Source organism: Acomys minous, assembly GCF_964271855.1.
Source record: "Acomys minous genome assembly, chromosome: 13".
NCBI lineage: Eukaryota > Metazoa > Chordata > Mammalia > Rodentia > Muridae > Acomys > Acomys minous.
The window spans coordinates 102,526,570-102,598,658 of NC_140495.1; the positions used below are offsets into that span (position 1 = coordinate 102,526,570).

General features: G+C 42.2%; 1 protein-coding gene across 1 annotated transcript; it reads left to right on the top strand.

Annotated features, from left to right (window-relative positions):
- The first annotated feature begins 4,939 nt into the window (after positions 1–4,939).
- LOC311581111 (solute carrier family 5 member 4B-like) lies at positions 4,940–54,208 on the top strand. The gene is made up of 15 exons (XM_084753134.1): positions 4,940–5,076; positions 5,694–5,765; positions 8,812–8,916; positions 10,183–10,242; positions 16,881–16,985; positions 21,037–21,142; positions 22,373–22,453; positions 27,655–27,875; positions 32,790–32,925; positions 35,166–35,273; positions 40,458–40,608; positions 46,234–46,402; positions 47,376–47,591; positions 50,297–50,399; positions 52,930–54,208. The coding sequence occupies exons 1-15, from the start codon at positions 4,942–4,944 to the stop codon at positions 53,142–53,144; spliced, it is 1,983 nt and encodes a 660-aa protein (XP_084609260.1). The 5' UTR covers positions 4,940–4,941; the 3' UTR covers positions 53,145–54,208.
- The last annotated feature ends 17,881 nt before the right edge of the window (positions 54,209–72,089 follow it).

The window sequence follows — 72,089 nt, forward strand, 5'->3', positions numbered from 1 at the left end:
CATCCACCTCCTTCCTCTTCTCTAAAGGCCCCACCCTTTCCTGTCACCTTGTGCCCTGCTGCCCTCTCTTTTCATTGGCAGATGATTATGGGCTGGATATGGTATATATAAGTAAGTCGTACCTAATACTTTCCCAGATTATTTCATAAGTGTTCTTACTGTATGTAGTTTAAAAATTAGCCTTTTAAATTAGATAGAAAAGGGAATTGTTGTGCTTGAAAGGGAACTACTGTATATTCAAGCTTTAATTGCCTGTCCCCCAAGGTCTTTACTGCTCTACGATCAGATGCTCACATGCGCCAAGTGATGCTGTGTAACCCTGCCTCCCAAATTATCCCTGATTTGCAAATAAAACTCTCTATACCTGGGCTGGGTAAAAGACAGGTAGGCAGAGGGAGGGTTGGTGGGCTTGGAGGGCAGGAGGATCACGGGGAGAGGTATTCAGGAGAGGAGAAAGGGAGGAGAGAGGAGCAGGTTGCCACGGGTTAGCGTGAGTAAGAAGCATGTGGCCAGCAGGAGCTTACTGTGAGGATCGGCATGACAGAGAGTCCACACGGAGCATGTGCAAGTGTTTATGGGAATCTTGGATGGGCTGTGTGGCTGGGAGATAACAAGGTCGCTTAGGGGCTTAAGCCCCAATGTTTAAGCCATATTAAAAATATCAAAGGTTTCGGTGTCATTTATTTCTATAATATGAGCTTAAATAATAACTGATGCATTTAGTAATCATATGAATCAAAATTAAATATTAATAATAATACAACAGCAAGGGAAATTGGTCTGTAATTCTCTTTCTTTGTTGGGTCTTTGTGTGATGTAGGTTACAGGGTAATTGCAATCTCGTGAAAAGAATTGAACAATGTCCCTTCTGTTTCTATTTTGTGGACTACTTTGAGGAGTATCAGCATTAACTCTTCTTTGAAGTCCTGGTAGAAATTTTCACTAAAACCATCTGACCCTGGGCTTGTTTCTTGGCTGGAGGACTTAATTTCTGATTCTGTTCCACTAGGAGTTATAGGTCTGTTTAAATTTCTTATCTGATTTTAACTTACTGTTGGTAATAGGTATAAAGAAAATTATCCATTTCTTTCAGATTTTGCAATTTGGTGGAATAAAAGCTTTCAAAATATGTCCCTATGATTTAGATTTGACTGGATGACCTGTCTATTTGTGAGAGTAGGAGATTGATGTCACCCATCATCACAGTGTGAGGGTCAATATGTAATATAAATTTAGCTGTCTGTAGTAGTGTTTCTTTATAAACTTGGGTGCCCTTTCTGGTACATATGTTAATTTTGTTGCTGCTGTTGTTTTTGGTTTTTCAAGGCATAGCCTTGGCTGCCCTGGACTTACTTGTAGAGTGACCCGGCCCCTTTGAGAGTCTTCAGTGAGAATTCAGGTGTTGTTACAATGTACCTGCACTTATATTTTATTGGTCATTTTCCTTTGCAGCTTTTAATATTCTTTGTTCTGAACATTTAGTGATTTGACTGTTGTGTTGTTGTAGCTTCCCTAGCAGGGGCTTTTGGTGTTCTGTGTACTTCTTGCACCTTGATAAGCAGTTCCTTCTTTATATAGGGGAAATTTCCTTCTTTATATAGGGGAAATTTCCTCCTTATATAGGGGAAATTTCCTTCTTTATATAGGGGAAATTTCCTCTTTATATGGGGAAATTTCCTTTTTTATGTAGGGGAAATTTCCTCCTATCACTTTGTAGCTGGATTTCTTCTTGTTCCTCTATCCTTAAGAGTTGTAGATCTGGTCTTTTCATAATGTTCCAGATTTTCCGGGTGTTTTGTACCCGTGTTTTACCTTTGACTAAATTATCCATTTCTACTATCTTGTCCTTAACATCTGAGATTTCTTTTTCGTGTTATAATCTGTTGGTGAGGTTTTTTTGTTTGGCATCCTAAATATTTCATTTCCAGCATTATTTCAATTTGGGTTTTTGTCAGTGACAATTTCTTTCTTTCACTTTTTCTTTCTTTCTTCTTTGAGACAGGGTTTCTCTGTGTAGCCTTGGCTGTCCTGGACTCGCTTTGTAGACCAGGCAGGCCTCGAATTCACAGTGATCCACCTGCTTCTGCCTCCCAACTGCTGGGATTAAAGGTGTGTGCCACCACACCTGGCCTGACAATTTCTTTGTTAAACACTATTTTCACGTCTTGAATAATTTTTATGATTTTATTAAAATGTTTTGCATTTTCTTGAATTTAGTTGAAGTATTCGTATCCTCTTTAAGGTCCTTGAGCATATTCGTAATTATTATTTTGAAGCCCTTGTCTTGTGCTTCAGCTATATTATGTTTTTAAGGGTCTTCTGTACTAGAATTACTGACTTGGTGGAGGCATATTGTCCTGCTATCAATGTTTGTGTTTATCTGCTAGCATCCATGTTCCTGTAATTATGCTTTTTGGGGGCATTTCTTGGTATTGATACCTCGACTTATTATTTTTTGGGGGGGTGGGTGTTACATTTTTTGGTTGCTGTTACCGTTCTCCGAATCCCAGGCAAGTGTGTTGGCTCTGGTGGTACCTGGTAGAGAGGACTCCTGTGGCTTAGTGGGTGACATAGAGGACTCGAGATGGGCTGGTAGAAAGGGGATATGGGGTCGTGGGAAGGGGCGAGGGAGAACGCTGGGGTCTGCTCTGAGAGGCAGCGAGGCAGGGTAAGAGGAGAGGCTTCTGCAAGCAGGCTGCAGTAGGAGTGAGAGCGAGCTGGGAGAGTCGCGAACGACAGACAAGAAGGAGGTTAAAACTGCCTACCTGATCCTCAGCCCAGTGTAGAGCCAAGACTCTCTCTGTGCTGGGATCACTGACGAACCTGAAAACGTGTGGCTCACTGGAGACCCAGGGGACTACCACAATGGGAGGTGGGACATCCCTCTCTTGAGGGAAGAAGTCTAAAGACTCTTCTAGATAGATTTGACATCTGAGATGACTCCTAAATATTTGAGACACGGTGACACATGAAAGAAGACACAAAGCAAGCAAACAAACAAACAAAAAACCAAAAGACAAACAAATAAACAACAAAAACAACTTAGAAGGCAATTTCATTTTGCAAATAGGGTGTTCCAGAACTCAAACCAGGCAAGTGATGTGCTTAGCCAAGATAGTTTTTTACGTTCACCTCTGATGTAGGCGGTGACTGCATTTCAATCCATTGGTTGGAGCTTGACTTCACAGTCTGACACTATTGGCTAATTGATGTAAACAGGGAAGGGAAGGCTCAATAAACATGGCTCTTCTTGGGCTAACCATAAAATAAATGTGTGTGTGTGTGTGTGTGTGTGTATAAAATTTAATGTTTATATATGCTGTTATATGATAAACATTAAATTATATATGTATTTGTACATATGCATATATATCCTCAAAAATGTCATGCTTTTAATATTAGGGACATTTTGGATTCTTCCCCATACAGTTCCCTTGGTCAAGAAGTCTGTGTCTAGCCTTAACGAGGCCTTGGTAGAGACAAAATAGCTGCTCATGCTGTGATGCTATGAAAACAAAAGCCTGGTAGCCAGGACAGTGCTCTTTGACCATCCAGGAAGGGAATGTGCTGGGGCTTTCTGACCAGCAAAGGAAAAGAAAAGCAGAAAGCAGCCACACTGACTGAGCAATGTCCGCAAGCTTGACTACATCTTTTCTGTAAGTCTTCACCACTTGTTTAGTGTGCCTTTCCATAGACCTCGAAAGAAGCTGCCATGTCGCTTAGTACAGCGGGACTTTCAGACCCACCAGCGGTATAAATAATGACACAGAGGCTTTTTAATATTCTAAAGCTTAGCCTTTTAGCTTCCCAGCCAGCTATCCAGCTTAATCCAATTAATCTCGGTACTCCATCCTGCCACGTGGCTAGCTCTATTACCTCTTTGCTCATGGCTGTCTATTCCTTTGCCTTCTTCTCCCAGACTCCTCCTCACTGTCAGAAGTTCTGCCCTCCACTTTCTGCCCAGCTATTGGCCACCACATCTTTATTACAACCAATAGGCAAGTGAGGAAGGACAAATATTTACAAGACCAGTGATGGACCATGGAAATAACAATACCAAGCTCTGGCTAGTACTTTGTTCTCTGCCCATTTAGCAATCAGCAATTGACTAGACAGAGACACACCTCCACAGCACAGCTCAGTCTCAGCCAAAACGCTGTGCAAGACCTTGCTAGATTACCCAATAGCCCTCTCTTCCTCCACATCCAGGCTACTTTTAGAATCACACCTTGTGGCTTTAAAATAATCTATGAAATGATAAATTATCATGTATGGGAGATGAAGTGGCAAAAAATCACATTTAAAACGCCCTGTTGTACTTTTTATTTTGTTCTTTTGAGCATGGGCCCTGCCCAATGTGCTAGCATAAATAAAAGCTGTTCCTCGAAAGAGCCTTTTTTTTTTTTTAATCAGAATCCCACAACACCATGCTCTCGAACTATCATATAACTTTCACTTAAATTATAAGTTCCTGAGAAGCACTGGGCTTTGGAAACCTTGAAATACATAAAGAATTAACCTTATTTTCAAGAGGTAACTTTTTTGCCATAGAGATTATTTACATTTTATAAGGAGCCCTTTCTCAGTCCGTCCTCTGTTCCCTTCGGTCATCTCTTTGCATCTTCCTGTGACTTCCTTATGTTCTCCCTGGTCTGCTGCTGAACCTGTGCAGTTTTGACGGTGCTGTCTTTTCCATCCATGACCACTTTGCCCATTTGCACTCCTTTTCTGGCTTTTATCACTCGCTCTTACACGCTACCAAGATCACTGACAACGGAAGGGCCAAGGTCCCAAAGCTTGGTCACACAGGAGAGCTGTAAGGTCAATGTGTCCAAGATCATGCCTGATGTCTTGCTTCCTTTGCCCAAAGATTGATCATTAACCCAGTGCCTACATAAAGACAGAGTGATGCTTAGGAAGGGAACAGAACCGACCAAAGCCATGGCTAGCACTCTAAGTCCTAGCTCGATGGCTCCGACTGAGGAGCCTCCTGTAGTGTCACAGCGCATTCAGAATGCTGCTGACATCTCTGTCATTGTCATCTACTTCATAGTGGTGCTCGCTGTGGGGCTGTGGGTATGTGGAAACCATATGGGCTTTCGGTGGGCACCAGGCTTGGGGGTCAGTGTCGTAGGGCGGAAGAGGGGTGTCGTGAGGGACTGAGACATTAATGGGTTCTTGCTAGTGTCGTTGTCTTCCTATCTGAATCACTTTCTGGTGTGTGGTGGTGCCCAGTGGGCTCATTTTTAAGGTAGAACAATTATTCTTTGACTACAGGGAGGACTGCGAACAGCAGGCTGGCTCTGTTTGCATCTCTAGCACCTGGAATAAAGGGAGAAAAACATGGTATCTCATTTTCTTTAATTGTCTGAACTTGTAGCTTGGTGGGCTGGCCTCTTGCATCATTTGTGATCTCTTCATCTGTTTTCAGGACTGAACTCTGTGCTGTAAATTCTCACACAGCACAGCACAGGTGATACCATTCCCACAAGTGACAAGAAACAGCTGTTTTTCAGAGAGGGCGACTTCTTAAAATCCTCCTAGTGCTCTAACTCTACTGAAAATGATCCCTGCGACAGTCGCTAGAGAGTGTGTGTCTCTGAGGGAGAACTCACTGCTGCCAGCACCTGTCCATGTGTCTGGAGCTGTGACACACCAGCTGCTGTTGTCTGATGTCTCTCTTTCCTCCTCAGTCAATGGCGAAAAGCAACAGAGGCACTGTTGGAGGTTTCTTCCTGGCTGGTCGGGATGTGGCCTGGTGGCCGGTAAGTGGGCTGGAGATTTCTGAAGATGAACTAATTTATTCATCCATGCATCCATCTATCCATGCGTCCATCCATCCATCCATCCATCCATTCTCTCTCTCTCTCTCTCTCTCTCTCTCTCTCTCTCTCTCTCTCTCTCTCTCTCTCTCCCTCCCTCCCTCCCTCTCTCTCTCTCTCTCTCTCTCTCTCCCCCTCCCTCCCTCTCTCTCTCTCTCCCTCCCTCTCTCTCCCCTGTTTACAAAGAGAAAATTAATAATTAATGATGTGCTGGTGGCTCCTTTCTGAAGTCCCAGAGTTCTTATTTGTGGCTTATGAGAGAGAATTTGGAGTGTCACCAATTGAGAGGTTTGGCCTTGCCTTTAGGAGCCCTCAGCTGAACTCCACTCATGTTATTTCCACGGTAGTGTCACCAAGAATTATTGGCCTTGGTTTCCTACGTGTTCTATGCACTCCTCTCTCCTTCCCAACCGTGAGCTAACTCTGCCCTCTGTCAGGATGAGTCCAGATAAGACCCCGGCCAGTCTAGTCCTGCCAGCTATTCCTGGTTAACGTTTTCCCTGGTTTTCCCAGACAGGGTTTCTCTGTGCAGCAACCAGGGCTGTTACACTTGCTCTATAGGCAAGGCTGCCTGCCTCTGCCTCCTGAGTCCTGTGACTAAAGGTGTGCCAGTTCCTGGTTACCCCTTATGTTGGATGCTGTCTCGGAGAACATGCTGTGCCCCTGTGATGGCATTTGTGGCCATCCTCTTCAACTCTTGCTTTTTGAGCATTTTCCTTCCTGTGTTTCAATGTGTAACTATTTTTGGCTAGGATTCCATTGCAAGAGGCTGCATCTTCCTCTCTGCCCCCAGAAGGTGTTAGAGTTGGGTTCTGTGTGGAGTGGGTCCTCAAGAAATAACTCAATCAAAAATCTCCTTACTGATCCACATAGGATGAAAGGAAATGGGGATTGGAAAATGACCTGGCTTGCTGAACGTGCAAAATAGACTTTTGTTTTTGACATGGAGTCAGACATTGCCCTTCCCCAAGCATGCGAGTAGTAGGCAGCCCCAAAATTGCAAAGCAGCTCAATTTTACCCAACAGGCTGAATAGAAGAAACAATGCACCAAGGACTAAATGCGTGGGAGTAGAGACAGCACTGCAGGGTCCTTGATCCCAATTTTGCCAAACAAGGTGTGGTACTCAGCCATGGCTTCTCAGAAGACCACTCTTGGCACCTGAGGCTTAGGAGAAGCAGACAGTGGCACAGAAAGGATGTCCTAGGCTGGGAGGAGAGGAGAGAGATTTCCTTGTTCTGGAGTGTGAGGTCCTTGAGACTGGCTTAAGTCACGAAAATCTTTTGAGGGACTGGCAGTTGCCCAAGGACAGGCTTATTTAAAAGTATATTTGCAGAAACATGAAAGTACCCCCAAGGCAGTGTTCAATAAGCTTTTCCAGGAGGCAAAATTGCAAGCAAGACTGTCTAATCTTCGACAACGCGATCCTGCCGTTGCATCACAAGAGTTGCCCATGGACAATATGTTAAACCAAGGAACACGGTTGTCTTCCAGTAAAACTGTTTGTGGAAAAGAAATTACATTTATTTTCACTTTGCCCCAAATATCATCCTTCTTGAGGTTTTAAAACAATTTCGCCATTCGAAATTCGTAAGCAGCATCCTTGAGTCTGGCGTGTTGATTGAGGGTTAGATTTGTCCTGTTGCCAGGCAACAATGCATCCTCACCAGTGTACAGGTCACTGGAAAAACTAAACAGGGAAATCCTACAGTTAGACAGTCCCGTAGCTCGCGGCCCCATCCTCTCTCTCTGGAGCGGTCCACCCAAACAGTAGTTCCTCCAAAACAGATCACACACACAAGGATGCAAAGCAAGCCTTACCACAAACACTGAGGCGATTCAAAAGAACCATAGGGATTCCGCAATCTGTAAAGTCTAAAACGAAATGGATGAATTCTAGATAGATACACCCGCCCCCGCCCCCCAAAGCTAAACCAAGACAAAGTTAATCAGTTAAGCAGACATGAGATTGCTGAGGTCAGATGTTAAATTAGTATAAAAAGAATTCAGGGCCTATAAGAATAAGCTATCAGTGGACAAATGCAGTCTTTAGGACTAGTCAAGTGGAAAAAAATATGTTCTAAAGAGGAGTTTTCTTAGCTCCATTGGTCTAATAGTGGGATCATAGGCATGCACTGCTGTATTGGGCAGAGCAACATGTTGTGCCTTTTGGTTTTGTGAACTAGGGTCTTAGTGTATGGCAGAGGCTCTTACTTTAGCCTCCATTTGTTAAGTTTACATTTATGTGCTACCACATCCAGCATGCAAGGTAATTGTTTTGCGTTGTGTATGTCTGTGGTATTGGTATGTGCATGGATGCATGTTTGTGTGTGTGTGTGTGTGTGTGTGTGTGTGTGCATATTAAGTTGTGCAACTATGTGGGTATACCCTCATGTGGAAGCCTAAAGTTGACATTCGATGTTTTCCTGGATCACTATCCACTTCGTTGATTCACACAATGTCTTTCCCTGACTCTGGAGCTCATCCAGCTAAACCCAGCATGACCCTGAAGGACCCATTTTCTAGCCTTGAGTTCTGACATTACAGGTGGCTGACACAACTGCCTGGTTTACTGGGTTCTGAGGTTTTCTGGTTCTTAATAATGGTCCTCACCCTTACGTCCAGACCACTTTATCCACTGAACCACCTTTCCAGTCCCTCAAGGCATTTTTAAAAAGGAAGCCATCAGAGGGTATTTTTCACTGAAATACAATGATATACCTTATGCACACTGGTTTTCTTCTGCCTCAGATGTTTTGTCTTTTTTGCAATAAAGCAAAAGAATTCCTCCAGAATAACACACACACACACACACACACACACACACACACACACACACACACACACACACACACAATTTCAGACCATGGAGCTGCAGTTGGTGGATTCCTGTTCTAAGAAGTGATTTAAACACAACATCATCTCTGCTGTCAGTAGCTCTACTTTGGTTCTTTTAACTCCACCCACACTCTCTTCCCTTGCCATTTCAGATGGGTGCCTCTCTCTTTGCCACTAACATCGGCAGTAACCACTTTGTGGCCTTGGCTGGGACAGGAGCAGCTTCAGGAATCGCTGTTGTAGCGGTGACATGGAATGTAAGTGCCGTCAAAGGATTTCCTATGACCTAACACGCACTCTCACTTTTCCATTGATTGACTGAACTCTCAATTTCCTCTCTTCTTCCTAGACCCTATATTTCTAGAAATCAACTATATAAAATGCAAAATCAATGGTTTCCATCTTTGAGACATTTATGTTCTGATAGAAGAAACAAACGAACTCAGTAGTGTAGAAAACACCAGGAGAAAATCACTCATAGTGTCCTGAGGGATCCTTTGGGAGGAATCCCGCACAGATAATGGAGGGGACTTGGCACATGCTACAGGAACTTGAGCTTATCTTTTCCGCACAATGTTTGTATGTGTAGTGTGTGCATGCTGGTGAGGGGAAGACACTGATGCAGAAGAAAGTCAGACCACGGTCAAAGTTTAGACAGACCATCCCCGAGTGGACTTAGGAATGACTGAGAGTCATCATAAACACCTTTGCTCTTCCCTTGATGCATATTTCTTTTAATTTTATGTTGATAGCAGGAAAGCCTCCAATATACACCCGGCCTCCAGATGTGCCCTTTGGCCAGTGTTTGGTTCTGATAGCACTGTAAACTTTGCCTCTAGAGTCACGTTCCAGTGGCCCTCTTGGGTGCAACTCTCAGGCTGCAGTTCAGCTGTCCTCCTTTAGACTGTGACACTGTGCTTGCCTAATCTGCACGAGGTGTGGTTTCCACCTCTCTATGACAGGGAAGACTGGTTAGAGTCACTGGCTCACTGGGTTGCTGAGGCAACATGGTTACACCTGTCAAGAACCCACAAGCACCACAAGTTAACAACTGGTTATGCCTTGGCTGATGTTTTCTCTGGGGAGATATGATTAGCACCAAGAACCTCCACATAGCTTGGGATGCCCTTCTGATTGCTCCACCTATTCAAGAATATCATGCTCATGGCCTGCCATCCAAGGGTAACACTTTGTCATAAACATTTTATGCTTTTCCAGTGGCCCAAGTATGCCCCACTCTGCCATGTTGTCTGATCATTTTTCACCTCACGCCTTGGGTCACGTCCTGTGTCTCAGAAAGTGTTGGCTTCTGAATCATAAACAGGGAGGAAACGAAGGACAGTTGTCCAAAGATCTTAACTGTTTCAGTGGGACAAGATTTAATAAAAATGGTTATTTTGGTTTGTCTTGGTTACTTGGCTGGTTTTTGTTTCTGTTTTTTTTTGCTATTTTTCTACTCTATGGCCTGCATCTCACCAGCAATGCCTCCTCAACTCTAACATTCTCGTCTTGGTTTCTTACAGGCCATGTTTCTGGTGCTGCTTCTTGGGTGGGTGTTTGTCCCCATCTACATCAAGGCAGGGGTGAGTATTCGCAGACCTACAAGTGGGTCTTCCAGAAGGAATCTCCAGTACACTTCTCTTCGCTACCATCTTTCTAGTGAAACTCAATACTCAACCTTCTTTGCATGGTCTAGCCCTAAAAATGTGCAGGTGGTGAAAGTTCCATTCTTTCCCTGGGAAATTCAGTGCAGAACGTAGCCACAAGTGGGTGAGGACTCTGACTCTGTACAGCTCTGTGGAATGGCCACTGTGGTTGTCTTTACCTGGTGTAGGACCTGAATTGAGGACCACCATGTGCTCTCAGGGGAGTTCATGAGAAGGAACCAACAATGACCTGGCATTATCCTAAGGGGCATCGGTCCTGTAGACAGGAAAAGTCAGGCCCAAGAGTGCTAGAGAAAACATTCAGAAGCTAAACACCACGAGAGATTATCTGTAGGTTGGTTAAAATATAGAGAGCAGGAAGAGTGGCAGAAGATGGAGGTGGGTTTGCATGGGATGGGGTTCAGTTCTGAAAGATCCTCACGCTGCCTCTGGGAAGTGTACAACTTCCAGGAAGCTAATGTTCATGACCAGATTTGTTTTTAGGAACTTCTACTCAATCAACGGAGAGGAGAAAGAACTCGGTTAAGTGGGAGGCCACTTAATAGAGACATTACAAAATAAATCACAGTCTCCTGGGGGAGGAAGTTGATTGGAAGAGGGAGATCTTCCTGAGACAGAGACATGGATTCATGACAAATGAGAGTTGTGAGTTGTAGTGAGAATTTTGGTTTCTCTAGGAAGCACAGGAAGATTATACGATGTGCTTTTCTTTTGATCCAAGGTGTAAGGATCTGGGGCTGGTTTGCAGCAGCTGACTATGATTTACCTTATTCTCTGGTGGGGGGTGTGCTTTTGCCAAATGCCGATAGTGTGTGCCGTTTGGAATTCTGGGGACTTTGTGGAGGGTATATACATGCTAGGGTCCCAAGAGGTTTGGATGGGGAGGCTGTTTGTTGGCTGTTGGTTGGTTGCTATTGGTGGTGGTTTGTTAGGTAGTTATGTGCAAAGAATAAACAACAACAAGAAGAAATTCAATCAATATCTTGACAACAAAGATCAAACTTGCCCCAAGGAACTCGATGCCCTCATCAGCAGGAAGCAGTCTAATGATAACGTCGCCCCCTTTCTGACCCCTGATTTTATTTAGGGGTCTCTTTTTCTTTCCTCTCTATCCTTGTTTCTCTCTTATCTACTGTTAAGGGGTGAAGCGGGGTGGAGGGAAATCAAGGGAGGGAAAGGGAAGAACCCACAAAGTAGCAAATCTGGCCCCAGTGGGCAGCATTAGGAACAGCTCAGAGGTGTGAGGCCTGACGGTCTGGAGCTATGGAACTGCCTTTAGTGGAGCTGGAAACTATAGAGGTGCTAATGTGTTAAAAGGAAACGCAATGACTCACTCTGGAAATGGGTGTTCAGAGTGTGTTTTAGTCAATTTTGTGTACCTATCTAAAAGTCAGAAACAGAGTACTTTCTAAAGAAAACAAGTTTATCTAGCTCACAGTCAGGGAGGTGAGACCAGATATTTCCTGGAACACTTTTCCTGCCCTTGCATCAAAATATGGGGAAGAAATAGAAAATATAATGATGAGCCGGAGAAGGAGTCAAGCGTGCTCTGTGCACTTGCTTTATAGACGCAAGTCTCTAAAGAACTCTTTCACTCCGTAAGAACAGCATAATCCACCTGTGGTGCTGGAGCTCCCGGTGCCAAACTGTCTTCCCACTCGGCCCCACCCTGCACAGATGGCCCAATCCCAACACCACTACGTGGGATGCCAAATGTGAGCCTCATGAGACCTTTGGGAGACACATCACCCAAGTCATACAGTTCTGTCCCTGGTCTCCAAAGAGAGTGCCTGCCTCATAGTATAAACACTCTCAGGCTGTGGAAATGGTTCCAAAGTCTGAGGTCATTCTAGGAGCACCTCAAAAGTCCAAATCTGAAGTCGTATCTCACAATCAGAGAAATCTTAGCTATGAGACTATAGACTTAGAAACAAAAGGCAAATACCAAAATTTATCTGCTGTCAAGACAAAGTGGTGATACAAGTGTAAGATGAACATTTACATTTCAATATGGAGAAACAGGTTTACTTAAGGAGGCTGACATTTCCCATCGAGGGGAAAAAAAAGTAGAAAAAATCCTCTCAGAACATTAAAGCTTTTTTTCCCAGATGGATTCATAGACTTTCATGTGTTTTATTCATTTCACTATGTATTTATTTTTTAATTATTTTTTTCACACAATATATTATTCTTTCCCCTCTCCTAGCCACTCCCAGATCCTCTTTACATTACTACACACCCTTCGTGGTTTTTTCCTCTCTTTAAAAAGAAAAAGAAAGAAAACTACTAAAACAAACCAAAACAACACTAACAAAACCCAAACAAACAAAATCATGGAATGCATTTTGTGTGTGCAGCTCCCTCTGAGCATGCGCGATATACCCAGTGATATCAATGAGAGAAAACCGATTCTTTCTTTCTTAGCAGTTGTCTGCTACAAATAACTTCTTCATTAGCAGAGGGACTTTGTGCCCTCTTCGCTTTTTTTGTGCCGGATGGTATCTGGATTGAATTCATACAGGTCGTGCACACACTGTCACAGTCTCTGTGAGTTCGTATGTCCCTTAGCTATGTTTGGCTGGAAACTGCTGTTTCTTCAGCCTAGTTCACCATTTATGGCTCTTACGCACTTTCTGTGTAGATCCGCATAGATCACTGTCTTAGCTGGTATTCCATTGCTGTGAAGAGACACCATGACCAAGGCAATTCCTGTTTTCTTTCTTTTTTTTTTTTTGTTTTCAAGACAGGATTTCTCTGTGTAGCCTTGGCTGTCCTGGACTCACTTTGTAGACCAGGCTGGCCTTGAACTCACAGCAATTCTCCTGCCTCTGCCTCCTGAGTGCTGGGATTAAAGGCGTGCACCACCACGCCCGGCTGACCAAGACAATTCTTACAAAGGAGCTCATTTCACTGAAGCCTGGCTTACAGTTCCAGAGCTTTAGTCCATTATCATCATGGCAGGTAGCCTGGGTGGCAGGAAGCAGGCACATGGGGTGCTGGAGAGGTAGTCAACAGCTGAACCCTGGTTTGTAGGCTGACAGAGATTCTGGCCTTGACATGAGCTTTTGATACCTTAAAGGCCACCTACAGTGACACTCCAACAAGGCCACACCTTCTAATCCTTTTAATCCTTTTCAGATAGTGCCACCTCCTGGTGACTAACCATTCAAATACACGAGCCTAAGAGGGCCATTTTTTATTCAAACCACCACACTCACTGAGCTTTGAGGGGAAGGATGTGATGAAGACCTCCCATTTAGTGCCCAGTGCTACAGAATCATGGATCAATTCTGAATCTCTGTCCTAATTACTATCTACTGCAAAAAGAAACTTCTGTGATGATGGTTGACTGGTATTCTGATCTATGGATATAGCATACGCCATTACAATATGTTTTCTTACTTTGTTCGTTCAGCAGACTAATAGTAGCAGGTTTCCCCCTATGATTCATGATCTATCTTGTCTCATCTTGGCATCATTAACAGTGTCATGCGTGGGTCCAATCTCTTGGAACAGATTTCATTTATTTAAAAAATTGTTTTGAGATAAGGTTTCTCTGTGAAGCCTTGGCTATCCTGGACTTGCTTTGTAGACCAGGCTGGCCTCGAACTCACAGAGATCTGCTTGCCTGTGCCTCCCAAGTGCTGGGATTAAAGGTGTGCGCCACCACGCCCAGCTTGGAACAGATTTAAAATCTAATCCAACAGTGGTTGGCTACTCCCACAGCATTTTTGCCGTTATTGCATCAATGGGTATATCTTGCAGAAAGATTGGTACTACAGCTCACAGGGTTTGTAGGTGGGTGAGATTGGTATTTTTTTCTCTACTATTTTTTTTAAAAGCACAATAAATGCTACTCAGTAGGGGTGACCTTCTAGTTGAGCACCAACTTTCTTTCTTTTTAATGACATAAGTACGTGGGAACATGTACAATAAGATCTTACCATTAGCTTGTGGAAGGTAACTAGTAGCATTGACAATAGCCTGTGATGTTTGGAGTGGGGTTTGGGACCCCACTGGCCAATAACATAAAAAGATACAATTCATTTCTGGTACATTTATTTGGTAGGATATGTGTCTAGTTAGGACTTTGGTACACAAGGAAGGCAGCTCTAAGAGGAAAGTTTATCGGTTTACATCTTCTCTAATGTGAGTTGGGTGAGGTACTGATCTATGGGTATAGCAATACGCCATCCTTTAGCAGAATAATATTTTTAGGCTTTCCCCTAGGCCTGTTAACCTACCTAGTCATGTTCTTAGACCCTTAGGCACTGTCAGCTATGGATTCCATTTCATGGAGTGGCCTTAAATTTGATCACAAAGTGGTTGGTTACTCCCATAACCTTTTTGCCACTGTTGCACCAGTATGCCTTGCAAGCTGGTTGCTCCTGTAGGTCATAGGGCTTGTCTCTAGGTAATTTTGATGATTACCTTTCTCCTCCAGTAGCATGCAGAGTACTTTGCAGTGCCATGGATGCTAATCAGTAAGGGTGAAGGTTCTAGCTAGTCACCAGCTTGACTTCTCTTTGTTCAGTGACATAAATAAATGTTGTCTTCGGAAATCAGGCATACCATCAGGTTGTGGAAAATAACCAATGGCCTGTGGTATTAGGGGGCTAACACAGGGGCCCCCTTTGCCAATGACTCAACAAGATATAATTCATTCCTGGTACAATAGTGGCTCTGGCTCCTGGAATATTGTCTTGGTTGTTTATGTTTGTGGTTTTTTGCTTGTTTGTTTTTGCACTGGGATTTAGGCATCTGGAGTTACGCCAAGTATTTCTTGGTATGGATATATAGTCTCGCTTTTGTTGGGTGGGTATTTGATTTTTTTTAGTTACACTGATATGACAGGTTACTGACCATCCGAATGATGCTTGGGTTTCCAGTCTTGGGACCACTCTGGCTGGATTTCAGGTTTCAGACTCTAACAGGGCCCAGAGCTTTCATTTTGGTTAGACCCCTGAATTCAGATCCTAGACAGTTCCAGATCAGTGAAGTGGGTGGTAGGGGTGAAAGTCAAGCAAGAAAGGCAAGGGGCCTCATGGGGGGGGGCAGCAGGGGCAGAACTAGCGGGTACCCCGGCTCCAGCCATAGATGTCAACGAATCCCAAGGGAAGGGAAATAGTCTGGGAGGATGTCTAAGGAGGGCACCAGAGAACCATGAGTGCGCTGGATTCGTTCCGTGTGCGGTGGAGGGTCGCAAGGGATGGACATGAGGACGGTAGCAGTGGCTGGTCTAGGAGTACCCTAGAGAGACCAGAATGGAGGAAAAAAGTGACAGTATACGCAAGGCCACCCGGGTCCAAACAAGTGTGGTGGCTGCAGAAGAGAGGGTTGGAAGACTGTAGGTCCGTGCTTGGTGGTGTGTCACAAAGGAATGCAAACACTGAGTCTTTGCTCCTGGAGAGTTGGCTTCAAGGGTTTCTGCAGTGATGATCTTCTTTTTATTTGCATGGGCAGCAGCACACGACTCGGCGTTATCCACGCAAATCTTTACCGCCGTCAGCGGTGATACCACCATTTCCTCATTCTTTCCATGCTGGGCTTACACGTCTTGCTTATTTGTCTGTCCTGTTTTCCTTTTGACAAGAGAGTTTTGTCTTCATCCCATGCCATTGTGGTGATACAAGATGATATATTTTATCTCAAGATTCAATAATAAAAGCCATAGGTATTTCTTCAGGTAGGCATTTCATGCAGTTCTTGTCTTTAAAAAAAAAAAGATAATCGGAGAGAGAGAGAGAGAGAGAGAGAGAGAGCGAGCGAGCGCAGAGGTTAAGAGCACTGGCTGCTCTTTTAGAGGACCCGGGTTCAATTCCCAGAGACTACACGGCAGCTCACCACTGTCCATAACTTCGGTTCCAGGGCATCTGCCACCCTCACACAGACATGCATGCAGCCAAAACGCCAACGCACATAAAATAAAAACAAATAAATCTTAAAAAGATAATTATGTGAATATTTACAGAGATAAATATTTGTAATCCATTCAATCAACAATTTGTTTACCCATATTTGCAGTTCTTTGCTTACATGAAATATTGCTTTTAAATACACAACTAGCAGAAATAACACAGATTGTTTTTTCTTTATCTGTATGGCATTTAGTGTTGCAGGTGCTTAATATCTACGTGCATTTAAACCCACCTGCAGATGAGCATGGTGATATATACCTAAAACTCCAGCTTTCAGAAAATGGAAGCAGGAAATTTTAAGTTCAAGACCACCCTGGGCTACGTTGTGATGAGAGAGAGAGAGAGAGAGAGAGAGAGAGAGAGAGAGAGAGAGAGAGAGAGAGAGAGAGAGAGAGAAAGTCACAGATAAAAGGAGATTTTTAAAAAGTATTTTCCAAAAATTATAATATCTAGTAACTGTTGGGAAGGAATCCTGAATTGATCTGCCTCAAGTCCCCAAGATCATTCCAGCCTTGCGATTCTACCACCTTTCCCACCTGGTTATTCCCAACACGCCCTGCACAGTACCTTCCTGTCCATGGCTGTTTAGCAGATGCAGGCTCGGCGGTGAATCCCTGTTGATGTCTGTCTCTGCAGGTGATGACCATGCCAGAATATCTCAGGAAGCGGTTTGGTGGGAAGAGACTCCAGATCTACTTTTCTGTCCTCTCCCTCTTCATCATGTTGGCTGTCAGAATCTCCGTGAGTACACATCCTCCTGACATATTACCTGCTGGACAGGTCATACACTGTTGATAGGATTGGAGTGAGGAGATCGCAAGATGGGCTGTGTGCTTTTGCAACAGCCTGGGGCCTTAACCTTCTATAAAGCATCAGTGAGATACAGGAGAGTTTCAGAGATGTTGTATCCACAGAGGTGCAGACCATCAAGGGTTCAGAGTGCAAATCTTCTCTCTCATTAAGAATATAAGAATTGGAGGTGTGTATATAATTATGATATGTCACATATTAAATATTTAATTATATTGACTATATTAAACTATATTTACAATAATTAAATATTAAGTATATAAATAGAACATTAGGTATTATATTTAAGATATATTTTTTTTTACTTAAAAACATACATTAAACCTTTTCTTCAAATAACAGCTACTCAAAAATAGAAAGGACCCATCTCATGTCCTCCTCTTTCACCTGTACAATGTGAATCAAAAATTATAAAAGAGATTAAAAGCAACGACAATCTGCTGACTAGGTACCAAATCTATTTTAATGTCAGTAGAAATGAGTTCAGTTTGGAACTGAAAAAAAAAATGCTCATGAAGGCGAGCATGGCTGACTAACAGAAAACCAAGGGGAGCATGCGGTTCATCAGTCTTTGGCGGTGAGCAGGGACTGAGTCTGGGTTGTGGGAAGCTGACAGAACTCAGAGCCGTCACAAAGTCTGCAGAGCCACTGAAGTAGCTGTGCTGCAGAAAGATTGCTCATTCTGGAATCTTTCTGGGCCAACTGAATATTTACGAAATATTGAAAATTGCTCCTTTGTGCCTTATAAATAAGAATCTAGAGCACACACAGTCGACACAGTCCTCCTCCCCTTCTTCTTCTTCTTCTTCTTCTTCCTCCTCCTCCTCCTCCTCCTCCTCCTCCTCTTCACATTCTCTTTGGCCATTCTGCAGCCATTTTGATCTTTGTTTTCTTCACTGTCACCTTTTCATTCTTTCTCAGAGCCAGTCCAGGTTAATATTTCTAATAACAACCCACATGAACCAGAAAGGAAGTGCTTTATACTATCACACTGACTTTTTTTAAAAAATGCATTTTATTTTGTTTAAAATGACCTCTTTAAAATAGATACCATAATAATTAAATGTTGAGAAATATTTTTTTAATTTGAAAATATTAAAAGATTAAAAAAAGTTATATGCCTTGGAAACAACTGAAATGTGGAAAAAAGAATTTGAGGTTTCAGCATCAAGGGTAGAAAATATGGGAAAAGTCATCAATTTGCTCATGTGTATTTGTGTCTAAAGATACAATCGCACCAAGCTTCCAGACCAGACAGGTATCCCAGTGCTCCTGAGAGAGCCTTTCCTTTACTGCAGCGTTTCTGCTGAGCTAAGTCTTTATTACAACCAAGCCAGCTTACAAGGTTTAGGTAACATGAGTTTTCAATCTGAATGTTTCCATGTACCTACTGGTGGTCTGTTTTGAATGAAATTTTAAGTTCGCCTTGTGGAGACAGTGCAGTGGGATTCTCGGACACAGACACCGAACGTGGAGGCCTTCTGCCAGGAAACAACTTACATTTGTGCTATGTTTCTCAGTTTCCTCAGAAGTGAGACTCATGGGAACTAGGCGGCTCCAGAGGGCGACCTTAGCTGATAGCAGTGTTATCAGATTCCAAAGTTATAATCAGCTGATGATCTGCATCTGGTAACCAGGAATGTGGCGCTCTTGGTTCATACCACTGCCTCAGCCGAGTCTCTCGCTGCTTCCGGTTCGGGGCGTGTCGGAGGCAGGCCCGCTTGCTCTTCACAGCTGTGTCCCATGGTGTGGGATCCCACTTCTGAATCTGGGACTGAGGCAGGTTGAATCGATGCTCTCTGATCGATTGCTCTTCCCTGTTCTCAGGCCTTGAGGGTTGCTCAATATTGAACAATAGGCTCCCTCTGCAGGTAGCACATGGCCACACTCCTTTTAGTCATGAGAAGTGACAGAGGAATTCTGCTCTACATTGACACATCCTACCACAGGAGTAGTCATGAGAGCTGGGGCTTGCCCTGAGGGCACTAGCGCCATCTTCTACAGCCCCCCACCCCTTCCCCGCTTCCTCCCACTCCCCCATCCCCCCACCCGGACTGAGGCTTCCCTTACCTTTTGGATTTGGGTTTTGCTCCTCCTTCCCCTCCTGGGGAGAAGTAAACTCTGTGTGGCTTGATTCTCTGTTTTCCACTATCCTACCACTCCCTCTTTCTGTTTGTTCTTTTTTTTCCCCCTTTTTCCTTTACTGTCCTGTTTGGGAACACTTTGGTTTGTTGTTGTTGTTTTGTCTTAGATGTATTTATTTATTACGTATACAGTGTTCTGTCTGCATGTATGCCTGCACATCAGAAGAGGGCACCAAATCTCATTAGAGATTATAGATGGTTGTGAGCCACCATGTGGTTGCTGGGAATTGAACTCAGGACCTTTGGAAGAGCAGCCAGTGCTTTTAACCACTGAGCCATCTCTCCAGCCTTGAGTCTGTTGTTTTTTTATCCTGACTCCTCTTCTTCTTCTTCTTCTTCTTCTTCTTCTTCTTCTTCTTCTTCTTCTTCTTCTTCTTCTTCTTCTTCTTCTTCTTCTTCTTCTTCTTCTTCTTCTTCTTCTTTTTTAATCATATAGAGGAAGCATGTCACCGGCATTCTAACCCGGGAGTCACACTAATACTCTTAATGACAGTAAATTTCTGAAGAGTGTTTTGCTTTCACCAGCTTCATATTTGTGTGTTTATTTCTTCTGTTTGTAACTGAGAAGCCTGGCAATCTAAGCCATCATTTGTTTGCCATTGCTAAGCCATTTTTATAATACATCAAAATGTTTTTATAATTACCTCAACAACATCATTAAAAGAAACCCCAATTCAAGATTTCTTGCAAGTTTCTCTTCTATATACAAGACTGCTGTGCATGGTTAAATGCAGTGTTGATTATTTTATTTACAATTTATCCCTTTTCCTCACTGAGAGCCCTATTGTCAAAGTGAGTTTGGTGATTTGATTTGAGAATTTATTTAGGCTATTCTGACTTTGTTCAGAACTGAAGATGGTGCACCCTCAGTCACAAGTTAGAGGGAATTTTCACTAGCCTTATCTATACCTTCAAATTTGGTTCTTTGCTTCCCAGCTAATATATGTTGGCAAGGTGAGACTGTCTAAATCCCAGATCCTACATAAAGGTCACCATCTCTCTCTCCTTTCCAGATCTTTCTATCATTATTAGTACTGAAGTCAATTTGTTCCCATGTCTTGTATTTTTCTCTCCTATGATTATTATCTTTTTCTTGTTGGTTTGATATTGTTACTCTATTTAATGTAGTAATTCCTAAAGGTTCAAAACAGCACTGTCTTAAATATCGCAACAACACTGTAGCAAAGTGTCTAATAGTTTGGGGTTTGAAGGAGCATCACACGGGTTCAAAACCACAGCTGGTGACTGTCTGTCTATATGACATATGCAAAATATTGTGAGCCTCAGTTTCCTTGGCTTCAAAATGATCATAAGAGCAACACCTGCATCGTGGGCAGTTGAGGAACAGTATAGAAGTGTAGCTGTGAATTCTTTCAAGGAGTCTAGGATCAAACACATCCTTGACGTTAAAATATTTCCATAGCAGAGAAATAAATTCTCCCTAGTGATTGTTCTGAAGGAGACCCCCAACATCTTACAGTCCTAAAGTTTTCACTGATAGCATGCCAGTGTTAGGAACATCTTCTTTGAAGACCTCTGCTCAAGAGACTTTCTATAAGCAACTACTGAGCCCCTCAAAGCCTCAAAATACAGAAAGGCTTATTGACATCTGTGTCTTAATTGAGTATGTCCATGTCTTGTCTGAGCACCTCCTCAGTGTACAGAGGAGAGAGGGACAGTGGGTTGATGGTTTGCCTGGATATTGTTGTAGGACATCTGAGTGCCATCTCAAAGGAATAACACAGGGCTATCAGGAAAGGACACGTAGTTGTTGGAGCACAAAAAAGCAGATGTCTGAGATAACGTCTCTTTCTTATCCCGACTGTTGCTTTTTTTAGTCAAGCATATTTTCTGGAGCCATATTCATCCAATTGGCCTTAGGATTAGACATCAACCTGGCGGTCTTCATCCTCTTGGCTACCACTGCTCTTTACACGGTTGCTGGTGAGTCTGCAGCTTGGTTTATTCATCCGTAAGGTGTCCTGTTTATCCTCCTCCCAATCTGTGATTAGTGACCTCAGTGTTAGCCTTGTGGTTGCTAAACTAAAGGTACCATTCTGTTGCCACCATAGGAGTAAAGCACAGGGAGCGAGAACAGCAACCTGAACACCCACAACAGAATGCTCATAACTAGACTCAAGGGGATTGACCAAGAAAAGATGGATTGGGGTGGCTATGGGTTTGCTCAGCTGTGTGTTTGGTACCTAAATCACCACTTAAAATTATGCTAATGGAATACACAGAAGGCTTGGACAAAGGGGCGGGTCCAACAAAAGACTGGAAAACACGATGTGAAGCTAAACTGATAAAAGATGTTGGATCGCAGAAGTGAGCCACAGTTGTCACAACTGAAATGGAGAAACCGCAGGGGTAGGCTGATTGTGAAAGGTGGGTGGCAATGATCCAAACAGGCTCTCATAACCATCGATGTTGGTCTAGTGTCTCTTGCATACTAAATTAAACTTGGGTTTTTTTTTATATAAATTTTAAATCAGCTGATGTAGTTTCTACAAGCTGACTTAGAAAAAAATAACGGGAACAATTAAGACAATCCGAAGTGACTGTTATGCATTGAACACAGTTTCAGATTCATGCTTATTAGGGGCCTGACCTTTAATTTCTTAGATCATCCTTGTCTCCTCATTATCCTCCCCAGAAGGAAACACCTTTGCATGGGAAATCCAATGAGTCTAGAATTTAAAGGGGATTTTTTTTTTGCACACAATATTGTTACAATACACAAGTTAGTAATTAATTCTGGACTCCACCTGATAAATTATTGATGTGTTCCAAACCAACAAGGTTTGCCACACTTGAGACAGGACATATTAACCTCTGTAGGGGCAATTGAGTAGATTGTTATTATCAGCTTTCAGGGAATAAAATCTTCACTTTTCCCTTATTTAATATTCAAAAACTCACCAAGATGGAATTCCACCAAAATTCACAAAACTTTGCATCTCAGTAAGACAGGAGGATGAGAAAATGAACTAAATGCATCCATAAACACTGAGGAGAAACTGATGTCAAGAGAAGCTGTGGCTCACATGGGAGCTATGAGATGTTGTCTGCTGAGTCGTTTCTATGTTTGGAATAGAGGAGAGCCCCGTGGTGAAGACAGAGAGTTGGTACGCATGGATAAAAATGTCCCGGTCCATTATTTTCTCTCCACAGGGGGCTTGGCCTCAGTGATCTACACAGATACTGTCCAGACTGTCATCATATTGGTTGGCTCTTTAATTCTCATGGGGTTTGGTAAGTGATGACAGTGTGCTGTTTTGGGTGCTGGGACCTCATGGGAGATGTTTCTGACAGTTTGTTCTGTAATGTTGCCTCCTGGTTTGACTGGGTCATACTTCTAGATCAGATTGCTCTCAATGGGAATGTTAAGAGTCAGCTGGCTGGGTCCCTTAGCTTTAGTGGATAGAAAATGTTGGTGTACAAAGAAAATCTCCTCAGTTCTGACAGTGCCAGGCCTATGCATGTCTTGGTAAGAGTTATTGCCTGAGCTTTGCCTAAGCAGATGTGAACAAGTATATATTTACCCCAAATAGGGCACTAAGTACCAACCTTCAAAATGTTTCCATCTAAGTATAACTTAATAAACCAATGAATTTAAGTGGGTTACTTATGGAAGTACAGGCCAGGGGTTACCTACAGTAACATGAGCAATTTACTAGTCACTACACTGCCAGAGAAAATGTATCCCTCCGCCCAGTAGCACAACACCAGTACATTATAAAATGGAAGTGGCATATATGTAACCAGTCCGAGCAGGTCCTAAAGGCTCAAGCAAGTTGCATGAAGAAATTACCCATATGCCTATGGTTCCTACTCCTATTACGACGCCTTCTGCTCCCAAGCAAGCACCTATAGCCTCATGGGGTGTGGGGTATGACAGATCGAGTGAGGAAGGGAAGACTAGGGCCTGGTTTCCTGCACACTGTACAGGCACCATCCAAAGTGAGCAGCTTCACTATGGCAACTCCGTTCTGGGACAACCATGAATGATACCCGTGAAGGTTAATGTGCACAGAGGGCAGGACTTGGGCAGTACATATGCCTATGCATTTTGCTTGGAAGGAGAAATGGCCAGACGTGTGATTGTTTACTGGCTCATGGGCTCCAATGGCTGGATAATCAGGTATGTGGAAAGGCCATGGTTGGATGAACGATGAGAAAGAAATCTGGGGAAGAAGTATGTGGATAGATCTCTATAAATGGGCAAAGGATGTGAAAATACTTATGTCTCATATAAATGGTCCCCAAAGGGTGACTTTAACAGTAATAATGAAGTAGATAACATGACACATTCTGTGGACATTTAGCCTCTTTCTCCATCCATCTTTGTCAATGCCCAATGGGCTTATACTTTCAGAAATAGATGTCATGCATGGGCTTAACACCATGAACAGCCACTCACCAAGCCTGAGTTCTAGGTGTGCCAACAGCAGAGACCAACACTGTGACTCCAGTACTTCACCGTTCCTCCGGTGACCAACCAGAGACCTGGTTGCAAGTGACTGCATTGAATCACTGTCTTTGTAGAAAGGGTAACAGTTTGTCCTTATAGGAAGAGATGCTTATTCTGGCAGTGGATTTGCCTTTCCTGCATGAAATGTTTCTGCCAATCCATGGACTTCAGAATGCCTTATCCGCCTTCATGATATTTCATACTGCATGGCTTCTGACCAAGAGATGCACTTCCCCACTAGAGGCATGCGACAATGGCCTCATGATCATAGAATCCACTAGTGTTACCGTGTTCCCCAATGACTTGAAGCCACTAGCTTGATAGAAAGGTGGAATGGCCTTTTAAAGACAGTGCCAATTAAGTGGCAGTTTCCTGGGGTGGGGGGGTTGGAGCCGAGTTCTTCAGAAGTCAGTGTGTGCTTTGAATCAGCATCCCACTCCCCCATCCAGAGGTCAAGGGGTGGAAGTGAGAATGGTTCCACTTATCCTCACCCCTGGTGACCCACTGAGAAAATGGCCTAGAAGTTTTGGTTCCCGACAGGGAGCACTACTACCTGGACACACAACAAACATTCCGTTGACCAGGAAGCTCAGAATTCTCCCCGGGCATTTTGAGTTTCTATTGCCACAAGCCAACAAGTCAAGAAAGGAATAACAAGGTTAGAAGGGGTGATTGATCCAGGCGGCCAGGGGAAAGTTGAATTGCATCTCTACAACGGAGAGAAGGAAGGTTATATATGGCACGCTGGTGACTTTTTGGGAGTGTTACTGTGTCTTGTGATTAAAATCAGTTGGAAACCATAGCAACCCAAATCTACGCAGGGCCCAGACTCTTCAGGAATGAAGTCAGGGTCACTTTTCTAGGAGAAGGACAAAGACCTAAAGTAATCACAGAGGTTGAAGGAAATCCAGACGGGTAGTACAAGGTAGTTACAAATACCAGCTAAGGCAATTATGACCAGCTGTAGGAATATGGATTATAATTAGCAGGGGTATTTCTGTCCTCTTTTGTTAAAAATAGTGCTGCAACACATATAACACCTATGTAATGCTTGTGCTTTCTTTACTCTATTTTTTTCATCATGTAATATAATATTTGATTGAGATAAAGCTCAGTGGTTACTATCACATTTAAGTTATGCGACACTGAGAGACTAAACATTCCTCAAGGGACATTGCCACCTATTCTGAAATATATAATGTGTTTGTGGTTGTAAGTGGGATAGTTATATTATTCTAGGTCAAATTATGATCTGGTTATTGTTTTCATTTGGAAAGTAAACATGACATAATGAGATGTGAGAGTGTGTCAACCAGACAGTGGGTAGACTTGTGATGGCTAATTTTGATTGTCAATTTGATTACATCTGGAAACAAATAAAAGCCAAGCAGCTGGGCATTCCTGTGATTTTTTTTATTATTATTATTGGATAATGTGAGTTGAGAAGAAACACCGTAACCCGGGGCCACACCTTCTGGTGGCAGCCAACAGAAAAGGACACAGAAGAAGGGAGCTTTTGCTCTAGAGGTGCTTGCTCTCATCCTGGCTGGCAAGTTTGTCTGTCCTGCTACTGAGGCGTTCTCTCACTGGTCTTAGAACCTACATCCTCAGAATTTCAGTTTAGACTGAAAACCAGCAGAGACATCCAGCCTTGTGGATTGACCAACTGCCTGAGGTCTCGGTCTTTTCATTGAGAGTCATTCTTTGTTGTGTTAGCTAGACCACCACCTAGAAAACACTGTAATGGCTCCCTCTTGAACTCCCCATCTCTCTCTCTCTCTCCTGTTCTGTTCCCCTAGAGAACCCTAATATACAGCCATTTCTTCCTTCCTATTGCTTTTAGAAGACTTGGAATTTCTCATAGTTCACCATGAAATTTGCAGGAAAATGGATGGACTTAAAAGGCGTAATACTAAGAAAAATGTCCTACTTTTTTTTTTTTTTTGCCTGCTCTTGGGACCCTTTTCCTCCTACTGGGTTGCCTTGTCCAGCTTTGACATGACGGTATGTGCCTAGTCTTATTGTCGCTTGTTATGCTACGTTAGGGAGATATTCCTAGGGATATCCCTACGTTAGGGAGATATCCCTCTTTTCTGAAGGGAAACGGAGGAGGAGTGGTTCTGAGGGAGAGGGGAAGTGGTGGGAAGAAATAGGATCAGTGGAGGGAAGAGAAACTAAAGTCAGGATATAAAATATGAGAAAGACAGATAGACAGACAGAAAGAAAGACAGAAAGGAAGGAAGAAAGGGAGTGAAGGAAGTAGTGTCCTAAACTTTCAAAGAAAATACAAACAAAAATGCATGTTCTCTTTGATAGGAAGATCCTAGCTTTTAATATATACTTGTAGATATGTAATCAGGAGTAAGTATGGGTAGAGGATAAGGTGACTGTGAATGTTCATGAGGAAAGACCGAATATAGCCCAGAGGACACATGAGTCAGGAAAGAACATAAAGTTTATTATTTTCTAGTTTCAACTCCCCCTCTGTGTGTGTGTGTGTGCATGATGAACTAATGCATAAAATATAATTGATTGTGAAAGTGTAAAACAATAAGCATAGCTCCATCAGAATGGTCGGTATAATTATATAGAAATTACACTAATATGTATAGAGTTTGGTGCGGGGCAAAGGCTATTTAAGTGGCCACCTTAATTGAGCTGTCTGATTTATTTTTTACTTGTGAATTCATTAAAATAAAATGATTTCAATAAATAAAAAGAAACAATCTTTTTGAAAGACACTTGATATTGACTTTGTGAAGTTCACATAATGTACCCCTGTCCCACTCACCTATCTCCCCATCATTTTATATCTGCCCTTTACCTTTGCAACCTTCCTCTCAAAAGAAAACAAAAATAAAAATAAATTTAAAAAATTAAAAAATAAATACATAAAAAATTAAAAATAGAGCAGAACAAAACAAAAACCCATCTCTCTCCCAGTCTCATGCCCATGGGGCCAGATCACCTGCCTGCCACAGGTGACAGAGGACAGGGGGGGCCATCTCTCCAATGCCACCCCACTGAATGTCAGACAAGAAGCAGGCCCAGCTCTGGAGTGCTGCAACCAGCGAGCAGTGTGGTAGCCAGCAAGGGTCAGGAACAGCTTTCCTGCCCCAGGTGAGTGACAGGGCCAGTTCAGCACAGTGCTTGGATATCAGCATGGCTTTGGGTGACATCCCAGACCAGAAACATCCACATGGCCTTTGGCGGTAACATGGGCCTCAGATGTCAACACAGACCCTGGCTAAGATAGGACCACTGATGCAGACATGGCCCTTGGAGGCAATATGGGCCTGGATGTCACCGTAGCAGGCCACCTCATATCAGCATGTCCCCTGTCCACTCCTTCTCCCCCCTGTGGTAGCACAGCCTTCAGACATTCACATGGTCTCAGGTCTCAGGTGGCAGCACAGTCCAGAGACATTCTCGTGGCCCTTGGTGGTACCTTGGGCCACAAACATCGACACAGATCCCAGCTGCAGCAGGACCATAGACCCAGACATGTCTCTTAGAAGCAACCTGGGCCTAACCATCTCCATGGCCTCAGGTAGTTGCAGAGGCTCCTCACATCAGCCTGTTCCTCACCCCCATTGACTCTCCAGTTCCGCCTTTCTCCACAGTGTACAAAACCCTTGGCTTTGTTTTCTTTCTTATCTCTCCAGTGTATACTTCATCTTTCCCATCTTTCCATCACACATTCTCTCCTCTTAGTGGTGCCCACCTCGGCAGGGCTGGGATGTCTTTCTTCTGAAAAAGAAACAATGTTAAAGCATTCTTTTCTTCCAGTACTCTTTGAGAGCCAATATTGTGCCATGGACAGTCCCAGTGGAGAAACAGTAAACGCACGCATGGATCACTGGGGAAAAGCACTGAAGACACAACCATGCTAATAGGAAATACTCGAGTACTTTCACTGCAATGGGTGCTTGTGAATATGAGGTTTGACATTCTCACACCGTGTTCTCTGATGCCTTTGCAGCATTTGCTGAAGTCGGAGGCTATGAGAGCTTCACAGAGAAGTACATGAGCGCCATCCCATCTGTGGTGGAGGGGGACAACCTGACCATCAGCCCCAAGTGCTACACGCCTCAGCCGGACTCCTTCCACATCTTCCGAGATGCTGTCACCGGAGACATCCCATGGCCGGGACTGGTCTTTGGAATAACCATTTTAGCTATATGGTACTGGTGTGCAGATCAGGTGAGCATGTGTGTTTGCATGTGTGACTGTTTATTTGTATTATTTGTATTTATTTTCTTGTTTCATATAAAAGCATCTACTTTCTGTTTTGTACACATAATATTTAAACTGTCAAATACTTTTGTATGTTTTGTAGAAAATAGAAGTTTTGGCCCTTCCTCACTATACTATAGTATAGCCTCCCCCCATGCCGAGAAAAATACATTCAGCTCTTTCACTTAAATATTTCTATTCCTTAAGTCATTGTATTTAATATATTCTGTGAGACATCAGAACTGATGTTGTTTTTGAAGAAATACTCTGCAAGTGTACAGTGAAACACTGAGTCAGAATGGTATCATTAACTTTCCCAGAAGTGATTCAAATGCGACCCCCCCTGCCCCCACTATTTTCTGAGACAGGGTTTCTCTGTGTAGCCTTGGCTGTCCTGGACTCACTTTGTAGACCAGGCTGGCCTCGAACTCACAGAGACCTGCCTGCTTCTCTCTCCCGCAGTGCCAGGATTACAGGTGTGCGCCACCACACCCAATTTACATCTCTCTTTTTAGGTTTCTTTTACTTTTAGGATTTTTCTGTTAGCTGGGAATTCAACGTCTCTTCTTCAGTTCCCACAACCCATCTCCTGTTATCTCACCCCCTTCTCTCTCTCTCTCTATATATATATCTAAAATATAAATATAATATATTTAAATTTAGTTCTTTGAGAGTTTTCTTCAATGTATTGTAATCATTTTCTCCCTCTCCACTCTCCCAGATACAGCCCCCAAATCTGCGTCACCAAACTTTGTATCCCTTTTCTTTCAATTCTTCAAGGCCAATTTGTGTTGCCCAGATATTATCAGATGTGTGGTCCTCCACTGGAGTTTGGTCAACTTATCACAGGCTAAACTCATAGAGGGAACTGCTTCTTCCTCTCCCAGCAGCTAACAATTGTCATTAGCTCCATGGCTAAGGGCGTGCCCACCTCCCCTCTCCTTTCTGGGATTTGGTCTGGCACAGGTCTTGTGCATGATGTCCCTGTGGATCCCTGTGCACAGCTGCCCTGTGTGTCCAGAAACTTCCCTGTAGTCATCCACTTCCTCTTGTTCTTGACTCTTTCCGCCTCCTCTACTGCACTGCTCCCTGAGCCTTGGAGGGGGTTAGGGGTAGTATATATGTTTCTTCCTTCCTCCTTTCTTTCCTTCCTTCCTTCCTTTTGAGACGTGGTTTCACCACATATCCCTGGCCGTCTTGGAACTCACTCCGTAGACTGGGCTGGCCTTAAACTGCCTGACTCTGCTTCCTGAGTGCTGGGGTTAAAGGTGTACACCACCACCACCCAGCACATAGGTCCCCTCTTAAGGATGCTCATTCTGCACTTCGCTATGTGGCCAGTTGTGGGTTTTTGATGTTGATGATCGCTCATCTGCATGTCTGCGAGAGATGCATTGAGCTATGGGTATAGGATAAGCCATTAGAAGTGAGTTTAATGTTGTGTCTTCTTAGCAGAGTAATAGCATTAGGTTCTCATGGAGGGCCAACGTCTTGACCAGCAATAAGTTCTTGGTGTGATAATGGTGCCAAGCTCATGTTGTGGAGTGGGACTTGAATCCAATTAGAAAGTTGTTGTTACTTGTTAATGCCCGGCTGGGGCTCTGGAGAGGTCCAGGGTAGGGGTCTCTGGGGCTGAATGTGGATGCTCTTCCTGTTTGCTTCATCTCTTGGGTGGCCAGAGCTGATGGCTCAGGCAACTGATCAGGATTGGAAGAGAAAGGAGGGAAAGTGAAAAAGAGCCCAAGGTTTCTTCTCTAGGGGCTGGCTGTACTGCGGCTGAGGAGAACTTAAACTGACCACAAGTTTCCTATCCCTGAGGCTGTAAAAAACGGCTTCTGGCTAAAAACTGCATGGGGGTCGTAAAAAGGAGGCTCTTTGATCTGTAGATAGGCCTCTTTGTGGAGATCTCCAATAAGTTGGTGTAAACTTAGGCTTATTAGCCATAGAAGGCTGATGGCCCTGAGTCTGCTAACTTATTTGCGAATATGCAGAGAAGTAAGAAATAAGAGGTAGAAAATAAACCACTCACACACATACATTCAAGAGAAAAGGTGATGAAATTAGGCACCTCAACTTCAACTGAAGTGAAGCTTCCCAGTTTTCATCACTGTTTCTTGTAGATGGCCATACTATACTTCTGAGAAAAGGGAATTACCTCATAGTCGGAAGAGTACATTTAATCACAAAAACAAATGAATTCTAAAATATAACAGGTTCCATGTTTTAAATCTAAATATTTCTTATATATGTATCCACTACATAAGTTCATAGTGAGTTCAGAATGACGAAGGTTGACAGGGTCTAAGGTTCATAGGGTTTGAAACTTACAAGAGTACATGACTTATCAATTAGGATGGACCTGACTATACATTATCCAGCTATCTCTTAGTTCATTATTAGCTCAGGATGATAATTTTATCTGTCTTTCATTCTAAGAAACAGAATAAATTCAGACATATCTAGGTAGCTTCATTCCACTTAGGTCTGTGTGAAGTTTAGGCAAACCTGTCTATCTTTATGATAAAAAATACCAGGATTTGTGGTGCCATCTGCAGTGGAGGCTTATCTGAAGCCACAAATCTGCTAGTAGGCTATTCTTGTGAGGCATCTGGAGGTCCACAAAGGTATTTATTGCAGCCATAACTAACTTTAACTTGTAGAACTATTTGAATCAAATCAGGAATTCCATAATCAGGGATTGCGCAATCAGAGCTGGCCAGTGCCCAGAAAATAACAGTTCACACCAATGCCAGATGCATTTACTTTTGTATTTTCGAGACAGCATTTCTCTGTATAATCTTGGCTGTCCTGGACTCGCTTTGTAGACCGAGCTGGCCATGAGTGTAGTCCTGGCTGTCCTGGACTCATTTTGTAGACCAAGCTGGCCTTAAACTCACAGTGATCCACCTGCCTCTGCCTCCCTGGGTGCTGGGATTAAAGGAATGTGCCGCCATGCCCAGCTCTAACGCCAGATTTTAGAGAGATGCAGCAAAGCACAATTGATAGGGTAGTCAGAGGTAGTCAATTTGGGGCTACGTCACAACACAGACCTTGCAAATACTGGATCACCTCCAGAGATCTCTCATGCCTACTAGACTTCCCCAAATCATTGGCTCCTGACAGCACATCAGAGGCTGGAAGCAGTTTGGGGGTGCATCGTGGTGCAAGACCTTGCAAACACCAGATCACCTCCTAGACAGCTCACATGCCTGGTGAGCTCCCCCAACAGGGTGGCTCTTGGCAGTTACCCCCATGAAGCTCATGCCCATACATCACCAAGGGTCAAGTCTTGCTAGGCCATCATCACTATAGCTTGCAGGGCTCACAGCTGAGTATGACTGACGAGGACTTTTCTCCTCTTGTAGCTTGTTTAGCACCTTCCGGTGTTATGAAAGGTGGCAGTGAGGGTGAGATTTCCAGGACCGTATCAGCTTGATTTTCATCACTCAATTATGTGTGTTTCCAGCAATAGGGTCTTATTGTCAAGTTCTAAAGGGTTAACCAAGAGCAATAGCGATAGCAATAGCATTAGCAGTAGCAGTAGCAGTAGCAATAGCCTGTAATATGTTGAACAGGAGTCTGAAAAGCTGACAGTCCTGTCTTCTTCCTGATTTTAATGAAGAAGCTTTGAGGGTCTTTTTTTCCTATTAAGGATGATGCTGTCTGTGGGCTTCCTGTATGTTGTCTTAGTTATATTAAGATATGTCTCAGTCCTCCACAAATTAACTACAGGTACAGAATACTGACATCAGGAGAAATGGACTTCTCCAGTGAAGAGCATTATCAATTGGTTATTTATTGCCACATTGTTAGCCCTGAAAAACATGCACACAAGTAACATTATACAGACTTATCAGAATATGTGTGTGTGTGTGTGTGTGTGTGTGTGTGTGTGTGTGTGTGTGTGTGTGTTATGCATACAATAACAAGTAATGACAAAAGAGGGCATGAATTTGAAAAATAGTAAATAGAGATATATAGAAATGTTTGAAGGGAGGAAAGAGAAAGGAGAAATGTAATATATTATAAATTCAGAGACAAAGTTTAAAAAGATAGATTCCCCTGTGACCCTATGCTCTTCAGGACATTTAACATATATTTATTTATTTCTATGTGTGTGTGGTTGTTTTCCCTGGGTGTACGTCTGTACCTTGTGCCTGCAGAGGCCAGTAGAGGGCAGTCTGCCCCCTGAAACAGGAGTTACAGATGGTTGCTATCTGCCATATGAGTGCTGTAACTCAAAGCAGGGTCCTGTGGAAGAGCAACCAATGTTTTTAACCAATGAGGCAGAGGTGGTTGTGAATCACTACACGGCTGCTGGGAACTGAACCTAGGTCCTATGTAAGAGCAATAAATGTTCTTTGTTGGCTCTGTTTCTTAACAATTAAACAACCCAACTAGCTTACACAAGAGGGAAAAAGGTTAAAGGGAAACAAGAGTGAACCTTCTGGCGTCTGTTCCACGGGACGGGTCCCTAGGTGTCTCTGGTCTGTGCGCTGGTCTGGCGTGTTCGCTGATCCTTTCCCGGATCCACATGCGCTCAAGCTCAGTGAGAACCTGTTGCCCCTCTTGTCCTCTCTGCCTGTCTGTCTCTCACCCACGCAAGGGCCAGTCTCCTTCCCCCATTGAGATTCGATTAGAAACACAATAATCCAGGTGGAGGCCCCCACCTGCTTCCTGAATTTCAAGCACAAGATGTCACCAAGTCTATCTCAAGGTTAATCTCAGGGAGTATCCATAGTGTTTCTAAGGGGCAAAGCCCACCAAGACTGCTTTCACCTGGGACAAAGCCTGCCGTCCTTCCACAGTTCTTCATCATCGAGCCATCTCTTGGAAGTCATTATTGGTTGGGTTCACTAGTGTGTTGTGTTTTCCTGGCAGATCAATGTACAGCGTTGCTTATGTGGCAAGAACATGTCCCACGTGAAGGCTGCCTGCATCCTTTGTGGGTACCTGAATCTGCTGCCCATGTTCTTCACAGTGATGCCAGGGATGATCAGCCGCATCCTGTACACAGGCAAGCCATGGGTACCCGAATCCTCTCTCGGCTTGATGCCTGTGGTTTTCAAGAAGAGAAAAACTTTGATGGGTTAGAATGAGAGATGGAAGGAGGCGCTGCTGAGAAGAGGCCCAGAGGTGGAGCATCTTGCAGATGTGGCACTGCGGTGTGTCACTTTCATACATGCTGCCTGCCTCCTTGCAGACATCTGAAACTGTGCATCCTGTTCCCATTGTGGATTTAATGTGAGGTGGTCCAGGAGTGCACTGGGTGATGAGGTGGACCTGAGCAAGGATGAGTTAGCTGAGCTATTGTGGTTGGATGTGGCAACGCCTGTAACCCAGAAGGTCTTGGAGGAGCACGTGTCCATCTTGGTCCCTCTGAGACAATCACAACATTGCATTCCTTTTCAATATTTGGAGACATGTTGTTTGGCAGAAATCAATTTCTAAGTTAGATTAGAATACCTAGTATTGATATTTTTCCTTGAAGATGTACTTTTTTTCCTTTACTATGAAAAGTAAAGAAAATACAACCAGTATTTCTGATGAATGGAAGACATGTTTCTAGTGATGGAATCATGAGGTCGCAGTGTTCACTGTGTTTTCCCAATTCGGCATAAGTATATTTCACTTAAGTTCCAAGATGACCTTCAGTGGCCATTATCCCACCGTTTGTATCATTGTAGCGTTGTTCGCAACAGTGAAGGATGTGAACACACTAAGAGGCAAGGAAGAGCTAAGTGATGACTGTACACTCAAGCTGTCAGACACCTGCCACGCGTTCATAAAAACCTAAGTCCAGAAACCCAACAGCCCTGTACAGCCCCGGTGCAGCAGCGCACGCAGTGCCTGTAGCTCCTGTGCTGGAGAAGCAGAGACAGGTAGATTCCTCGGAGCTCACTGGCCACCAGCCTACCCAGAACAGTGGGCTCCAAGCTTGGGGGGGGGGTGACCCTGCCTCAAAAAAACATGCTGAGTAAGCCTGAGGATCTAACTGTGGGTATCCAGCACCCAGAAACAACGCTAGACGTGACGGTGTTTGTATGTAGCCCTGTCCTGCGAGGCAGGGACACAAGGGTCTTGTGTCTTGCTATCCAGCTAATTCACTTGAAATAGTGAGTATCCTGCTCCTTGATAGATTCTGATTGAAAGATATGGTGGAGGTTTATAGAGAAAGATTCTGGACCTAAGGGAGGGTAATAGGGTGGGGGAGGGAGGGTAGGAGGAACAGGAGGATACGAGGGATGGGAGAACAATTGAGTTGTAATCTGAATAAATTAATAAATTAACAAAATAAAATAGGTGGGAAAAAATATTGACCCCTGGCCTACACACATGCGTGTGCACACAGACACACACACCACACACCTATGTTCATATAACATGAACATGGATATGCTGCACACATACATACTGTTTCTCAGTTGAAAAGAATTTTAAATGAAGAAAAATAAATTTGAAAAGTTAATGTGGTAAAGTATTATTGATCCGGGTGGTTCTTTATCAATTTTGTAAAAAAAAAAAAAAACAACCATTATAATATGCTCCAATTAAAACTTTGACCAAGGTATTGTGCAACTTTCAAAGTGGCATATGTCATCACTTATGAACTGTCACCCAGGTGGTCCTCATGAGTGACACTTTAGATGCTTAGAGATGAGTAACCACGACTGGATATTGAACTTAGCTTTGTTTGTATTAGGGATTCACTGCTTCTGAAGGAAAAACCATTTTTCAGGCATTGCTCTGGATCCTATAATCTGTCCGTAAAGCAAGCACAGTTGCCCAGCGCATTGGGAATCATTGTCATTTTACAGTGGTGATAATCAGCTACATCTCTGAGGCTCAGCTATTTAGAACGTTGGGAAGTAGTTGTTGCTCTGGAGAATGTAAGCGGAGCAAGGTGCAGAGCTTGGAAGTGACCGGGTGGCCCGGGATCTGGACCAACTGTTTCGAGTCCCCTGCCACTTACCTGAGGATGAGATTGTCTCCCGTGTCGCCTATAATGCTAGATCACTTCCGAAAGGGACCCCTGGCCCACAGGTCAGTTCCTCAGGAGCTGCTGGTGTGAGGCAGTGTGGGAGGTCTTGTTCTGATCAAGGAGTAGCGAGACCGACGTCATCGAATTCAAAGTTCAGTATCCAACTTCTAGGCAAGTACAGCGTCTGCCGTCTGTGATCTTGCATCTCCCTGCTGTGCCCTGTTTGCAGATCGTACCCAGCTGAGTCCTGCTCAATGAACTGTGTCTCTTCTCAGATATGGTGGCCTGCGTTGTACCTTCTGAGTGTGTGAAGCACTGCGGCACCGCGGTCGGCTGCACCAACTACGCCTACCCCACGCTGGTGCTGGAACTGATGCCTGACGGTTAGTAAGCACCCACACCGCGTCTAGAGGGATGCGTGGGCCCCGGGGATACACTGGGGCAGAATCTCTGCCAGCCCTTCCATTAAGTCAGCCCTTCATCAGGCATCTCTTGAGACTCAGTAGCGATCTATGCCCACAGTCCCTCCTCTTGGGTTTGTACCAAGGTTTTATACACTATGAAAGACCACAGATGCCAGCCCAAACTACCATACCCAGCACCCTGTAAACTATAATTGGAAGAGAAAGAAAAACAATTCATGATAAAAAAATAGATTTAAGCAATTTATGACTGCTGAGCAGCTCTATAGAGGTGCAATACTTGGGTTTTAAGAGAAGTCAAATACATCCCAAAAAGTGCAAGGAACAAATTACAAAACATTGCATCAAAAGAGTTCTAATAGAACAACACAAAAGCATAAAAGAAAGTAATTAATATACATTATTCAATAATATGTCAATATTAATGCTCTCAAATCCATAAAAATGAGACATAAACTATCATAATGAATCAGAAAATAGCACCCCCCTTTTTGATGTTTCTAAAAAACACAAATACCACCAATGGTAGACACGCCACAGGGTAAAACAGAAGAAAGTATTTCAAGCAAATGGAACTAAGAAACAAGCAATGATAGGTATTTTAATCTGCAAGAAAATAGACACAAAACAAAACTAGCCAAAAGAAATAAAGAAATCCACTTAATGCACATTAAACAACAAGCTATTGCATTTCCAAATATATATGCACAAAACAGACACCCAGTTTCATAATACACTATTAGATTTAAAACCACAGATTGACCCTAACACGGGAATAATTGGCAATTTTTGTTTTTCGAGACAGGGTTTCTCTGTGTAGCCTTGGCTGTCTTGGACTCATTTTGTAGACCAGGCTGGTCTTGAACTCACAGTGATCCACCTGCCTCCCCAAGTGCAGGGATTATAGACATGCACCACTGAGCCTGGCTGATAATAGATACTTTTAATATGTGACTGTCTAATAGATGAGTCAACTGGAAAAATAAAGAAAATCTGTGGTTAAATGACATCATAAGTCAGAAGGACCTAATATATCTGTAGAATAACCCATCAAACACTAGGGAATACACATTCTTCCTAGCATCGTGGATCTTTCTCCAAAATGGGTGCATAGTTTGACACAAAATCATGTCAACAAATTAAGAAAAACTTAAATCATATCTTGAATTTTATCTGGCCACTATATATTAAAGATGGATATCAACAACCCAAGGAATAGCAAAAAGCACACAAATCCATTAAAGTGAAACAACACACTACTAAACCAAAATTGGATGAAAGAAGAAATCAAGAAAACTTTTTAAATTCTAGAATTGAATGAAAGTGAAAACACCAAATACCTAAAACTATGGGATATGACGAAGGTAGTCATAAGCATGGAGTTCATATCACTGTGTATTTACATCTAAAATGTTGAGAGATATCAAGTTAATAACTTAATGATGTACCTGATGGCTTAAAAAAAAAAAGAGTAATCAACAACCTCCTATCAAATAGATAGCACTATATAATCAAAGTCAGGGATGAAATTAATGAAAAGGAAACAAAAAAATAATGACACAAACAATTAGTGAAGTAAAGAATTGGTTCTTTGAAACATTTAACAAGATTGATAAACATTAACAAAATTTACCAAAAGAAAGGGGGTCCAAATTAATAAAATTAGAAAGACTTTAAACAGATGTTGAATGAAAAGGGAGATTTTAAACATATATTGAGTAAATTCAGAGGATCGTATATTTTAAGAACCCATGTCATGTCAAAGTGGAAAATCTAAAATTAAAAAATATATATCCTACCAAAGTTAAATCAAGATGAAATAAATAATTAAAAAAGACTCATACATCCAGTGATATTAAAACTGTAATTAGTAATCTCCCAACTAAGAAATAAGGCCCAGGCCAGACGGATGCACCTCAAAATTTATGAGAACTATTACCAATGCTCCTGAAGTTATTTTGCGTACTAGAAAAGGAATGGTATTCTCCAATTTTCCTTTACAAATCTAATATTATCATAGTAACAAAACAAGAGCAGGCACAGGGTCAGAGGATGGCTCAGCAGTTAAGAGCACTGGCTGCTCTTCCAGAGGTCCTGAGTTCGATACCCAGCACCCACATGGTGGCTCACAACCATCTATAATGTGATCTGTTGTGAATGTATATGCAGATAGAGCACTCATAAAATAAATAAATTAATTAAAAAAGAAAGCCCAACAAATAAAAAAAAATTTAGATCAATGTCTATCATCAACATAAAAATTCTCAATGAATTACCTGTAAACAGAAAAGGATACATCAAAAAGATTATCCACCACAATCAAGTCAACCTTATCCCAGTAAGGCAGGGATATTCCAACAAACATAAATTAATAAGCATAAGCCACCACATAAATAGATTCAAGCACAAAACCACATGTTCATCTCCATGGATGCTAAAAGAGTCTTAACAAAATCCAATACCCATTCAAAGTAAAAATCCTGGAGGAAGTAGGGTTACTGGGGACATATCTCAATATGATCAAGGCAATATATAGGAATTTTACACAAAAAAATCCCTAACAAAGGAAAGCTCAAAGCAATTGCACAAAAATAAAGAACAAGACACAAAAATCTACTTTTTCCATACCTATTCAACATAGTACTTGAAATCTTGGCTAAAGCAATAAGACAAGTAAAGAAAATAAAGAGAATATTCAGATATGAAAGGTAGAAATCAAATATTTTTATTTATGAATGATGATTTTATACATAAAATACCATAAAGATTCCACTAGAAACAACAGCTGATAAAACTACATTCATAAAACTTACAGGATACACATTCAACACACACAATAAAACCAGTAGCCCTCTTTGATGAACACACCAAAAAAGAAATCAAGGAGGCAGTAGCATTCCAAATACCCTCAACAAATTATCTTGGAGGAAAACTAAGTAATAAACCAAAAAACTCATACATACAAACAAACAAACAAACAAAAAAGCAGAACAGCAACAACAAATCTTAAAATACTGAAAAAATGAATTGAAGAAGATACCAGACAATGGAATGATTTCCAATGTTCAAAAATAGGTAAGGTGACTACTGTGTAATAACCAGCCATCCCACCAAAAGCAGTCCTCAGATTCTTCACAATCTCTATCAAAATTCCAACAGAGGTCTTCAAAGAAACTAAGAAAATAATCTAAAGCCAGGAGTGGTGGTGCACACCTTTAATCCCAGAACTTGGGTGGCAGAGGCAGGTGGATCTTTGTGAGTTCAAGGCCAGCCTAGTATACAAAGTGAGTCCAGGACAGCCAAGTCTACATGGAGAAACCCTGCCTTGAAACAAAACAAAAACCAAAAAGAAAATTATTCTAAACCTCATATGGAAACACAAAACAAACCATGTTAGCCAAAATAATCATGAACAACAATAACAACAAAAACAAAAACTACTAGAGGTATCCTTGTCCAAGATGTTAATTTATACTACAGAGCAAAACAGCTCACCGTTCATTGGGATAGAACTGAAGACTGACATGTAAGCCCACATTCCTACAGCCATCTGATTTTTAAAAAAATTATTATTATTATTTTGGACAGAGCTGAATGATACAACATTGAAAAAAAGTTAGTGTCTTCAAAAATGATGTTGGCCAAATTGAATAGCTATACAATTTAATCCTTTTTTATCCTTCTCAAATGGATCAAGGACCCCAACATTATCACTTGATACCCTGGAACTGATAGCTATGTAGGAAATTTACTTGAATTGGTCAGCACAGGAGAAGACTTTCTGAACATGAATTCATTAGTGCACACATTGAGACCATGAACTAATAAATGGGACGCCAAGAAATCAAAACATTTATGTATGGCAGATGACGTAATCACTCAAACGAAGAAGCATCCCGTAGAATAGGGGTGGGAAATCTTTGCCAGCTAATATCTGACAGATGATCAATACACCTCTCATGTCTGAGAAGCTTATTTTTGCAGTAGAAGGTCAGTAGAATAAACTACAGAATCCTTAGCCCCAAGTGGAGCAGATATAGCACGGCCCCTCCTCCCAGTACTCAGTGTCATTATAAAAGAGTGGGAAGAAAGACTTTAATAGACAGGGGCAGTGGATGGCTACAAGAAAACAGAAACAGTGTTTCCCGGACACAGCAGAGAAGTTACATATGCGGGTTCATGGCAGTGGCATTGGCATGCACCAGGTCTGCAGAAACACAGGCCAGACACATCTTAGTGTGAGTGTGGGAGCTGAGTATGAAATCTCGGAGCTGTGTAGGAATTGGCAATCATTTGCTCCTGGGAGAGAAAAAGATGTTTTTCTCTAACTTTAGCCTCTTGTAAGCTAAGCATGTTCCTGTGGAAGACCATACATCCAAGAAGGTCTGGGTAATGCAGTGATGATTTTGTAGTTTGTTTGTTTGTTTGTTTTTTGGACACAAAGGTAGGTAGGTAGAGAAAGGGGCTGAATCTGTAAAGAGTTGGGAGTGGGAGTAAATATGGTCAAAAACTTGTGGGATACTCTCAAAGAACTAGTAAAACTTGAAAAAAATTGTCAGATTGAGAGTGTGCAAAATACAGTGCTTTATTTTAAACAGGAACAGTTTGAATTTATAATATGTAGTTTAAAGTGTACACTTGTTTTTAAGGAACAAATTCAGTATTGAAAGAAACACTAAACTGAGCAATGAACCTCAGAAAATGCATGCAATATAAATCTAGATATTTGCATCTTAAGCTAATTTCAAACCATAGAATCTAATTATCCATGATATCCTTTTATTTTAAAAATTAAACTCTCATATTAAAAGTCAAGGATTTCACTGCTACATTTTTACAATCAAATATGGCTAAATTAATTAAAACTTGTCATAACTATTCTGTAGTGAAGTATTTGCTTTACAGGAATAATCATAGTACTCACCATATATTGATGCTGTAGCATCTCAATAACTTTCTAGACTGTTGTTTGCTTTCACTGATTAAATCTCCAAGAAAAATTAGTGACGATGTACATTGATAATCACATTAGCTAATAACTCTGTGAGGGACAGCTTTATCCTTGAGTGGGTCTTTGATTTAGCAAGTCACTCATAAGCCATGACATCCTGACTAACCAGAGACTGCACCCTCTCCTGACCCCAGGACTGCGAGGCCTGATGCTGTCAGTCATGTTGGCTTCTCTCATGAGTACATTGACCTCCATCTTCAACAGCGCCAGCACGCTCTTCACCATAGACCTCTACACCAAGATGAGGAAGAAGGCGTCAGAGAGAGAGCTCATGATAGCTGGACGGTGAGGGAACCCGGGCTCTGCCTAGACTCCTCTGAGGAGGGTGGAGACAGGCAGGAACTACAGATCACCGCTCTTTGGATTCAGAGAAACTAAAAATGTAGTTCTACAACGGGGAAGACCCATTAGGGAGTGTTCAACTCGACCTTTTCCTCCACAGACACAGAGTTGTAGCCATACTTACTTATTCTTTCCCCTTTTCATTATCCCTACAGCTTATGCTTTTTAAAGCATCCATTCATGTTTAATGAGCTATACTTCACACCGTAAGTCTGATAGCTAAATGTATTTCCCTTACACTTTCCATGCTACCATGTGGAAATGACCAATCACTTCACTCGCCCCCTCCAACAGAAACTTAACAACTGCATTCCCTAAAGGCTGAACCATGCTAAACAGAGCTAGACCCTAAAAAAGAGACAAAGTCCATGGGGCTGCTTGGAGAATTGTGTCAACCCAGGAGGCCCTGAGCAGCCTGGGGGCCTTGAAGACAGTGAGGTGGAAGGAAATAGGAAACAGTTCTGACGTGGCATCCTTTCCTCCTTCAGGATTTTCAAGCAGACTCAATATTGAGAAACGTCTTTAAATTTTAGGTTATTTATTTTAATTAAAATATAACTACACAACTATGCCTCCTTTTCCTCTTCCAACCCCCATGCCCCCTCCCCCCAACCCCTTCCATGTGCTGCTACACACCTCCTAAAATTCATCGCCTTTGAAGGTTATTACACACACACACACACAGTAATACTTTTATGTATATGATTTTTGGTCTGACCACTTGGTGTTAGATAATCAGTTAGGGGACTCATCTCTGGGGAAGACTAATTTTTTAATAAGGGATAAAATGCATATTTATTCATCAATCTAAAAACATGTACATAGAATAATACAGTTAGAAATTATGCTGGCTTCATTAAGTGATAGGGTAAGTTCTCCTCTAAGATCTGTGACTTCACTAATTCAGGATAGTTGGCTAGGTTTCCAATAGCAGGCATAATTTCCCTTCCTGTTGAGCCATGCTTAAGCCCAATTAGAGATCTGTTGGTTACAGCCACCATTGCACCTTTGTGGTCTCTTGCCATTCTGGTCAACGTGAGTCACAGGTTTCATCACTGAGTAGAACTACTGATTGGCAGCGTACGTAGCACCTTCTAATACTAGGAAGCACTATCAGAGCAGTACTGGGAGCCGGCTTTAGTGTCAAATCCAGCTTGGCTCTTCTGAATCCTGTGTGGTGTCCTTGGCAATAGGAACTTTACCCTCTACATCTGGGAAGCAACCACCAGCAATAGTAATAGCCCATATTGCCTTAGGTATCCGCTGGCCTACCCTGATCACCAATTCAAATGGGAACGTTTTTGTCCCTGATAGTAGGGTTTTTGTTAGATGACAGCCTATGGTTCTTATAGAGAGTGATGTCACTCCAAGTGTCACAACTTCATTTAAGGTAGGTATGTCTACACAAACACATGCATGGAGTGTATATTAGTTTAGATAAATATAAAAAGATGAATATATAAAGAGGTGAGGTATTATCAAGGCCACTGCAAGCAAGCTCAGTATTTATTTGTCCCCGTTCCTTTCTTCTGAGTTTTACCTCTTTTTTCACTATCCAATAAAAGCCGCCTGCTCATTTTTACTACGTCCCCTGTCATATCAACTGTATTCTGTTGGTCCCTTCCACTGTCCCCTGATTCCCGTAGAACCTTTTTACTTCCTGCCATTACTCCAGGTCATGTGCTCACATCTGGTGATTTTAAATATGGAGCCACAAACTGGAGAGACAGTTGCGTGTATCTGAAATGTATGTTAATGAAAATGTGCCATATTTGTCAGCTGAAGGTCGTTTATGTTGTTCCCACTTCCTCGCTATTGTGGAAAGAAAGACAGTGAGCACGGCTGATCAATGAGTTCTCTGGTCATATGTCAAGGAGTTTATATCTGGGTCATATGAAAGACTCATTTTTAGCTTTCTTCAGAGTTCCCCGTGATGATTTGAAAAGTGAGTATACTTGTTTACAAGTCCACCAACAAGGGCTCCTGTTTTCCCCAAATCTTCTCCAGAGTTTGTTGTTGGATGTTTTGTTGATCTTACCTGGTGTGACTTGGGTAAGATGACACCTTAAAGTTGTTTTAAATTACATTTCACTAATTGATTGAGTAATTAACATTTTTGAGATACCTTTTAGCTACTTTATCTTCTGAGAACTTTACATTAAGATCTGTAACTCGCTTTCTGAATGGGTCTTCTTTTATTTTTTTTCCAAATAGAAGAGTTATGATAATTTAATTATTGATGATCAGTCTTTCCTAGAGTTACACCTAACCATGGCACATGAAGTTAAACTACAAGATCAAACCGGAAAAAAATCCATGAGAAAGAAAGAGAGAGAGAGAGAGAGAGAGAGAGGAAGTAATTGGTTTAAATACCCAAATATAAGTAAGGTAGTCCATAGAATTAAAAAAAAAACTATAAATATATGTAGAAGCAAAGCCAGCTTTTTAAACTTAATTTTAGGCATAATAATCTTACATGTCAGGTGTAAATGTTATGTCAGGTAACAGAAAAGGAAAGAAATCTGATCCAGATCGTAATGGCTAATAATTTGACTTAACTCAGAAGTTTCTTTCTTAATGGTTTGACCAGCTAGTCCTCTCTGCTGAAGACTGCTGTCCCTCCTGCCCACGGCTTGGGCCTCATCTGGATCTGATCCTAGGAATTAGAATCCTAGCTGTGTGGGAGTAAATATGTGGCTTCTTGTGTGCACAAAGTTTGGTGGTTGGTCAGCAGGGGGCGCTGTAACTAGGATTCCTGGAAAGAAGCTGTTTGCAGAGGTTTGTTGACTGTGAGTATCAGTGATGTGGACGTTAGGAAGTTGTTTTCCAGAACCCAGGTACAATTTATGTAGGCCTGTATTTAGCCCATAGATAGGTATCATATTTGCACCTCTGTGTCAAAACTAACGTCCTGGGATAAACAGATACTGACCTTCTGTGATGTATTAATTTGACAAACCCGGCTTTCCACCCATAAAGGACTAAGGACATTTTCAGCATCTGAGGCCTATAGCAGAGATTTCTCTGTTGGGCTGTAATTTATGTTTAAAATGTGTTCATTTTACATTTGGATTGTAGGCCCCTCCTTCTTCACCTCGCAGTCCCACCCTCCTTCTCTCATCCCCTTCTCCCCTCCCCCTCCCTTCGTCTTCAGAATAGGGAAGCCCTGCTCCCCTATCACCTGACCTCAGCCTATCAAGTCTCATCTGGGCCTTCCTGTATCCTCCTCCTCTGTGGCCTGGCAAAGCCACCTTTCCAAGTGGAAGTGATAAAGGAGTGGGTACCAGAATCCATGTCAGAGGCAGCCCCTACTCCCCATATTGTGGGACCCACAAGGAGACTGTGCAGCCTACCTGCTACATCTGAGCAGAGGGTCTAGGTCTTCAACATGCATGGTCCTTGGCTGGTGCATCAGGCTCTGCAGCACCCCTACCCCACCTACATCTGCTGGCTCCATGGGTCTCCTTGTGGAGCTCCTGTCCCCTCCAGACCCTTCTATCTCCCAAATCTTCCATAAGACCCCTTGCACTCCACCCCAAAGTTTGGCTGTGAGCCTCAGCATCTGCTTCGATCTCCTGCTTTCAGAGGACCTCTAAGGTAGGCTCCCTTCCTGTTCCTTCTCTTCAACTGCTTCCAGTGTCTATTCTATTTGTCCTTCTGAATGAGAATTAAGCATCCTCGCTAGGTTGCTCCTTGTTATTTAGCTTACTTATGTCTGTGTATTATAGTGTGATTATCCTGTGTTATGTGGCTAATATCCACTTATGAGTATATACCATGAGGGTCTTTCTGGGTCTGAGTTACCTCGCTCATGATTATCTTTTCTAGTTCTACCCATTTGCCTGCAAATTTCAAGATTTCCTTATTTTTAATAGCTGAGTAGTATTCCATAGTGTAAATGTACCACAGTTTCTTTATCCATTCTTCAGTTGAGGGACATCTAGGATGTCTCCAGATTCTGGCTATTATGACGAATAATGCTGCTATGAACACAGTTGAACAAATGTCCTTGTTGTATGGTGGAGCATCTTTCAGGTATATGCCCAGGAGTTGTATAGTTGGGTCTTGAGGTAGAACTATCCCCAATTTTCTGAGAAAACACCAGATTGATTTCCAAAGTGGTTGTAAAGGTTGCACTCCCACCAGCAATGGATGAGTGTTCCCCTTTCCCCACATCTTTGCCAGCTAGTGCTGCCACTTGAGTTTTTGATCTTAGCCATTCTGACAAAGTGTAAGGTGGAATCTCATAGTCATTTTGATTTGCATTTCCCTGGTGACTAGGGATGTTGATCATTTCTTTAAGTGTTTCTCGGCCATTAGAAATCCCTTTATTGAGAATTCTGTTTGAAAGAGCAATTCTTAACTTCATTTGGAAAACCAAAAAACTCCCCAAAGCTAAGACAATCCCGTAAAAGGAAAAGATCTTCCGGAGGTATCTCCATCCCTGATCTTAAGCTGTACTATAGAGCAACAGTAATAAAAACTGCATGATATTGGCATAGAAACCATAGAAACAGATATGTGAATCAATGGAATAGGAGCAAAGACCCAGACATAAACCCACATACCTATGGAAACTTAATTTTGACAAAGAAGCCAAAACTATACAATGGAAAAAAGATACCATCTTCAACAAATGGTGCTGGTCTAACTGGATGTCTAGGTGTAGAAAATGCAAGTAGACATTTATTTATTACCCTGCACAAAACTAAAGTCAATGGGGATTAAAGACCTCAACATAAAATATGACACACTAAATCTGTTAGAAGAAAAAGTGGGGAAGAGCATTGAGCTCACTGGCACAGGAGACAACTTCCTGAACATAATGCCAACAGCTCAGGCTCTGAGATCAACAGTTAATAATTGGGACCCTATGAAACTGAAAAGATTTTGTAAGGCAAGGGTCACTGTCAGAAGAACAAAATGACAACCTACATACTAGAAAAAGATCTTCACCAACCCTACATCTGACAGAGGGCTAATATCCAAAATATATAAAGAACTCAAGAAATTAATCACCACCAAACCAAATAATCCAATGAAAAAATGGGGTACAGAGCTAAACGGATCTGAGCAGTATTTTCAAAAATTCATTTTAGTTGTTAAAATACTCAGCACTTCTTGCCAAGGTATGCAACCTTTTTAGATATTTACTATTCTAATTCTAATCTATGCAATTTGACTCAGTTTCCCTCAAGCTAAGAAAAAGGGAACAAGATGAGTCTTCTTTATCATCCAAACATTATTGGTAGGTAGAAATCGCCTGGTGTTTCTTTCTAATTGATGAGTACATTACAAACTATTAATCCATTGCTGTGATTTGAGTTCATTTTGTGAGTGGAAAGTTAATGTTATAAATAAAAATATAATGTCTAGTAACTGAAAAGAAGTTTAGTTCTTGACATTTTACTACCAGGTAATCTTTCGACACGGTGTGGGTTCGTGCAAGGTCAAGCAGCTTGGCTTTGCTTGGAAAACCGATGAGAGAGTAGAAGATTGACCTGAGGAGTGCTGGAGGCAGACATGACGCTTTTGCTTACTCTTTGGACCACTGTGTTTTCCTGGCAGGGTGTTTGGCATTGTTCTACTTGTCATCAGCATCCTGTGGGTCCCGCTGGTGCAGACATCACAAAGCGGGCAGCTGTTCCACTATATATCAGCGTTTTCCAGCTACATTGGACCTCCCATCACAGCTGTCTTCGTGCTTGCCATCCTCTGTAAAAGGGTCAATGAACAGGTAGGTGAAAATGAGGGACTATGTTTGTGAGAATGATACAAAATTAGAACGTTTAATGGGTAGGAAAAGATATTCTTGTACTCAGGCGCAGTGGCCCACACCCGTGGTTCCAGAATCTTACTCAGGAGCTTATGTCAGGAAGACCTCTTGAATTCAGAAATTCAAGACATATCTATTGTCAGGCCTGAAAAAATCATAGATCTGTTTATTAGGCAAAATAAATAGCAAGTGTTTAAACCTATAGATTGAAAAACAGAAGTGGAAAAAACACTCAGCTTTGGTTAGAGAGGACAGCAGGGCTATGGAGTTCAAAAAAAAAAAAAAAAAAAAAAAAGAAAAAAAATGATGGAAATTATTTGGAAAAATTATGGAAATTAAGTCATTTCAATCATTTCCACAATATGCATATCATAATATAAGCCAGCTGTCCCTGTAAGTGTACACAAAGAGCATTTGTCAATAACGAATAGAACAAAATGGAAAGAAATGCACAATGGAGACCCGGAGAAATGCTCAGAAGTTAAGAGCACCTGCTGCTCCTGCAGAGGACCCAGGTTGGTTTCCAGCACCCACACTTGGGAGCTCTTTAACCACCTGTAACTCCAGCATCAGGAAATCTAGCTCCCTCTTCTGGCCTCTGCAGGTACTTCATGCATGTGGTGCATACACAGATGAGCACGCACACACATAGACACACACACACACACACACACACACACACACACACACACACACACACACGGTTTTAAGGTGCTCTGGTATCTGAGAAACAAGAATAGCAATACTCCACTAATAAGCACATATCGGTAACTTTCTTTGTTTTGAATATCTATCTTTCTGGTTTGCCACTTACTTTTTCTTGATGGAGCAGGCAGGATCGTAATTGTTCTGACTTTGAAGATCTCATGTTTTCTAAGCATTGGTTTCGCTTTTTAAGTTTTATTTATTTATTTACCCACTTACTTATTTTCAGGGCGCATTCTGGGGGCTAATGATCGGACTTGTGGTAGGCCTGATTCGGATGATCGCTGAGTTTACCTATGGGACAGGCACCTGCTTGGCTCCCAGTAACTGTCCCAAGATCATCTGCGGAGTGCACTATTTGCATTTTGCCATCATCCTGTTTTTCATGTCCATATTCATAATCCTGGGAATCTCCTTCCTAACGAAGCCAATCCCTGATGTTCACGTGAGTAATGAGCGATGACTCCGCGCTCGTCTGAACACATCATTTCTTCCTACCACTGTTGGCTACTGCAGAGGCTGAGGCGGTGTGGCCACTGTCACACGAGAGCGAGAGTCCAGCTAAGCAACAGCTTCCTACCTAGCGTATGCAGAACACCAGACGATGAGGGAGAGTGAGATTAGGAAATGAGCTGGGAATTCAAAATCCTCCTGACTCGGCTGGGGAGTAACTCTGCGCCGCTGCCTCAGGACACCAGAGTGACAGTGCTTGGTGCTGCATAAGAGACCACAAAACACCAGAGAGCCAAAGAGTCACATGGGCTGCACCAACTTAGGGCAAAGCAAACAACACCCAAAACCTGAACAGAGATAAAGTGCACACAGCAACAGGGATGAGAAGATGGAACGTATGATGCATTTTTGTTATTAAAATTGCCCTAAAAACAAAACCCCAGAAATAATGTTTCATGTTGGTAAGAGAGTGTGAAAATTCTCACATTCCACAATTGTTGGTGAATAGTGAATTTTATGATTTGTAAGAGGGTAATTTGTATTTGCCATTTTTTACTCTTATAAGTTAATAATTCTACCTTTAGTAGCTTAAGTAGAAATATATGCACAAATGTGAAAAATATAAGTATTTTCTCTGCAAATGTTTCTAAGGAAAAAATAAGGCCTGGTGGTGGTGGCGCATGCCTTTAATCCCAGCACTTGGGGGGCAGAGGCAGGCGGATCACTGTGAGTTCGAGGCCAGCCTGGTCTACAAAGTGAGTCTAGGACAGCCAAGGCTACACAGAGAGACCCTGTCTCGAAAACAAACAAACAAAAAGTACAATCTAGATTTCTGTCAATAAGAGCATAAATAGACACAAAGAAGAACTAATTTATATTTAAATATGAACAACATGGTTGAATCAGTAAAAAAAATTAGAATAGTATATAACCCTATAAAATATTTTTAAAAATACAATAGACTTAACTTTAAAACAAAGGACACAAATTCTTTAAGTAGATACTAATAATTTAGTAACATTGTTTCAGTTTATTACTAGCATGTGCTAATACTTCCCTGTATTTGGGTTTCTCATTCATGAACTTTAATGTGATGCCCATTTGCATATAGACTTGAGGAGCAGCAAGTACAAGATGTCTAGTTTGGGAATTTGGAGCACGTGGCAGCAAAAAGAAACCAAAACAAAAAAATTTATTAATGACATATTATCAGAATTCATTACTAAGTACTTACACTTGATAATGGGAATTGAACAAACGCATGCAAGAAAGCACATACTTATCAAAGGAAAATGTAAACATAAAAGTTATGTGATAGTAGGAATAATTATAACTTAGTGCTAATTATTAAAGAAATGGTCTCAAGGATGGATGAGATCATCATTTGGCTCAAATATATTGCGAGTTTTCAACTTCTGAAGTAGACTGATTAGAATCGAGAGCTATCTCACAGATATCCATGAAAACTGTTGCCAACTCACAAACCAAAGCAGTAATGAAGCACGCCGGGCAACAGTTTGGGGAAGACTAGGAGGAAGCTAATGCAGGGCAGGGCTAGAATTCAAGGACTCTGAAGAAGAAAAGTTTGACAAAACAAGTGAACAAGTGCATTTAATATAAGAAATGTTATTTTAAGTGTTCGTATTGTATCGTCAAAGAATCCTAGAGATGACCCAAAAGCATCTAGCGTTAGTGTCAAGAACAGACAAGAAAGTTAAATTCTCACAAACTGGTAGAAGTAGAACCAATTTGTATAAGTTTGACAACATTATCATTATAAATATAAAAGTCCATTGGTATTCAAGACAATTTTACTAGAATGACCTAAAGCTAGAATTTATTCATTATGTCTAATCTTGTGGCTTGCATTTGTGTCCAAAAATCATACAATATATGTTATCCACTTTAAGTTTAAATTTTTAAAATTTGATACAGTGTTTCTTGCAAGCTTGGGGCACACTCTGATGACTAGACTAACATTAAGTTCACAGAATGTTCCTGCTTCTCTCCCTTGTGCTGGTATTAATCAGCAAGCAGATCAAGCATTAAAATCTGAAATGATAGCAATCAAAATAATGACAAATTTAGTTTATAATAACAGTTGGTGGAAGTGTGCAGGTGACTTAAGAAAGGTGCAAATCAAGCAGAACTACTGTGTAACCATGACGGATCCAGAAGCCGACTGAGATAAAATATTTGCTTTTGTCTCTCTCTCTATGTATAGCCCTGGGTGTCCTGAAATTCACTATATAGACCATGCAATGTCTTCAAACTCACAGAAACCCATCTGCCTCTGCCTTCCAATCGCTGGGATTAAGGACGTGAACCTCTGTGCCCAATCAATAAACCATTTTAAAGAATAAAAGTAACTATAGGACCAAATGGAAGTAATCAGGATGCAGCACTAGCAAGTGCTTGATAGGAGAGTGTGTGCAGCTGAGGGCCGGTGTAGGATGGCTGCATGGCCGCCTTTCCTGTGGTCACAAACCCAGACTCCTACTTGGAGTTGGGAATGAATACTTGAGGAGTAACAAAATGGCTGCTGTGTTCTGGTGAATAAGTTTGTAGGAGTCCTTTCCTTTTAGCCTAAATTGACCTGGAAGAGTTGTTTTTAAAACCATACATTAAACAAGGTCTCATGGGATCATTGTAAATGTCTCCCCATCACTAATGAAAGCGTGTGTTGTCTCTGGTTAGCTATACCGCCTGTGCTGGAGTCTCTGGAACAACACAGAAGAACGGATTGACCTAGATGCAGAGGAGGAAACTCAAGGAGAAGTCAATAGTGCGCCTAGAGAAGGTATAGAGTGTAAGAACGCTGTGAGGGGTCTAGCTATGTGGCCTTTTATGGGTTATGTTTGTTTTTCAAACCCACTAAATTCAGCTTCTGAGAGTTAAATGTATTTATCTCTCTATCTATATCTATATATCTATCGATAACAATGAAAAATTTGGTTTGTTTGTTTGTTTGTTTTTTGAGACAGGGTTTCTCTGTGTAGCTGTGACTGCCCTGAACGCACTTTGTAGACCAGTCTGGAATAGAACTCACAGAGATCCGCCTGCCTCATTCTCCCTGAGTGCTGGCATCACAGGCATGTGCCACTGTGCCCGGCTAAAACTAAAAATTTCAAATATACATTTTCTATAGCCAGGGATACGGATCATTGAGGATGAGATTCAGTTACTCATCTCCAGTCTGTCTGTCCATCCATCCATCATCTGCTCATGAAACTGAGTGCCAGCTGCCAAAACAGCAATTAATTACAGACTGCCCCATCTCTAATTACATATTGTACTCAACAAATCAGTCTTGATTGATCATGCCTGAGTGTTGGACACAATCTGCTGTCCACTCTTATTCCTCACTGTTCTCCCTACTTAGCCTTCTACTCCAGGCAGGCAGATTGCTGCTAAGTCCTGGGAAAGACCAAGCTACTCTGTCTTAGCAGTGAGCTCACGTTCAGGCTTGGCTCTCCTCATTGATATCCCTCGTCTTTCACGACCTTCCCTCCTCTGCTCATGCTTCCACTTGTCGTGTTTAGATTTCTTTTATTTGACGTAGTTTCTAACATAGTTCTAACGTAGCTGTTGGGTTGAAAATTTATTTTCAGCTCCTGATTTCAGCCTTTTTTAGACACCAAAGCTCATGTGCTTTCCACCACCACTTTAAATACTTTTCTTGCATTTCAGAGATTGGCTTTGTATTCATTTCATGACCATTTATTTCTGTTTTGCGTTACTTTTATTATAATACTCCATAGGTTTGTGTATAGAAGTATGTTTCCATTTTTCCAATCCTCCAATTAAGATCATTTCACAAAACATTTTGTATGTGACCCATTATACCACTTGAAGACTTGAAGAAGACTCACTTTCAGGGTGAAAGGCGAGTGCCTATATAATTTTGCTGTATTCTCCAAATCCCCATGACTGGGAGTTAAGTTTCTTTGCAACAAAGTATAATAGCTCCTGCTTCCACACAGAATTTCCAACACAAGCCTTATAAAGCCATACACATTTATCAATGATAGATGAGGGCTGGCATTTTGAAACACTTTAAATATTTCTTTGCTGAGTGAGTTTTCTGAGCCGTCTGTCTTTCTTCTCATGGTTTCTTTGTCTCACTAGCATGTTTACATGAGGCTGTTGATTGTCTCTTCATCTGTTATTAAAAATCCCTGTGCTTATTATTGTTACATGTATACATGTCTATGCATGTGCACACACGCATGTGCGCACAGGCACACACAAAGCTTCCCGAATCTGTTTTTGTTATTTGTGTGTATGTGGCTTCAGGGATGACTAGTGAGTAGGTCATCCCTGGGAGGAGCTAATCCTCCTTCTCCCAGCATCAGGAGCTGCCAATATTTCTTTATCTAGGGGGCCAGGAACCCTCAAAAACCTCCCACTCCCATGCCCACATGTCCACTGATACTGCCATTTTCCAGTCTTGTTTATGAAGTCATTTCTAGGAAAGAGTGTTTCACAGAAGCCTCCTCCGGCTCCCATAACCCCTTCCCCTCTCTCCCATGATGCTCCCTGAGCCACAGAGGCAGGGGCTGCGATGTAGATGGATCCCCTGGGGTTGAGCCTGTGATGTGTCTGGTTGTGGCTTTTCTGTGATGGTCTCCATTTGCTATAAAGAGAAGCCTCTCTGATGAGGGGTGGTTGCCATGGTTATCTGTGATCGTAAAGATAAGACTTAGGACACAGTATGGCATGGCCTTGGTCTAGTGAAGTGGTGATGGTAGGTTCCTCTCTGAGGTCTGATGACGTTGCCATCACCAGGAGCCTAGCCAGGTTTACAGTGCTGAGCACGACTGCGTCCTGTTGGTGGCCGTAAGTCCGTCTGCTATCAGCTTGAGAATTGGGGAGGGGATAGGAGGGGATCCAGGGAGGTCAGCTGGGGCTGGAGGGAGGAAAAGGAGGAAGGAGAGTGATGTAATTCTGTTTCCATGAAAATGTTTCTAAAAAATAAAGAATTCAAAGCATAATTATTGCCGGGTGTGCAAAAATGCTTGCAATTTTATCTTAAATAAACATGTCATATTATTGAAATATCAAAAAACAAAACCAAAAACCGCCTTATTGTGACATGTTAATGCCACTATTCTAATGTTTGCTATATAAAAAAAAAAAACTTTGCTTAATGGAAACGTACCACGCACGATTTTTCTACATTATGTAATCAATTTAACCGTGTTGTCCCCCTACACTCCCATCGTACTTGTAAGTGGTTGCGACATTGCTCACAGCATTTGCACAGCACCAACAGTGATTTCTATTTCCTGTCTGAGGTGATGGTTTATTGATGCTTTTTCCTGTTCCAGATGCTGCTGAGCAATCCCACGGATGTCTCAAGAGGGCGTGCAGCTTATTCTGTGGTTTGCAGGATACAGGGCCCAAGCTGAGCAAAGAAGAGAAGGAAGCCCTGAGGGAAAAGTTCTCAGACACATCTGAGAAGCCCCTGTGGAGAAACGTGGTGAACGTCAATGCCGTCCTCCTGCTGGCTGTGGCTGTCTTTGTCCATGCCTATTTTGCCTGAGCCCTGAATGAAGCACAGAATTGTACTGAGTTTCCTTTTATAAAAGTTTGCTCTGTGACAAAGGAAGATAAGCAATTAGAAATGTTACACGATTAGATCACTATACAAAATTCTTGATTTTAGCATGCGTTTGTGTCAATTAGGTAAAAATTTTTTTCCCCCTGTTTAGCTATAACTTGAAATAGAAATTGTATATATTTAAGGTATACAACATGATAATTTGAAATATGGGCACACTTTGAAATGATTCCCATGATGAGTCTGATTAATACATCCATCATTCCATGGGGTCATTGTATGTTTGTGGTGAAAATACTCACCATCTTCTCATCTAGTAAATTTCAGATACACTGGACTCGTTTTATGTACAATCTCTCTAATTTATTCACAATCCCAGGAATTCTTTTTGTATCTGAATGTTGATGGCCTTTGATCTCCCTACTTCAGAAGTTTACAACTTATAAGAACTTGGACAGCCAATATTTGTGGTGGTTTGAATGAGACGGGCCCCATTGGCTGACACATTTGAGAGCTTATTTACCAGGGAGCGTCTGAAAAGGATTAGAAGGATTACGAGGTGTGGGCATGTTGGAGAAAATGTGTCGCTGGGGTTGGGCTTTGAGGTTTCAGAAGCCCATGCCAGGCCTCATATCTCATTCTTTGCCTACTGCCTGCTGATCAGGATGTAAAGCTCTCAGCTACTGCTCCAGCACCGTGCCTGTCCACATGCCGTAAGATCATGCACTAACCCTCTAAAACTGTAAGCAAGCCCCCAGTTAATGCTTTCTTTCATACGAGTTGCCTTGGTCATGGTGCCTTTCCACAGCAATAGAACAGTACTTCAGACAGTATTTGTTAGATAGTACGTAAAATAGCAATGAATTAGTGTTATGAGGCAACATACACAAACTTGCCTTCTATGCACCTGATTTAATACAATTTCTCTTCCTCAATTGTTTCTGAGGAGCAGCTTCCTTACGCATCACATCCATACTTTAAAATATTTGTAATGCATTTGTACATTTGCCTTGTATATATACCACCCTGAGGGAAATAATTATGGATATGATAATGTTGAACTAAAAATCTTGAGTGTCTTTAATTGAATCTCTACCCTCATACATTGTTTTTAAATTATCTGTCTTATTAGCATTATCAATTAAGACACTGACACTTGTTTTATCTTAAATTAGCCTTAGTTAACCTCTAGTAGGGCAGACATTAGTCCTCTAAGCTACTTCCCATAGTGGAGCAGGTATATGATACCTGCCCCAATCCCATGCTACCTGCTTCTAATAACTTTTATCAACCTACCTCCCATCTATAATCCCAAATACTTGCTAATGTTCTTCACCTGGGCCAGATTCTCTATCCACACACCAGCCATGTGCTTCTCTTCCATCTAACCCATCGCAACCTTCCTCTCCTCGGGTCTTTCTCCTTCCTCTTCATGGCAGTCTTTCTTCTTCTTCTTCTTCTTCTTCTTCTTCTTCTTCTTCTTCTTCTTTTTCTTCTTCTTCTTCCCAGGGTTCCTCTCTCTCCTAGCCCCACCTATCTCCTTTGCCCTGCCCAGGTGGGATGGCTTTTTATTAATCAAAAGGCAGGTCACAGAGACAGCAAGCTGTACTTGGCATCAAAATACACCAGACCATCCCCTACACTCAGATATACAACCCCTCCCCCACCTGGGAGGTTGTGCAGCTCTTTATATTCACACAATCTGATACTGGGTAGTTCTTGTTCACAAATCAACACTTCCAAATTTCCACATATGTGCCTTTGTACAAAAACTCATGGTCATCCTTAATTACACAGGTTTTAGTACTTAATTCTAACAATGAAAAATACACTGAATTATTTATATTGTGTTCTGGTAAAGAAAGTCTCTGAGATTACCATGAAATTGGTGTGTACTAGGCCTTGATATTTCTCTTTGAGAGAGACAGAGAGAGAGAGAACATTTTTTCATCCTTTCATGCCTATGAATTTCTACCTGACTGAAATATATTTAGTAATACTATAGCACACTTAATTTGAAACGAGAGAGAGAGAGAGAGAGAGAGAGAGAGAGAGAGAGAGAGAGAGAGAGAGATTATGGATGGTTTTTCCCCATAAATACATTAATGGGGTGCTGACTCAGGGTCATCCAAGCTTTTTCTGGTAACCTCTTTCTGGCTTTTCTTCTATCCCATCTTTATTTTTTTATGACGCCATAGAACCTGTCTCTGCCAGGGACCCAGAGCTGACAAACCAAGCTGGGACTCAAGTATGGGAATTGTATCCTCCCTCATGTCCTCCACTATGGTCTTTCTAGACTTGCCCTTACTGCTGTTGTGCCCTACCCATAGGATACCCCCTTCTACCCAAACTCCATCTTTTTGAGGCTCAGTCTTTTGGTGCAAACTTAGGGTCCTGCTAGCTCTTCCTTGCTACCCAATTTTTCTTTTCTTCTAGCCCAATTCGACTACCTCATGACTCTTTTACAACCTGCAGAACAGATAAACCAAGGACCACAGGACCATCACACTTGGCTTGGACTCAGGCACCACCACAGCAACAACACTGGGCTGGGACGCAGAGTAGGAAATAGTAGCCAAAGGACAAAACACTTATCCAACAAAGAAGACCCATCAGAATAACATGTTATGTTTCAGTGCCAATTCTGAAAACCAGAAGGGTGTAGACAGATCCTCTCCAGGCTTTAAAGGACTACAGATGCCAATCCAGGTTGCCAAAACCAGAAAAACCATCAGTCACAGTTGATAGAGAAAGAAAAACAAATATATATATATATATATATATATATATATATATATACACATTCTAGAAGGGATACATGGTCCCAGGCTATGGTCACTCAGCGCCTTCTACCTACCCAGAATGACTCAGAGTTCCAAGGACACTCATCTCCAGCCTCTGGACACCAGACTCCTTCTGCCTCCCTGAGGAGAGCTCCTGGATACCAGAGTCACAGCCTTTGGTCCATGGTTCTACCCATCGCCCTGTAGAGACCTGATGGATATTGGAAACATGCAGGTTCTCTGTCCAAAATGACAGCACCCAGCATGCATGGAGTCTAAGTACCAGGATCTCAGACAGTGAGCGAGCAAGTGGCCATGCTGCTAACTCTGAAAGGCCAGCTGTTCATTCATGTTTCCCTGGAGACAGGAGGGAAATCTCAGGTGCCAGACATAGGGTACCACCCTCAGACCTCCTGGCTATTCCCACCAACCTGAGGATGGCTCCAGATTACAGAGATTTGCAGATCCAACCTACAGTTCATGGCTCTATAGCCATCTTGAGACCTGCCAGACCACCAGACCTCAGGATCACACAGGTTAGACACCAGATTCCAATCCTCTGCCTATTGGTCCAACCAGAGTGCAACCAGGAGAGAAGAGATATAGGCTAGTCTCAGAGATTCAGCCCCTAGTCCACAAACCAGGGCACCCTATGCCCCCAATACCTGAGAATCCCAGTGGGCTCCAAGAACAACCAGCCAATGCCAGGCACAACCAGATGGCCAAAGGCCAATGGAAGAACAGCAATCAACAAAAAATCAGGGCCATATGGCACCATTAGAACCCAACTAACACAATACAGCAAGCCCTGAATATCCTAACACAGCTGAATCACAGGGAAATGACCTCAAATCTATGCTTATGAATATAATGGAGACCTTTAAAGAGGAAACAAATCACTCAAAGAAATACAGGAAAATATCAAACAAAGAGTACTTTAAGGAGGAAATGAATAAATCACTTAAAGAAATACAGAAAAATACAATCAATACAGGTGAAGAGAATGAATAAAATGGCTCAAAATCTGAAAATGGAAAAAGAATGAATAAAGCAAACACCAACTGAGGAAATCCTGGAGGTGGAAAACTTAAGGAAAAGAATAGAAACTATAAAGGTAAACATAATCAATAGAATACAAGAGATAGAGGAGAGATGCTCAGGCATAGAAGATACAATTGAAGAAATCAATATGTCTGTCAAAAAAGGTATTAAATTAAAAAAATCTCCTTTCACAAAACATCCAAGAATGGCTGGAGAGATGGCTCGGAGTGGCTGCTCTTCCAGTGGTCCTGAGTTCAATTCCCAGCAACCACAGGTTGGCTTACAGCCAACTGTAATGAGATCTGGTTCCCTCTTCTGGTCTGCAGGCATACATGCAAGCAGAATACTGTAAATAGAATGAACAAATATTTTAGAACAAACAAACAAAAAACATCCAATAAGTCAAAGACATGATGAAAAGACAAAACCCAAGACTAATAGGAATAAAAGAAAGAGAAGATTCCATGTAGTAGATGTAAACATTTTTTTATCCTAGTGTGGGATTTGAAACAGACTTGTTTGAGGGTATGTGATTTTTGTCCCCTAGAAGAGGAACTGCCTCTTATTGGAGGAATAGTCCTTGCCAACTGATAAACATCCTGCTATGGACTCTGAGAGTTGATATTTATGAGTCCAAAACCAGAGCCTTGTTATTTTGGCTTTTTCATTACTTGCCATTTTCCCCCTGTTCATTGCTTTGCTTTGAAATGTTTCTAGGGAGAAACACTCAAAGAATGCTTTGAGGTTCTGGTTCTGGCTGCTGCAGTTGGAGTCAATTTTGCTGAATTGCTGGTTTGCTGTTTAATAGGTCTGATGGAATCCTGATGGTCTAAAAGTAGAATCGGCCCAAGGAACTGAGTCTAAAAAGGTCTTCTTCTCCTGTCCCCATTAACAACCTCTTTCCTCTCCTATCTAGGGTAGGTGAGTTGGAAGGAGAGAAAAGGCATTAAAGAACCCCAAATAAAGTAGGTTTTAAAAAGATCCAAGCCTACAATTCCCAGCTCCAAGGACCAGAAAATATTTTCAACAAAATCATAGAAGACAATTTCCCCAACCTAAAGAAAGAGATGCCTTTAAACATACAAGAAGCTTACAGAACACCAAATAGATTAGACCAGAAAAGAAATTCTTCCTGCCACATTGTAATCAAAACACTAAATGTACAGAACAAAGAAAACTATTAAAAGCTGCAAGGTAAAAAGGTCAAGTAGTATATACAGGCAGACCTATAAGAATCAAATCTGACTTCTCAACAGAGACTCTAAAGGGCAGAAGGGCCTGGGACCCTAAGAAACCACAGATGTCAGCTCCAATTATTATACCCAGCAAAACTTTCAATTACTATAGATGAATAAAACATGATATTCCATGACAAACCCAAATTGAAGCAATATCTGTACAAATCTACCCCTGAAGAAAATATTAGAAGAACTCTAACCAAAGTAGGTTAACTACACCCAAGAAAACACAGGATATTGATAACCTCACTACAGAACATCTAAAAGAAGACCAGCACACAAACACACTATCACCACCAACATCAAAATAAAAGGAACTAACAATCATATTGGTCCTTAATATCTCTCAATATCAATGGACTCAACTCTCCAATAAAAAGACAGGGGATAGCAGAAGGGATGCATAAACAGGACCCAACATTCTGCTGCATACAAGAAACACATCTCAGCAACAAAGATAGACTTTACCTCAGAATAAAGGCCTAAAAAAAGTTTTTCAAGCAAACAGACCCAAGAAGCAAGCTGAAGTAGACAATCTAATATCTGGTAAAAACAGACTTTCAAACAAACTAAAAAGACATGGAAGAATACTTCATTCTCATCAAACAAAATATCTACCAAGAGGATATTTCAATTCTGAACATCTATGCCCCAAACACAAGGGCATCTACATTTGTAAAAGAAACATTATTAAAGCTTAATTCACACATTGATTCTCATGTTAATAGTGGGGGACTTTAACATCCCACTCTCACCAATGGACAGATCATCAAGACAGAACCTAGAGAAATAATGAAATTAACAGATATCATGAATCAAATGGACCTAATAGATATCTACAGAACTTTTCACTCAAACACAAAAGAATATATCTTCTTCTCAGCATCACATGGAACCTTCTCTAAAATCAGGCATATAGTTGGACAGAAAACAAGCCTCAACCAATACAAGAAAATTTAATTAACACATTGGATTTTATCAGATCACTATTGATTAAAGCAATATCAGAAATAACCAAAAGTGTACACATTCATGGAAACTGAAGGGTTCCATACTCAGTAACAATTGGGTCAGGGAAGACATAAAAAAAATTAAAGACTTCCAAAAATCCAATGAAAATGAAGGCACAACATACCCAAACTTATGGGACACAATGAAAACAGTGCTAAGAGGAATGTTCATAACACTAAGTGCCTTTATAAAGAAATTGGAGAGAGCTCATACTAGCAACTTTATAGCTCACACTCTAGAAAAAAAAGAAGCAAACCACCCAAAAGGAGTAGACTGCAGGAAATAACCAAACTCAGGAATGAAATTAATGAGTAGAAACAAAGAGAACAACACAAAGAATCAATGAAACCAAGAGATGGTTCTTTGAGAAAATCAAGATAGACAAGCCCATAGCCAAAGTAAGTAAAATGCAGAGAGACAGTGTCTAAATCAACAAAATCAGAAATGAAAAGGGGGACATAACAACAGATACTGAGGAAATCCAAAAGAAGCCCGAACTCCACAACATTGCCAAATCGAAATGAAATGGACAATTTTCTTGATAGGTCCCACTTACCAAAGTTAAATCAAGATCAGGTAAACCAATTAAATAATCCTATAACCCTAAAGAAATAAAAGCAGTCATTAAAGATCTCCCCAAAACAGCCCAGGGACAGATGCTCCTCTCTCCTCTTCTACTTTCTTTTTAGCTCGCAGGAGCCTACTCTTACTCTTACTCTTACTCCTACTCTTACTCTTACTCTTACTCTTACTCTTACTCTTACTCCTACTCCTACTCCTACTCTTACTCTTACTCTTACTCCTACTCTTACTCCTACTCTTACTCTTACTCTTACTCTTACTCTTACTCCTACTCTTACTCCTACTCTTACTCCTACTCCTACTCTTACTCTTACTCTTACTCTCTTACTCTTACTCTTACTCCTACTCTTACTCTCTTACTCTTACTCTTACTCTTACTCTTACTCCTACTCTTACTCTTACTCTTACTCTCTTACTCTTACTCTTACTCTTACTCCTACTCTTGCTCTTGCTCCTACTCTTACTCTTACTCTTACTCTCTTACTCTTACTCTTACTCCTACTCTTGCTCTTGCTCCTACTCTTACTCTTACTCTTACTCTCTTACTCTTACTCTTACTCCTACTCTTACTCTCTTACTCTTACTCTTACTCCTACTCTTACTCCTACTCCTACTCTTACTCTTACTCTTACTCTTACTCCTACTCTTACTCCTACTCCTACTCTTACTCTTACTCTTACTCTCTTACTCTTACTCTTACTCTTACTCCTACTCTTACTCTCTTACTCTTACTCTTACTCTTACTCTTACTCCTACTCTTACTCTTACTCTTACTCTCTTACTCTTACTCTTACTCTTACTCCTACTCTTGCTCTTGCTCCTACTCTTACTCTTACTCTTACTCTCTTACTCTTACTCTTACTCCTACTCTTACTCTCTTACTCTTACTCTTACTCCTACTCTTACTCCTACTCCTACTCTTACTCTTACTCTTACTCTTACTCCTACTCTTACTCCTACTCCTACTCTTACTCTTACTCTTACTCTCTTACTCTTACTCTTACTCCTACTCTTACTCTCTTACTCTTACTCTTACTCTTACTCTTACTCCTACTCTTACTCTTACTCTTACTCTCTTACTCTTACTCTTACTCTTACTCCTACTCTTGCTCTTGCTCCTACTCCTACTCTTACTCTTACTCCTACTCTTACTCTTACTCTTACTCCTACTCTTACTCCTACTCCTACTCCTACTCTTACTCTTACTCCTACTCCTACTCCTACTCTTACTCTTACTCTTACTCCTACTCTTACTCCTACTCCTACTCTTACTCTTACTCTTACTCCTACTCCTACTCTTACTCTTACTCTCTTACTCTTACTCTTACTCTTACTCTTACTCCTACTCTTACTCTTACTCTTACTCTTACTCCTACTCTTACTCTTACTCTCTTACTCTCTTACTCTTACTCTTACTCCTACTCCTGCTCTTGCTCCTACTCCTACTCTTACTCTTACTCCTACTCTTACTCTTACTCTTACTCTTACTCTTACTCCTACTCCTGCTCTTGCTCCTACTCCTACTCTTACTCCTACTCCTACTCCTACTCCTACTCTTACTCTTACTCTTACTCCTACTCCTACTCTTACTCTTACTCTTACTTTTACTCCTACTCTTACTCTTACTCTTACTCTTACTCCTACTCCTGCTCTTGCTCCTACTCCTACTCTTACTCTTACTCCTACTCTTACTCTTACTCTTACTCTTACTCCTACTCCTGCTCTTGCTCCTACTCCTACTCTTACTCTTACTCCTACTCTTACTCTTACTCTCACTCCTACTCCTACTCCTACTCCTACTCTTACTCTTACTCCTACTCTTACTCTTACTCTTACTCTCTTACTGTTACTCTTACTCTTACTCCTACTCTTACTCTTACTCTTACTCTCACTCCTACTCCTACTCCTACTCCTACTCTTGCTCTTACTCTTACTTCTACTCTTACTCCTACTCCTACTCCTACTCCTACTCCTACTCTTGCTCTTACTCTTACTACAAAAGCCACACCACTGGGCTAGGACACTCCTCTAGCCCTCCTGAGCCCCACCACATGGAAAGGGATTTCTGTCCTGGGACATTTCTCTGACAAGTCTCTCAATCTGCTTGGGGACACCCCAGATTGAATTTCTTGTCACCAGAGCACTTCTCCTTGTCTCCGCCCCTCCCCCCCATGTCCCTGCTGTCTCTGTGCTCCACCCAGGAGCTTATTGGAATCCTCTCTCTGACTGACTTACTCATTTTGCAACCATTTTCCTCCTCCTCCTCTAATCTCCTTTCCTCCTTGGACTGAGAGATTTTATTAAAGCCTTACTGTCTTACTGCAAACGGCTTGGCCTTAGTGTAGCTCAATCAATGGCCAAAAATGACACTTAGGATTCTAATTCTCACAGACTATAACAGACTCTGCCTCCACACCAGCGAATGATCCCCAAAGTCTCTTATCTCTAAGCTTTTTGCTATTTTCTATGTTTGAAAACTTCTATGTCTATGCTTTATTTGCTCTCTGCTCTCAAAAAAAAAAAGTCTCTTAAAATGATTGTGTAATTTCTTTATCCCCGGTTTGTAAATTCACTGAGTCTGGTTAAAAATTTGCAAAATTCATATAAAAAGTTTGCTTAAAACTTATAACAATAGATTGATAGTTATAAAAAATCTATATATAGGTAATCTTAAATTTCTGCAGTATATTATATATGTGATTTAACTTGTTTAGAAAAATAGATCTGCTACAGAATACTTTGTATATGACTCATGTTCAACTTTTATTTAGGAAAATGTGTCTTGTTATGTTTTGTTTTGTTTTTTGAGACAGGGTTTCTCTGTGTAACAGAGGCCTAGCTGTCCTGGATTCATTTTGTAGATGAGGCACGTGCCTTTGCCTCTGCCTCCCAAGTGCTGAGGTTAAAGAAGTTCACCACCATGCCCAGCTGGAAAATATATGTTTTAAAATAGCAACCATGTGAATTGCCTACGTCTTGGCTGATGACCTTATTGGGATGATGACCTCATCAGGATGGAAGCAACTATGTGGCCTGGCAGCCATCTTTACTACGGTTAGAAGAGAATACATGGCATGTAATTTCACTACCACCTTGATTAGGATGACCAAGTGGTGAAAACCAACTGGGGCAGCATTCATAAGGCTTCATACTCTCTGCTTATCATTGTGTCTCCTTTTTATACTAAAGAGGCAGCAATAGGTCTCCAAGATATTTTGGATTAGGATGGATTTTTGTATGATTATTTTTGTTCTGAGAGTAAAAAACTTTATAAGGAATGACATATGTTTGATTAATACAATGTGTTTGATAAATAAGGTTGATAAATTCCTAAACTTATAAAGATCCTACTCAGATTAACAAAAGCAGACTTAGAGATGTATGGCTAACCTCTTATGGGTTTACTAACTGTATTCAACACCAGGCTTCTAGGATATATTAGAGAAGAAACAGCATATGTTTGATTAATGAGACACGTTTGATAAACCAGGCCTATAAATTCCTTAGGTTATAAAGTTCTACTCAGATTAACAAATGCTGACCTAGTTGATGTATGTCTATCTAAGCATGTGTGTCTTCGCTAACTGTGTTCAACACTAGGCTTCTAGAAAGATCTTAGGTAAGGAACAGCATATGTTTGATAAAGTTTATAAATTCCTAAGGTCCACTCAGGCTAACAATAACTGACTTGGGGCTGGAGAGATGGCTCAGTGGTTAAGAGTACTTGATTGCTCTTCCAGAGGTCCTGAGTCCAATTCCCAGCAACCACATGGTAGATCATAGCCATCTGTGATCTGATGCTCTCTCCTGGTGTACATGAAGATAGAGAACTCCCAAACTTAAAATATGTGAATTAAAAACAACAACAACAATAACTGACTAGAAGATGTACGTCTAGTCTCTTTGTCTTTGTTAACATTGTTAAGCTTCAGGCACTGGATAAACTGAGTCATACAAGACACCTCAATATTCTATAACGGTCACTATGAAAGGACCAGGAAAGTCAAGTTCCCACTCTTTCTAGGAATTGCGTTTATGACTTAACGTTTTAGTTTAATGCTAAAGGATCTTCAATTAAATCTTCAATCTAAACTTTTCAAGGTTCACATTTAACAGGGATAAAATTATAAAATCATAAAGCTACTAATTTCTTGTAAGCTGTTCAAAATAAATATGCAAGTTAATGGCCAGTTACCTATAAACGATCAAATCCTTTAATGTGCTCAGAACTGTTCATAGTCATGCTAATTACAGCTACCATTCATTATACAGAAACAAGCTTTCTTTAGTGGTCCATGTATTTTTTCAAGGTTAAGCCTCAAATAATAACTGAAAACAAACAAACTTCATTTAAAATCAAACCCACTTAATATATGTTGGCCCTCACACTTCTAAGGGATTTAAAATGTTTAATAAAACAGCTTCTCATGGAAGACAGAAATACCAGATCATACAGGTGATGTTAATTCTGAGATTTGACAAAGAAAGACCAATTATACCATTTTGAGACAAATTTGGAACAAGCTTTGTTGAATATTAAATACTGACCAAGAGATAGTCAGGAACACTCCCTGTGATTTCCAAGCATAGTGGCCCTGAGACCCATGTTGCAAGCAATCTCACTGGGGCTTCCAAATGTTAACTCTGAGAGTGACCAGAGAAAAGGCAATTGCCCCATTTTGAGCCAACTTTAGAGCAATCTTTATTAGATGTTAAATATTGACCAAAAGATGGATTTGGCCAGGACCGTTCCTATAATTTTCTAGCTGACTGTCCTCAAGTGTTGCAGGTACTTTTATGGACAAAATTCATGAGCCACCATACTTTCCCACGAGGCTTAAAAAAAAACCCACAACTCTCAGAATTCCAGAAGTTACCTGATTCTTGGTCAGGTTACAGGTATTGTACTGTATTGGGGTATTACAGTGACCTTAAGGTTTCCTCTAAAAAACATGAAGGGAGCATGAATGACGCCACCTGGATTGTGCTAATGTTAACCAGTGTGCTAAGCACGGCCCCATGCTTGTCCACTGCTAGGACCCCGCCTGGACCCTGCCAGGACAATGTGAACACTGTTGGGTTGACTGTCCTACCGTCAGTGCCATACCATGGTAGGTCAGTGTCTCAGTCAGTGTTCTTTTGCCATGAAGAGACACTGTGACCACAGCAACTCTTATAAAGGAAAGTATTCAATGTGGGCTTGCTTACATTTTCAGAGGTTTAATCCATTGCCGCTGTGGAAGGCAGGATGGCAGCATGCAGGCAGACATGTTGATGGAGATGTAGATGAGAGTTAGACATCCATATGATTGGAAGGCTGGGCCTGGCGTGGGCCTTTGAAATCTCAAGGCTCACCCCTTAGTGACTCATTCTCCCAACAAAGCCACGCCTCCTAATCCTTTGAAACAGTGCCACCTCCCTGTAACCAAGCGTTCACGTCTGTACGTCTATGGGGGCCTTTCCTATTCAAACCACTACAGTCAGGTTTCCCAATTTCCTCCTGTATGAAGTAAGAACCTGGTTGCTCAAAGGTAAGGTCGAGGGGAAGGTATTTTATTGTAGATATGAGTACAGACTAGCGGCACACACCTTTCATCCCAGAACTTTGGAGGCAGAGGCAGAGACAGGCAGATCTCTGTGAGTTTGAGGCCAGCCTGGTCTGAAAAGCAAGTCCAGGACAGCCAAGGCAACATTCACAACACAGGGGAGTGTACAGTCAAGTTTCCCGAAAGAGGGCTCAGCAGGTCTTTCTGTTAAAGGCCTAATTGTTAAGTATCTGGCGCTTTAGATGTTGGAGTCCATTATGCACACACACAACGCCCCCCGACCCCCAGCACAAAGCACCTGTAGTCGGTATGCTGTCGCATATGAAACTGATGGCTGTGGTTCCTGGACAAGAGCATGGGACCCTGAATTTTAAATTCCATGTAGTCCCAAATTTATGCATCTCACTCTTCAGATTAAAAAAAATTTTTTTTTTTATTAAACTATTCACAGTATAGGAAGTGTTCTTGGCTCACAGGCCACAGAAGAGCTGGTAACCGGCTGGCGCTTGCCCACGCATGATTGTTTGCTGCTTTTGCTCCCAGAAGCAGCGACTGAAACATCTCGACACCTCCCTGTTTCCCAGCGCTCTTGTTTCAGGCTTCTGAACCCAGCTTTGGTCTGCTCCCTTGCCTTGCAGATGGGCGCCTCTCTGTTTGCCAGCAACATTGGCAGTGGCCACTTCGTGGGCCTGGCTGGCACAGGTGCAGCCTCAGGAATCGCCGTTACAGCATTTGAATCGCACCTAAGTGGCAGCAAATTCTTTTTCATTTTAAGTCAAATCCCTGTCTGGGTACTTTCAACCAAACCTATCTCGGGGTTCCCTGGGAGTCTGTCAGATGTGCTCCTTTCGTTCTGGGTTTTATTTGCTCCTCAAGCAGGCCACTCTTTGTCCTGGAGTGCTTCCACTCTCGTTCTTTTCCTATGTAATTCTTTCTACCAGAATGTCACTTTCGTGCAAAGTCCCACTTTCATTTGTTTCCTGTGACTATTTGAGCTCTTCTGTCTCCTGTCTATTTTCCGAGAGGTAACCCTGTATGTCCATTCTTGAACCAGAAGCAAGGAATTAAAAAAGAAAGAAAGAAAGAAAGAAAGAAAGAAAGAAAGAAAGAAAGGATGTTGGGGAGAGGCTTTAAGGTCGCTAAATTTGCCAAACAAGCAAGAGGACCAAAATTCAGATCGCCAGATCCCACATGAACACCGAGGAGACATGACCGCCCATCTGTAGAGACATGGGGTTTGGCAAGTTGGCTAGTGAGACTAGCTGTACCTGTGGGCTTTTGGGTTCACTGAGAGCCCCTGCTGCAAAGAATAAGATGTAAGTGCAGTTGAGGAAGGTTCCCTACATGAGCCTTGAGCCTCTACACATATTCGCGCACACCATACACACACTGAAAGATAAATAAGCCGGTCGGCCATTTGGGTCTCACAGGGGCAAGGGGAGGGCAGGGGCAGTGGAGACAGGCAAATTTCTGTCGGTTTGAGATCCATTTGGTTTACTTAGTGAGTTCCAGGCCAGCCAGGGTACATAGTGAAAGACACACTGGGTATATATGTTTCCCTATGGCACACCCACAGAGCCACACACAAGTGTGTAACTCACACAAGTGTGCACTTCCATACACATGTGTGTGCTTGACCCATGGAGGTTCACACCACTCCTAGCAGTTTTTGCTATACTGCAGGAGGGTTTAAAGTTACTCAAATCATTTCGGGAACCAGTATCAGGAATTATAAAATCACCTGTAGGAAATCTGCCCAACAGAGCATAGCACCTATGGCGGAATAATATTAGGCAGTGTGCGTCCACTCGTTCTCAGATGCATTATGTCAGGCACAGAGGACAAGCATGGAAAGGCAGTACAGCAACAGCAAGCAAAATCCCCAGAGCTTGCCAAAACCCGGGATACACCCATTTGTCAGCCGTGCAGAACACGAGTGGGCTGCTTCCCAGGAGCTCACTTGCTTGCTTTTGCCAACCCAGCAAGTGATTGCTCTGAGCACTTGCTGCTGCTGTTGTTATCCCGTGAGTCTGACAGCCATGTCTGTCATCTTACAGCTCTTGCTCTGTGACCTCCTCTCTTCTATGGGTTGAAATAGAGTTGGTGACTTCTCAGTTTGCTCAGTTTCCTCCCCTCTGTGAAGATGGAGTGGCCTCTTCTAGGCACCTCACACGCAGAGGTGGAAGCTTTAAGTGTCTGCTCCATTAACTTTTCTCAACTGAATGTGACATCTCATTGCGTCCTCACTACTGCAATGGGAATGTGTCCCTGTGTGTGGCTCCGTCGGTGTGCTCATGTGTATCCCTGTGTGTGGCTCTGTGGGTGTGCTCATGTGTACTCATGTGTGTGGCTCTGTGGGTGTGCTCATGTGTGTTTGTGTGTGTGGCTCTGTGGGTGTGCTCATGTGTGTTTGTGTGTGTGGCTCTGTGGGTGTGCTCATGTGTGTTTGTGTGTGTGGCTCTGTGGGTGTGCTCATGTGTGTCCATGTGTGTGGCTCTGTGGGTGTGCTCATGTGTATCCCTGTGTGTGGCTCTGTGTGTGTGCTCATGTGTGTCCATGTGTGTGGCTCTGTGGGTGTGCTCATGTGTACTCATGTGTGTGGCTCTGTGGGTGTGCTCATGTGTGTCCCTGTGTGTGGCTCTGTGGGTGTGCTCTCGTGTATCCATGTGTGTGGCTCTGTGGGTGTGCTCATGTGTGTTTGTGTGTGTGGCTCTGTGGGTGTGCTCGTGTGTGTCCCTGTGTGTGGCTCTGTGGGTGTGCTCATGTGTGTTTGTGGCTCTGTGAGTGTGCTTATGTGTATTCATGTGTGTGGTGGCTCTGTGGGTGTGCTCATGTGTGTCCCTGTGTGTGGCTCTGTGAGTGTGCTCATGTGTATTTGTGTGTGCAGGATTCTCCCAGTGGTTGCTTGTCGCTCAGAGTGAGGATGAGCCACAGTGTATGGTTTTCACAAGGCGTTCAACCTCTGCAAGCACACTTCCATTTGATCTCGGTGTTAATTTCAAGCTCCAGCTGTGCACTGAGTTGATGGTTTTCTTTTTAAACATGAATACTCTCCTCTGGCCTCTTTGTCACTCACAGATCATGTGATGGCTAGTACATGACTTCAAGTGGCCCCAGTTTCTAGTAGGTAAAGGCATCTTGCCTTGCTTCTTGAGTTTATTGTGCGTGGCTTCCTACAACAAATGCTGTTTTAATGAACACATTTGTCTAGTGACGTCTTCCCTGACAGAACCCAACTACAGAATGTGACAGAGGCCCGAGGCTTTCTCCATTTCTCTTTAATGGTGCACTTTGATCCAGGAGATCAAAAGAGAAAAAATGCGCTATTTTAAAACCTCCCATCTTAGATGGGTGGAGACTGAAATCTGGACCAAAATAGGTTTTGCCTTTCTCAGTAACTTCTGCAGAATTGCCTCCCTAACTAGCTATCACCACCAGGGGGCACTGTGGTCTCATGTCCATAGCTTTTGACCAATGATGCCATTCATCAGTCCTGGCATCCTCCCAAGTAAAATATAAGTTTTACTAAACAAAACAAGATTTTGACTAAACAGTTGTTTTCTTCTTTTGACTTAATCTCCCAGAGGGGAAGCCACTAACACAAAATGTACTACACAGATATCTTCCCATTAAGTGTGCTAAGTGGCTTGACTGGGAAGCAGCACCCATCCATGGCCTGTGCATCAGCTCTTGCCTCCAGGTTCCTGTGCTGTTTGAGTTCCAGTCATGACTTCCTTCAGTGAAAAGCAGCCCTGTGGAGTGTAAGAGAAACAAACCGTTGTCTCCTCAACTTGGCTTTTACTCACGGTGTTCTGTTGCAGCCATAGGAACTTTAAGACAAGTTGTTACCAACATGGTGGGGTATTGGTGCTGCGGCAGACCTGACCGGGTTCTGGGGGAGGATTGTGGAAGGACTTGGAACTTCAGCTAGGAGAGCTCAGTGGCGTGCTCTGTAGGAGCTTGGAAGATAAGAACATTGAGAGCAGTGCAGAAAATGCAGCCCTGGCTTCTGAGGTTTTAGAGGGAAAGCTTAAAGACATGACGTAATAGGTTGCTAGGCAGACTGGTGGCAGTGTGCAAACAAGGATTGTTGGCTTTTGAATTAAGAAGCTTTCATTCAGGTCAGCTGGGGCTGGAGAGTGAGCCTTGATTAACAAGAGGCAGCACCAGGGAAGCAAAACCTTGGCATTATTAGGACAATGGATGCTGATCAGCTGGAGCGAGGAAATTAGAGGTGACTGAGACCAGCATCACTGAGGTGAAATCCTCTGGGGCATGTTTCCTGAGAGCACTGAGAAACTGTGTTCCAGAGGCAGCCACCATTGTACCTTGTGCTGGCAGCCGGACTTGGTAATGTGTAAGGATCACCCAGGTGGGTCTGGTTTTGAAGGCATGGAGGGGTCACGGAGAGCAGCTGAGGCCTGGCTGTGTGAGAGGCCAGGAGAGGCCACCGGTGGAGGTGCATGGCAGCTGAAGGCCCAGGACTGAAGGGGCCATGCAGAGAAGCTGAGGCTTGGCACCGTGAAGAGAGCCTATGAGAGGCTGTTAGTGAAAGTGCAGCCCAGTTGCAGCAGGAAACCCCAGCGTTTTGGAGGTGCCAGTGCCACGAGAAGACCACCAAGACCAGCAGCAGCAGCTGAGTGGAGCCACCAGCCTAGAAGACAGACTGTGTGCCCTGCAGAGGGTGGAAGCCGGAGACGCCACCCGAGCCCCTTGGAGGAGCCCACAAAACTGTGAGTGAATCCCAGATATTGGACTTTGAGTTATTTACACTTTTAGAGTTTGTTTTTGCTTTGTTCAGACTGTGAATGTACCTTGGCTCTTTCCTCTTGAAAGAAGGCATTTAATTGAATTGTGATTTTTTACAGTAGCTCCCAGCTGAAAGACTGTGAACTCTTTTTTTTTTTTTTTTTTTTTTTTTTGGTTTTTCGAGACAGGGTTTGTCTGTGTAGCCTTGGCTGTCCTGGACTCGCTTTGTAGACCAGGCTGACCTTGAACTCACAGCGATCCGCCTGCCTCTGCCTCCCGAGTGCTGGGATTACAGGCGTGCGCCACCACGCCCGGCCAAGACTGTGAACTCTTAAAGAAATTTTGGGTTTTTAGAGAGATTGGATATTTTAGAGAAAGACTCAAATTTTAATGTGCTTGAATGTGTAAAGACTGCAGGACTTACTGTTACTTATGTTTTTAATGTGAGAACTTGGGGATGAGTAAGAGACAAAGCTTATGGCTTACTAGTGATGTGTTTGTGTGTCGAGTTGGCAAAGGGGTCATTCGTGGTGGCTAGTCTTGTGTCAACACAGAAATTAGAGGTATCTGGGAGGGAGGGACCCGAGTTGAGAAACTGCCTTCATGAAATCCAGCTGTTGGGCATTTTCTTAATCAGTTACTGATGGAGGAGGGCCCAGCCCATTGTGGGTGGAGCCATGCCTGGGCTGGTCAAGATGTTTCAGTGTAGGAATAGAAAGTCTAACTAGGACAGCTGTGTTTGGTTGATACCCCTGGGAGGCCTGCTTGTTTCTCAAGAGAAAGGGAGGAGGAGTGGATCTGGGAGAGAGGGAGGAAGAGGTGGGATGGGAGGAGAGAAGGGAGGGGAAAGTCTGCTGGGGATGTGTTGTGTGAGAGAAGAATTGAAAAAGAAGTGTATAGTCAATGATCATAATGGCCTTTATAAAAGACAACACTGGGAAAACTGAAAATATGATATTGATTAAATAAATACATTATAATGCATATGTTATGTGATAGTTATTGAAATAGTTAAAGATCCTATTAAAGTAGTATGTCCTTAATATACTACTGTTATAAAACATGAAATATGCTCTCACTCGTATAAAGTCCTGTATGTTTATATAAAAGTTTTCTCTGCGATAAGCGGTAGTAATTGAAAAAAAGTTGAGAAGCAATGATATATCAAAATCAAAGTCCAAGTAGAAGGCATAGAAGACAGTCACATCCAGGTGTGTGGCTGGTCTCTTCTGCTCCAGCTGCTCAAAGGACTCCACTGCCCTCTGCCGGCCTGGCTCCCGGGGGTTTAGAGGCCACCCTCCTGCTCTTCTCTCCAGCTCTGCTCTCCAGCATCCTTTCTGGCTGCTCCTGTGCAGCATCCTTCCTGCCAGGCGTGTGGAATCAGACCCAGCTCATCATGGGTCATCTTCTCTACACATTTTCCTCTGCTCAGGGAACTAGCGAACGCACTCAAAAGGCTTCTGTGTCTTTATCTTCAACTGCAGCTATTTGATCAAAATGATCGGCATCGTCCATACATGTTCACATGCACACACACAAGTATCACCATATGTACACGCACATTATTTAGAGATACGATTCTATGTGTTTGTGACTCTGTGTGTGTGAGCTTATGCACGTGTGTGTCACATCCGCTGCACTTGGCGTTCCAGGCAGTTGTGAGCAACCTTAGTGGATGCTGGGAACCAAACTCAGATTGTCTGCAAAAGCAGCCAGAGTGTGTAACTGCTCAGCCATCTCCCGCGCTCATAGTGCAATCTTAAACATCAGCAGACAATGTTGTCATCCTTATTTTATCATTAATTTATATATTTATCTACAGTTTCCTATTTTCTTCACTATGTATTTCTTTCTTTTCTTTTCTTTTTTGTTTGTGTGTTTTGATTTTGTTTTTGTTTTTCCAGGCAGGGTTTCTCTGTGTAGCCTTAGCTGTCCTGAACTCACTTTGTAGACCAGGCTGGCCTTGAACTCACAGAA

Bases quoted from the DNA above. Each gene is read 5' to 3' on its own strand.
- LOC311581111 (XM_084753134.1), top strand. From the start codon at position 4,942: ATGGCTAGCACTCTAAGTCCTAGCTCGATGGCTCCGACTGAGGAGCCT. The intron at 8,917-10,182 runs GTAAGTGCCGTC...GGTTTCTTACAG, and splicing joins TTGTAGCGGTGACATGGAAT to GCCATGTTTCTGGTGCTGCT. The intron at 46,403-47,375 runs GTAGGTGAAAAT...ACTTATTTTCAG, and splicing joins GTAAAAGGGTCAATGAACAG to GGCGCATTCTGGGGGCTAAT.